This window comes from Herpailurus yagouaroundi, unplaced genomic scaffold (genome assembly GCF_014898765.1).
Source record: "Herpailurus yagouaroundi ecotype Mexico unplaced genomic scaffold, PumYag 67793, whole genome shotgun sequence".
Taxonomy (NCBI): domain Eukaryota; kingdom Metazoa; phylum Chordata; class Mammalia; order Carnivora; family Felidae; genus Herpailurus; species Herpailurus yagouaroundi.
Genome location: NW_024420586.1, coordinates 20222938 through 20295026, shown reverse-complemented (window position 1 = coordinate 20295026; position 72089 = coordinate 20222938). Strand labels below are relative to the sequence as shown.

Below are 72089 nucleotides of genomic sequence, written 5' to 3'. Positions count from 1 at the left end.
TTAATGTTGATGTAGTCCCAATAGTTTATTTTTGCTTTTATTTCCCTTGCCCCAGGAGACATATCTAGAAAACAGATGGGAATATAAACAGGTTGGGATACCTCCAGGGATATTAATGGTATTGCATGAAAATAAGTAAGTAATGCTAAATAGCATGTGCATTACTTTTATTCTTCTCCATCATATGTTGCTGTTTTCTTCCTGCCACAGACAAAACATACAGATGGCCAACAGACACATGAAAGATACACGAAACAAGATAGTATATTATTGTGTAAAGACAGACAAAACAATATTGACATTTGATTTTCATTATATTTCATTATGTTGTCATTCATTATATTTCATTATACTGCCTACTTATTCAATTCAGAAGGAATGTGTGCAAACAGTCTGAAGTGTGTAAGTGTCATGCAAGCAGGAGAAAAAAATTGTAAAAAGACAAATAGCAAAACCAAAGGAATTATAGAATCTATAAGAGTAACCACTAGCGGTACATAATATGCGCATTGGCAGGTTCTTGACCATCTGGGACTCGAACCATTTCGTTTGTTTAAACATTTACCCTCCATGTATTGATATGCTGGTAGTTCAGCTCATCTGAAAAAGTCCATACACTAAGTCTCATCATTGTAAGTTGCTTGTCTCGAGAGGACCCAAGAATGTGTAAGTGAGTACGTAGATTTTGGTATTATCACTAATGCCTCTTTGTTTAAGTAACTTTAATCAAATATCCTTGAACTTGAAATGTTACATAAATTTTGTTTATATTGCATTGGGAATGCGAAAATGAATGATCCGGTCCATGTTCTCAAGGAGCTCCTTTAACTGGGGCAAATGTTTGCTTAATAACTGCAACACATTGTGACAAAGGTTTAATAGGCAAGTGTTGAGAAAGCACAAAGGATATTGAATGTCTATTTTAAATAGATCCCCCCTCTTCTATCCATAGAATCTGCATAGCACCACATTTTTGGTTAGTGGCTAAGGAGAGGGAAGAGAATTTTATGATCATGCTTAGCTTTAATCTTTAATCTTCTAGCATGTTGAAACAATATGGTGTATAAGAAATAATTTGAATTTGGAGTCAGAGCACATGAATTTGTATCCAGGATCTGTATCTTATTAACTGAGTCTAAGAGTGACTTGACTAATGCCACATAGTTTTGCCATATGTAAAAGGGAGTAAGAGACAATTATGGAGAAAATAATACCACCACCACCAACAACAATAGCTAATATTTCTTGAGCACTTATTATGTGCCAGGCCCTGTTCTTGTTTACAGGTATTCTAATTTCATGACCCTTTGAGGGAATTACCACTATTAATCTAAATTTACAGAGAAGAAAATTGGGCACAAGAAAAGTTAAGTCGTTTGTAGAAGATGGAGGTAGTTTTCACAAGTTCACTGGTGACTCCAAGACTAGAAACAAACCAGTCTAATTGTCTTCACAACTATGTAGCAGCTAGTGTAACCTGATATATACCTACCTTAAAGGCTTGTGATGAGAGGCTCAACTGAGATATATGTAAATACTTTGTAAACTATGAACTTTGTCAACACGTGCCTACAGATTTTAGTTGTGCAGTATGTGTAGTTTAATAACAATTAACATTTGCATACAATTATTAAATTTAGATCATGTATAATTTAGTAATAGAGCATGTATGCCAACCAGCACTTTAATATTTAGAATGCCAAGGGAACTTCTGGAAACAGAATTTGAAAGATAGAACTACTACATAAAAATTAGCATAAATAGCCTGACTTCTTTCTATAATTCTCTTTCCCTTGGAGCAGACTTCAGTCGAATGAAGTTTATCTAAAATTCATTCAGCCTCCTTCAGGATGGCAGACTACGCTTTTTCTTTCCCACCCTCACTGAAATGACAGTAAAGAAGTATAAAAGGGAATACATCTATAATAGAACTAAAAAGGGGATAAAGGGCCATGGATTGACCAGAGATTTTGGCAAATTTCTGAAAGACTGAAAACATAAGGGGTTATTTTGACAGATGAAATAGTGGTGGATGCAAAGCTCACAACACAGAAGGGGGAGAGGTCGCTGAACAGCCTCTGAAGGTGGGGGGATTCTGAGCTAAAAGCTGTCAGGTACAAAGAGTTGGATTGCAAAGTGGGGTAGAATTCATAATGATTAACAGAAATACTAGTCAAAATAGTCAATATTGACTAGTCAATATAGTCAAAAATAGCTATAACAGGTACTCCACTCCCCTCACCCCCATGTAGGAGGACTACCTCTACTTTTGAATAGGAGAATGACTTTATAAAGAAATTGAAAGGTCTGGAGTCCTATTGTGGTTCTGGGGTGCCCTGCAGGAAAAGTTTCTTAGTTTTAACTACAGAGAAGATCTTCAGCCTGCCTCCCTTATTTCTGTCCTTCACCCCCCGAAATAAAGCTCCCTCATGAATGATATGCCTTCCCTCTCAGGTGAAGACAGATCTACATAGCTCCAGAGGGAAATTAGTATCAACTGTTTTTAAAAAATCAACCTGTTCCCATATTTCTAAGTTCAAATGTACAACTAAAGATTGCATGGCATTTGAAGAAACCAAAAACTCATGATAGAGGAACCCAATGTAATAATTTTTTTGCTTATTTATTTATTTTGAGGGAGACTGAGAGAGAGCATGCATGCGTGTGCACATACTGGGGAGGGGCAGAGAGAGAGGGAGAGAGAGAGAATCCCAAGCAGGCTCTGCACTATCAGCACAGAAATCACGAGTTGGATTCTCGTGATGAGAATGACTGAGCCACCCAGGTGACCCCTTAATGTAATAATTTTTATTTTTATTTATTTTATTTTTATTTTTTAATTATTATTATTTTTAATGTAATAATTTTTAAAAGATCCCAGAAGAAAAAGGAATTCAGGGAATATAAGATAAGGCTGAAAGAAAAAAAAAAAAGCTTTAACTGAAAGTTAAGAAGAAAGCTATTTAAAACCCTCAGGGAGATTCGAGAAAATGTTGCATGCATAATATAAGAATAAGGTGTTATAAAAAGCAGCATGCAAAGGAAAGCATTCTTGAAAATTAAAAATATTTATTAAATACACTTGAGAAAAGAGAGAAAATAAAAAGAAAATTAAGAGATACAGAAGATCACATGTAGGGAGTTGAGTATCTATCTAATCAGAGTTCCAGGAAGATAGAGCAAGAAAATGAAGGGAAGGAAATAACCAAAGAAATAATAGAAGAAAACTTCCCAGAGTTTAATAAAATCATATGTTCAACTGCAAAGAGCTCAGTAAATGTCTAACAGAATAAGTACAGAAAAGCTCACACTGAGACACATAATTAAAATTTTATAATAATAGTGATAAAGACACAATCCTAGAAGATTCTGGGGGTCAGTGGGAGATGGAAAAAAAAAAAACAAAATGATACATGACTTTACAAACACCACATTCTAGAAGACAATGGGTCAATGTCTCAAACTTCTGAAGAAACATTTTTTTTCAACATGCTATTTTATACCCCGGAAAACTTTGAACAAAGCCAAGAAGCCAAATAAAGACATTTCAGACAGGTAAGGATTGAGGAAGTTTAATAACTACACATACTTCTGAAAAAAATAAAGTTACTTGAGAATGTAGTTCAGCAAAACCAAAAATAGAAGGAATCCAAGAATGAGAAAAACATGGAAGACTTGAGAGCCAAGAAACAGTGCAATGCAAAGAAATTCCAAGATGACAATTATACAGCAAAGCTTCTAAGGCAACAGGTCAGTATTAAACACAGGCATATGAAGTTCCTATAAAAATGTCTTTAAGCAAAGTGGGTCATCTTGGTGATTAGGTGAAAACATATGCTCTATTTAATAACAAGGGAAAAAAACCATAGGCAATTAAAAAGCCCAAAGGGGAAAAACTGACCAAAAGAACACGGTCAAAGTAAGAAAGCAAAATAAAATATGATGTAAACTTTGCCAAGTGAGGTAGAGAAGACAGAGGACAGAAAACTTGAGGGTGTTTTGGAGGGAGGGAGAGTCTATGAAATAATAATGTTCGAACAAGGGTTAGTACATTCTCTTTTATCTAAAATGCTAGAAACTAAATGTCCACTAGATAGGAATACACTGCGAGTAACTGTACTCATAGACATTGATGGTTTTTCAAAGAAGTGATGTATAATAAAATAAATTTAACACTAAAGTCACTTGAATATAATTTAGTCTTTGATGATGCAGAATAAAGTCTAAGATCATTCATTGATCAAAGATCATTATTCTGAAAGTCTTGCTTTGATAAGACACAAGAAGTATTGGGTAATTTATCTGCAGGTTAAAAAGCAAGAAAGAGGTCTTTATTTTATGGTACACACACACACACACACACACACGGATAGATAATGAGGAACAACATTCAAGACTATCAGTGTTTTCTAAACAGTGACTAGAGCTTTGAATACTCATGAATGTTTTCCATGGGCATTGTGGAGGCAAGACTTGCACTCTAAAATATTCAACTCATAAGCTTATCAGTGGCAGGATGAGTGGGAACTGTCTGCTTCAACTCCCTCCCCTCCACTACCCCTAATGCTCTACCCCAGTCTCCTTACTTGTCTGCTCTCAGGTAGCATAGAATTTTTGTTTCACAGGCTATCCCATGGAACATTAGAAGTGGCACAGAAGGAACTCGGGCTCAGATTTTGGAGGAGGTGGGGAAACATTTAACCCATTCATCTTTACTGCCTCATTTTCAATGAGAACAGCTTCTCTCTTATCTGCTTTATTTATTATGCTTCCCTGTCAGTTTGCATTTGAGGAAAGAGTTTGCTTCTAGGGGAAAACAATCACCACAAAATAACTACTAAATCATGAGTTATTGGATTTGAGTCTGTCTCACACATCAAAATCTGTGACGTATTCATTGACTTTAGAGCAGTGTCTCTGCTGCCTCTGGAACATGGGACTTCCCAGTTCCGTAAATACCCAGCTATGGGCAGTAGTCTTCTGAACCCTGGTACTAGACAGGGTCACTTTTCCTTGCCCATTGGAATTTTTTTTCCTTCTAGAACTCCCCCTCCCGCACATCCCACCCTTGGCCCTGTATGCTGGTCTCAGGACCTACCTTGGAGCCCTTGGCTATGACACCCCACTGAGCAACTCTCAGCCCGCATGGGCCAAATTTCTAGTGTGTCTTTCCCACAGCTTGGCACAGCTCCAGGTTGGGGGATCCCTTATCAACCACAGATCCAACTCTGCCTCACCCATCTTTTCACTAAGAAGACAGATCAAACAGAGAGATGAGCTCACTCTGAAGACTCAGTTTGGCATGGGAACAGAAGCAGAGCGAGCTTGCATGGATGTGTAAGTTCTGCATGGTAGGCTTCTGCCTGACACAGTCTGGGATTTGGGAAGTCGTGCCTGCTGAGCATCCCTGAGGGGCTATGGGTACGCCTACACTATTGCATTCCCTGAAAGGCAAACTCTGCCCTACTTATTCTGTGACTCACTCAGCGCCTGTTCCCTCTTGGAATTAACCCAAGGAAAAGAGTCCTCTCAGCAAAACAAAGTTTGCCTGCTTCCTTGTGTGTGGCCTGCTTATTTTATTTTTTGGAGCTTTACTTTAGACGTGTAGAGCAGCCTGAGGCCCCCCTCCCCACTTTTTTTTTCCATTTTGTTTTGTGTGTCTTCTTAAAATTGTATCTTAGCTAGAACTACTCTTTCTCCCGTGGTGGTTTTATAGCTCACAAGGTGAACCATGACCCTGAAAGATCAACAGGAATACCCTTAGGATAAGTTAAGAGAGTATCATATATAATAAACATGCTCCCCAGTACTAGAACAAGGGCCTCAGGAAGAAGGACAGCCGTTCCATCTTGGTTATGGGCAAACGGGACTGGGAGGCACAGAAGTGTTAGTACTTCATGGTCACCTCAGGGCAGGGTTTAAACCCAATAGGTACTTGGGGGTGAGGAAGAAGTAATATTTGAAAAATGCTTGGGGTTTGGGAATGAGAGGATATTTTATCAGTCTTAGCCTGAGTTCCCCAGGAAACAGTTTTAAGCAACAAGTTTTCACGCCCCACTTTACTTTAGAGAGCAAATCCAAGAAAGCAGGAGTGAAGGGAAAAGGTACTGAAGTAGGGAAGGCAGGAGAAAGATATTAGAGGCTTTTGTTTGTTTCAAGCTAGCCACAGCTTCATAACAAGTAGAGGCAATTGCCTGGTCTTATGAGGCTTCTACAGAAAGGCTGTATGAACCATTGCATCTCAGAACAGTCCACTACGGTGGAAGAAGGAAAAATGTATCCTCTGGGCAGAGCAGGCTCATTATGTGAGAGAAGGTTGCAAATACAGACATACAGATGTCAGCAGTCACAAGTCAAGCCAGGGTGCATTAAAATTACTTGAGCTTAGGGGAATATGAAGGAGATATCAACAGTATTTGCTGCAGCTGGACTGATTTGGCAAGTGTGTTAATTTTTAATTTATCTTATGTATGTATGTATGTATTTACAGAGCCTGTGCATGAGAGCGGAGGAGGGACAGAGAGGGAAGGAGAGACAGAATCCCAAGTAGACTCCATGCTATCAGTGCAGAGCCTGACTCGGTGCTCCATCCCACAAACCACAAGATCATGACCTGAGCCAAAGTCAAGAGTCAGATGCTTAACAGACTGAGCCACCCAGGCACCCCAGAAGTGTAGGCTTGCTTTTTTTTTTTAATGTAGGCTTCCTGCCCAGCACAGAGCCCAAGGCAGGGCTTGAACTCATGACCCTGAGATCAAGACCTGAGCTGAGATCAAGAGTTGGACACTTAACCAACTGAGCCACCCAAGCACTCCTTCATTTCTATTAGTAAAGCTTTAGAGATTGTTTTTGGTTGTGGAGTATTTGTGGTGAATAGACTCTAGGATGGCCCCAAATTTTCCCTGCCTCCTGATATTCACATTTTTTGTGTGATCTCCTCTACTCCAGTTGGGGAGGGACCTGTGACTTTCATCCAACCAATAGAGTAATTGATGGGATGTCACTTCCACACTTAGGCCACATATAATTGTGACTTCTGTCATTCTAGCAGATTCTCTCCCTTCCTAGTTTTGATGAAGTAAACCACCATGTTGGAGAGGTCCACATGGCAAGGAAACACAAGTGGCCTCTGGCTAACAGCCCCCAAGGAACAGAATCCTGTTGCAACAACATGCACTTAGAAGCAGATCCTTCTCGGGGCGCCTGGGTGGCTCAGTTGGTTAAGCGCCCAACTTCAGCTCAGGTCATGATCTCCCAGTTCGTGAGTTTGAGCCCTACATCAGGCTTTCTGCTCTCGGCACAGAGCTTGCTTCGGATCCTCTGTACCCCTCTGTCTCTGCCCCCTCCTCTCAAAATAATGAAATAAAAACCTTAAAAACTAAAAAAAAAAAAAAAAAAAAAAAAAAAGAAGCAAATCCTTCCTCATTTGAGTCTCAGATAAGACTCCACCCCCAGCTAGTAGTCAGGCCTCGTGAGTGACCCTGATGTATAGGGCCCATCTAAGCTGCAATGGATTTCTGACCTATAGAAACTGAGAGAATAAGTAGAAATGCATTGTTTAAAGCTGCTAAGTTTGTGGTAGTATTGTTACACAGCAATAGATAACTACTATGGCATCCAAGAGGAGGCATGGCTAAGAGGATTGGTTAAGGGACAAGACAAGCCTCTGGTGAGAGTTAGGAAATACTAGCGTAAAATAAAAAGGCTCTGCGGAATGGAACAGGCTGGAGATCAGGTGCAGACATGGCGATCCTTTTGGGCAACAGGAAAGGTCTTGACATCCTACTGCCAAGTTCAAAGATATTTTTAGGAGGTTGCAGTTGGAAATGCTCAATGACAAGAACGTTCAGTGCAAATGTGTGATTCGTGTGTCAGAACGAGAGCCCGTTAGACAATGAAGAAGAAACATGCTTGCGCAAAGCTTTGTGCATAGTAAGACTTCCTCAGATGGTTTTCAGGGGCCCGAGTCTTTTTGCTTTACGTAATTTTATGGTTTTGATAATGGGTAGCTGGGGTGGGGGTTAAGTGAGGCAGACAAAAGATTTCTCAAAGCCCACGTGCTCTATGAAACACTGAGGAAAGGGAAATGCAGTAGTAAAAGTAAACTCTGTGTTTGCTAACTGTCCCAGGGGATGGAAGATTCCCACTGGACACATGCGATCCAACATCACAGCCCAGAAAGAAGACGGTATGATGTTTACAATGATCTTTACCTCCATTGGATGCAGTAGTAAGATAATGCAACACATTAAAAGGTGAATCATCGGTCTCAGAAAAATGTGGTCTGGTGGTTGGGATCACGAGGGACTATTGCTTTATTCTGGCTTTCTTTAGACACAGAATCCAGTAGCAGGAGGTATTTTTTGTGTTCAGAAGGAGAAAGAGAGAAAGGGGAGTTTGCCCATCGGTAATCCCTACTTCCTACATATAGGCTGAAGCATTGTCTTTTCTCTTTTCTCTGCCATTTTGTGATCACTAGATTTCCTGCACGCAGTTCCGAAGCTTAAGCTGCAAATTAGTTGTTGTTTCGTGGCTAAAAGAGGGATTTAAGAATTACTGCATGTATGGGACGCCTGGGTGGCTCAGTCGGTTCAGCGTCCAACTTCGGCTCAGGTCATGATCTCACCATTCATGAGTTGGAGCCCCACGTCAGGCTCTGTGCTGACAGCTCGGAGCCTTGAGTCTGCTTCCGATTCTGTGTCTCCCTCTGTCTCTGCCCCTTCCCCACTCACATTCTGTGTGTGTGTCTCTCGTCTCTCTCTCTCTCTCTCTCTCTCAAAAAAAAATACACATTAAAAAAATTAAAGAATTACTGCGTGTGGTATCCATGGTTGATGTGGGGCTAGGGAGTGGGCTGAGGTGGAACATTCTAATGTTTGTTTATTTTTGAGAGACAGAGAGAGACGGAACACGAGCAGGTGAGGGGCAGAGAGAGAGAGAAAGGGAGACACAGAATCCAAAGCAGGCTCTAGGCTCTGAGCTGTCAGCACAGAGCCCGACACGGGGCTCGAACTCAGGAGCCGCGAGATCATGACCTGAGCTGAAGTTGGACGCTTAACCGACTGAGCCATGAGATGGAGCATTCGAAACCCCAGAATATAGTGTATTATTCCTGCCTCTAAGACTGAAGCTGGAAGAGCCTGTTTATAAAATATTTTCAAAATTATGGAGCTCCTTCTATATTTGAAAATACTGTCCTGGGCCTTCTCGAACAATCAAAGAAATCACTCAAAAAAAAAAAAAAAAAAAAAAAGAGCTTAGCAAGCATCTGAAACACTGAGCTAACACCATCAAAACACTTTGGGATAGAACAATTGGTGGGGAAATCTTCCCCAGAACAATTGATTTTTCAGTGCATTCAACAACTGCCTAATAGTTACACCCATCAGCTTAAGGGGGAAAATATATACTACCATATAAACCTCTGAATGTGCTTTACAATAGCTACAATTTCGGAGAAATGAGACCTTATTTTAAAGATGGATTCTTAAAGCTGTTGCAATTTTTGAGTAACACTAATGGGCAAGGCAGGAGCTGGCTTCAGTAACAGTGTTTTATTTTTCCTTGTAAAAACTACTACTTAACAACCCACATCCTATTTCTTGTTCCACGTGATTCTTGCTACCCAAGGCAAGGTGCAAGGGGAGAAGGGGAATCTGAAAAATCCAACACAAGGATTGAGTCACAGAATGCCCCAGAAAATAGGATCCCTCCTGACACTCTCATTAGCCAGCTCTCTTCTTATCCAATATTATCTTTTGTGATTTAAAATATTTTTAAACTTTTATTTAGTTTTGAGAGACACAGAGACAGAATGTGAGTAGAGTAGGGGCAGAGAGAGAGGGAGACACAGAATCCAAAGCAGGATCCAGGCTCTGTGCTGTCAGCACAGTGCTCCATGTGGGGCTCGAACTCATGAACTGCGAGATCATGACCTGAGCCGAAGTCGGATGTTTAACCGACTGAGCCACCCAGGCGCCCCTCCAATATTATTTTTAAGTGTGAACAATATAAAAATGTCTAAAAAGGAAAGAAAAACCCCAAAGACTTCAAATGGCAGCTTTACTATTTCTTATTATGTTATTTAAATATGTAGGGACATAATGCTAGGTATAATAAGCCACTCGTGTGTATTGCTATTGTACAAATATAAATCAAAGATAGGCTTACAAATGAAATATGAACAAAACTACAAAGTGACAAAATATAAATTAACAACATTAATGTGATAAATAAGGTGGATGTGACAAAGCCAAGCTGGTATTCAGAGTGTAAATATTCATTCATTTATGCGTTTATTCATTCAGTACACATTAATCGAGTGCTTGTTATTTCCAGTGGCACTCTTCTAGGGGCTGTAGATACGTCAGAGAACAAAACTAAATTCCCTGCCTTCATGGAGCTCACATTCTACTGGGATACGATAGATAATAAACCGGATACATGAGTGAAATACATAGTGTATCAGATGATAATGAGTGCTAAGGAGAAGAATCTAGGGAAAGAGAGGGAAAGAATTTGAGGAAAAGGGAATTGCCACTTGTGATACAGGAAGGCCTCATGGAGAAGGTGACATTACAAAACCTTGAGTGATTATAGCAGCACTTTCAACGATAGCCAAAGTATGGAAAGAGCCTAATGTCCATCAACTGATGACTGGATAAAGAAATTATGGTTTATATATACAATGGAATACTACTTGGCATTGAGGAAGAATGACATCTGGCCATTTGTAGCAACATGGATGCAACTGGAGAGTGTTCTACTCAGTGAAATAAGTCAGGCAGAGAAAGACAGATACCATATGTTTTCACTCACATGTGGATCCTGAGAAACTTAACAGAAAACCATGGGGGAGGGGAAGCGGGGGGAAAGTTACAGAGAGGGAAGGAGGCAAACCATAAGAGACTCCTAAATACTGAGAACAAGCTGAGGGTTCCTGGGGAGTGGGGGGAAAGGGGAAAGTGGGTGATGGGCATTGAGGAGGGCACCTGTTGGGATGAGCACTGGGTGTTGTATGGAAACCAATTTGACAATGAATTATACAAAAAAAAAAAAAACTTGAGTGAGTATTTGGGTATTATTGGGAGTGGGGCATGGTGAGTGTTCCAATCTGAGGGAATAGTGAGTGCAAAGGCTCTGGGGCAGGGGTGAGCCTGTTTGTAAGTGGTTCTGCTATAGGGCAGGTTCTTTTGAGTTCAACAGACTTTTACTACCATGTGCCCTAAGACGACTCGATTTTTCCATCACTTTCCTCTTTTTCAAATTATTGTGAAACTTTTGCTCTTCCTGTCTTGGCTGTTAGGTCATTTGTCTTTTACTGGAGACTCAAGACATCTTTTATATATTATATCTACTTCATTTTGTTTAAGTTACATAATATGATGGTTAATTTCATGTGTCAACCTGACTGGCATAAACGATGCCCAGATAAAACATTATTTTTGGGTGCATCTGTGAGGGTGTCTCTGGAAAAAATTAGCATTTGATTCAAGAGACTGAGACATTCACTCTCTCCAGTGTGGGTGGGCATGATCCAATCCGCTGGGGCCTGAATGGAATAAAAACTAAAAGGAAGGGGAAATTTTCTCTTCTTGAGCTTAAAATACCCATCTTCTCCTGTCCTCAGACATCAAAGTTCCTGGTTCTCTGATCATTGGACTTGGGACTTATACTGGTGGCCCTTGGGGTCTCAGGTTTTTGGAATCTGACTGAATTATACCACTGGCTTTCCTGATTCTTGAGCTTGTGGATGGCAGATTGTGGGACTTCTCAAACCTCATAATCTCACAGGAACCAATTTCCATAATATATATCTATCTATCTTCATCATCCTCATCATCTATTTACCTACCTATATCCTATTGTTTCTGGTTTTTTGGAGAACCCTAATACAGGTAATGACAATCAAGTGATATATTATTTAACACCAATGTGATAGCAAACCTAACCACACATGCAGACCCTGAAATACAGTGATGGAACTCAGGGTTAATTGGTCAACAGGATCATATGGATTATGTTTAATTTAATATTTTAAAATTATTATCAAAATCTAAAGACTGAACTAGTAAAGTTTCATAGAACACTCACAGGCTTCTGACAATATGTTCATGGATCTCGTGTGGTCTGAGGAATCCCACTTTAAGAAACCAGGAGGGAATGCTTTGAAGCTGGCCTTCGTCCTGGCTGGCTTATGGCCATATGTTCCACTAACAAGATTTCTCCACTTCAGCTCCGGTGATGTGGCTGAATGATTCAACACATAGTTGGGGAATCTGCAGGATGTCTGGCTAGAAAGTAAATCCAAAACAACAACCTTCAGTCTTTTGTTGTCATACCCACCTGTGAGAAGCTTCTGCGATTGAAACTATGTACCGCCTAGATCTTCTACCCACAATTATCTGGGCAGGAAACGACTTTGTCAGTTTTGCAGTAGAGAGAGGAGATTAGAATCTAGGCAAGCAGCATCTGCACCTTTTCTGTTGTGCCTGAAATCTACAGCCAAGGCAGAAGGAAGGCCTGAGAGCAAATTTTATGATGCTGGCCCATCAGTCATAAGGCAAGACTGGGTCTTAAGGTTGAAGGGAAAATAGCATGTAAGGCAATGAAGCTCAGGCAAAATGGCTTTTTGCCCAGGTCTTAGGAGCCTGCACTGTTCTAGGTGACAGTTCTGACAAAGTTCTTTTTCAAAAAGCATAACGCAAGAGAGGTAAATAGGGCCCTACCATTAGAAATGGATGTAGAAGGCAATATCTGTTACAATAACTGGTGCGTATCTGTGACATTTAAGATAAAATTGGAAGAACTCCAAGATATTTTGTAAAGGAATTGAGCATAGTAAGAAAAAAAAAATTCTTACTGTGGTCTGGAAAAATGGTTATATATTCTTGACCAAAATTTTTTGGTTAATCTCACATGGAAAAATAGATCACTTTGGTAGGATCTCCTAACTAATCTGAACTGGATGCAACTGCTTTAGGTTTCCATCCTTAAATTTTTTTTTTATCAGGAGTAACTTTAGACCACCAGCCTAATTTCTAGTGTAGACCTCCATGAGATTCTAGGACACAATCTTGGCAGAATAATATGATTATTTCCTCTTAGAGCAAGAACATAAATTTCATATGTACAAAGATCTTTTCTTTTTTATTCACACCCTCTGCTTTACCCCCTTATCACCTTTGGCAGCACTTTCCTTTCAACACACACGCATGTGCGTGCACACACACATATATACCATACACACATTTAAGAGGCAGAACTGGGATCGCATGGGACTAATAAATTGTTTAAATAGCTCCAAGACGTGGGAAATAGGTGTTTCACATCTAAGATCTCACATCATCTTTCATGTGGGGTATCAGAAGACACATGGCATCAGCATCTGATATCACAAGGGAGCATAGCATAGCACTGGGATAAGGAACAGCGACTCTAGAAGTTAGACTTTCTGGGTTGGAATCTTGTCTCTACTACTGACTGGCTGTGTGATTTACTTAACCTTTGTGCCTCCATTTGCTCACTTGTAAAATGTGTGTAATAATTTTACCTAACCCTTCGTGTCATTTTGAGGATTAAATGAGTTAATATTTGTGAAGCATGTGGAAGCATGGAAAAAATAGACAAAGAAATAAGTGAGGCTTGTTTCAGAAAAAAAAAATAGCAGAGGGATTCTTATGAATTGTGAAGGCATGACAATGAAGTAGTCAGAAAGTGTTAGAATCCTGAAATAATAGCAGATCTTCATTTTCCAATTTGTGTGGGATTTTGGTTATGCAGATGACATTGTTTTTGAGTACAAAGCAACCAATGCCTCAAGAACTATCTGGCACTTTCTCCCCCTAAGGTGAAGCATGGGTTGTAAGAAAAAGTAATACATGTTCACGAAAATGCACTGATAGGTTAAGAAATGAATAACTGCTTGATATTCCTGAAATACCTTTTTCAGTATTATCACGAAGGGGCTCAGGAATGAGTGCCGTTTGTAGAATAAAAACTCAGTAGACGTTAATAACTAGAAAGACGCAAATGTCTTTAATTGTTGCAAGAGTGCTTGCTTTATACAGTATAAATACTGTAGTGGATGCTGTGATGTGCAGCTCAGATGCTACCTGCAGATTGAAGCTCTCATTTCTTCAGGTTGTGAGAGTGTTGGCAGCTGCAAGCCTTTATATGTTAGCCCTCTCTAGAAATTGTCCTCTGCTGAAGAGTGCTGCATCATCCAAGGTCATACCCCCTTCCCATGTTGAACCCATAACCAATGACGGCTCAATCTGGGTACATAAAGAGCTGCCCCATTTGACCCAATGTGAGACCATTCTTCAGGGCCAGTCCATATGATTGGTTGAGGCTTTTCTAGTAATTGCTTCTCAATTCAACTTCTTCCTCTATCCATCTTGCTTCTTCCACTCTCCATTGTTATTAATCCAAAAAACACTTCGCAATAAACCTCCTACATGCAAATCTCTGTGTCAGAGTCTAGTTCTTGGAAACTTGACCTACAAAAGGTACACAGTGAGTAGAGCGTATACCAGTTACAGTGATGTGAAACCACGGGCATTCTGATATCTCATTCCCTTTTTCACAGGGATATCTTTACGTATTGCAATCTTCTTTAAGGGCTTCCTTAATTTCTTCAACAAGGTCATCATCTATTGGTCCCTGGATTACATTCCATCAAAGCACCTGGCTACAGTCAGAATCCAAGAATGCACGCTCTCCATAGAATAATGGTCAAGTCCAGGGTGAATAGAATTTTCCAACCAAAAGTCCTATACTCCAACTGATCTTTGATGAATGAGAGTTTAAGTGATTCCAATTATAATTGTTAAATAACAGGTGAAATAATATTGGGTGAGGTCAAATCATGTAATATCTCCCTTCGGAAAGAAAACCAAGGAGTTTATGGAACAGAGTGTAAGTTCTGTTTAAATGCCTTGTTCTTCAAAGTGTTCACGTGATTATATAATCACCGTAAGCAAGAAAGCTTGGACAATCTGTTTTGTTCAAAAATGCCTTGTCTGATTAGATGTGAAAGATCTTCTTTATTTCTCATCTTAAGCTTAGAGGAACAGGTACGTTTTTATCCTTAATGTGAGGTGGGTCAAGATCTGGATCCAGCTTAACTGGATTTGTTTAACTTTGTGAGTTCCTAAATTCTCACACAGTGTCTTGAGAATGCTATTACAAAATTCCTGAAGATACGTAATTCTAATTGCACTACTGGCTTGAACACTGACACCCAGTATGATAAACCAGCCAGGTCCCAAGTTTTCTTGCTGTGCTCTTTGTAACAACACACAGTAGCAAACCGTACGGGGATATTGGATAAATACTTACTGAAACATAAAAGAATAGGGATGGTAGCAAATTCAGTGTAGATTATAGCAGCATGCTACATTCATAGAAAAGTTACCATTGTTATTTTGATGAATACTTGGTAATTCTAACAACACTGGTAAATGGCATTTAAAAAAAAAAAAAAGATCGGAAATGTTGTTACCAGTCATGGATTCCATGCAACAGAGACACCTCCATTTTGAATTCAGAGCCATACTGCACATTATTGGAAATGCCATACAGTGCAGAAACATGTTGGTACTGAAGCCAGGTGGTGTGATCTGCTCTCATAGCTCCTGAATGGAGTTTAACAGCCTTTAATTGCCATACTCTTTCAAAGGCAGTCCGACTTCATGCACAGTGTGCATTTAACATCCTTGAGTGAGCACACCTCCACGTACTGGGATGGTTGACGTGTGTCCAGGATGATCAATAGACTTTCCTGAGTTGTGCCAGTCCAGATGACAAAAGGTCTATGTCTGTGGCTTATGTACAATGCTCATTCCACAAAACAAACGGTGTCTCATCTATGACCCCTGCCCTCAATGGATTTTGCATTATATTGGGAGTTATTTCAAATCTAGGTGAAGAATGGGTCTCTCTTGACGGATACTTTTCTTGGGCATCAAAAATTATGAAATTTTATTCCATCAAGAAACACCGTTGGATTGCTTTGTTGTAGGCTTAATGCGTAAGACATGCCTTCATATATTATGTAAGGACACTCTCTTAAATTACAGTGCTAAAATAAATGACACAGCGCTGTGAGGTAAACAGCAATTCCTTTACCAGATTGATTCTGTTTGTGACATTTAAGTCTCCAAACCATGACTGATCATGCTGGGAAGGAGGGTGTGGCAGATGACATTTTTCAAAAATGGCCCACCCCACATGCTGTTCTGCAATGTGACCTTGCTACCACCCCAGCGAGAGGTGGAGTCTGTTTCTCTACCTTTTAAATCTGGGTAGGGCCCTGTTGAGTGCTTTGACCTTTAGAATACGGTAAAAGTGATGCAGTGCCTATTCCAAGCATAACCTTCAGTGGGCTTGGCAAATACTTCTTTCTGCATCTTAGAAGCCAGCTGCCGGGTTAGAAATGTAACCCCCCCCCCCCGCCCCGGAACTACCATACTGTGAGAAGCCCAGGCCACACAGAGATGGGATCCCATATGAACAGAGACATAGAGGGAGGGAGGGAGAGAGAGAGATAGAGACAGAGGGAGAGAGAGAGAAAGAACAAAGCACCAAGCATGCATGTGAATTAAGTCATCTTGGAAGTAGCTCACCCCAACCGATGCCATGTGGATCCAAGAAGGGCCCAGCTGAGCCCATCCCGAATTCTGGATCATGAAAGTGATGTCTTCAATCCTCTAAGTTTTGTAGTAGTTTGTTATGTAGCAATAGATAACTGAAACAAAGGGATTTGCAAATAACCTGATTCATTAATCAAATATGCTGGCAAGTATGGGAGCTTAGATGCATTTTTGAGACTGTGGTGTCGTACTGCCTGCCTTTAGATTCTGGATCTGCCACTTAAAAGCTCTATGATGTTGAGCAATGCATGCCTCAGTTCTCTCATCTGTAAAATGGAGATAATAGCCACCTCCCAGGGTTGTTCTGGGGACTGAATACTGAAAACTTACAACAGTGCCTGGAAATTTAGGAAGCTCTTGTATAGATTTTAGCTATTCTTATTTTTATTTATTTATTTTTATTTTTATTTTATTTTTTAAATTTACATCCAAGTTAGTTAGCATATAGCGCAACAATGATTCCAGAAGTAGATTCCTTAATGCTCCTTACCCATTGAGCCCATCCCCCCCTCCCACAACCACTCTAGTAACCTGTTTGTTCTCCGTATTTAAGAGTCTCTTATGTTTTGTCCCCCTCCTTGTTTTTACATTATTTTTGCTTCCCTTCCCTTGTGTTCATCTGTTTTGTGTCTTAAAAGTCCTCATATGAGTGAAGTCTTATTTGTCTTCCTCTGACTAATTTCGCTTAGCATAATATCCTCTAGTTTCATCCACGTAGTTGCAAATGGCAAGATTTCATTCTTTTTGATTGCCGAGTAATACTCCATTGTGTGTATGTGTATATACATATATATATACATATATATATATTTATACATATATACATATATATATATATATATATATATATTTATATATATACCACATCTATCCATTCATCCATCTATGGACATTTGGGCTCTTTCCATACTTTGGCTATTGTTGATAGTGCGTCTATAAACATGGGTGTGCACATGCCCCTTCAAAACAGCATCCCCGTATCCCTTGGATAAATCCCTAGTAGTGCCATTGCTGGGTTGTAGGGTAGTTCTATTTTTAATTTTTTGAGGAACCTCCATACTGTTTTCCAGAGTGGATGCACCAGTTTGCATTCCCACCAGCAGTGCAAAAGAGATCCTGTTTCTCCACATTCTCGCCCTGAGTTGTTAACATTAGCCTAGATTTTAGCTGTTATTATTGCGACGTAGAGCTGGGCCTCAACATTGTTGACCAGTACAGCGCCCTTCTGTTCAACACAGTAGGAGTGAGCTTTTAGAATCAGACAGAGCTGAGACTAAATCCTGGATCAACCATCTATGTGTAATTCTGGAGCCCCCGCTGGGCCTCAAGGTTCCCCTCGGTGGTACGGGGATAGTAGTACTTCTCAAGGTTGTGAGTGTTCGATGAGCTGACCAAGTAAAGCTCTGGGCTCAGAGGCTGGCATGCAATTAGTGTACCGTCATTGTTGATCCCATTGGCACCACAATGTCCCTTTTGATTCCACATAGGGTGAAACTCTCAACGCAAGAAGAGGCTGACTGGTTTTCAGTTCTTCAGCAACGTTAAACAGAGCAGGTACTCAAGTTTTGGGGTGAAGGCCTAGTTCAGTTGTTTTCAAGGAGTACCTGGAACTATACATATTTACAAGAATAACTTGCTGATATCCAGTTGTTTTCTTTTTCTTTTTTAAGAGGATGCTCTCCTTGTCATACAAAACCATATGGTTTGGGTAACGGTAACTGGCTGAGGATGCACGGCATCAATTATCTATTACAACTCAAAGCTATCAATCAAAACACATGTTATTTCCTATGCCCCAGGCAACCAAAGGCATCAAACTAACAAGAACTCAGAGGAGCAGATAAACATGAATGTTGAGCTACAACGTTCCCAGGAACACACAGAACAACAGCAGTCGCTATTCCTATCAGCTCACTCTGGCCGGTACCAGACAGAGCTGGAAACATAGAGGTGGTGGTGGAGGGGGGGTGGGGCCCCCCAAATCCCAAGATTGGGGCTGATATAAACTCCAAAGAGAATGTAAACACTGACTCTGCTGCAGGGAGTAAACAAAGCCTCGTCAAAATAAAGAAGAGGGGTGCCTGGGCGGCTCAGTCAGTTAAGCGCTCGCCTTCAGCTCAGGTCATGATTTCACCGGTTCCAGAGTTCGAGCCCTGCACCGGGATCTCTGCTGTCAGTGCAGAGGCCCCTTTGGGTCCTCTGTCTTCCTCTCTCCCTGCCCCTCCCCCACCTCTCTCTCTCTCAAAAATAAATAAACATTAAAAAAAATAATAAAGGCAAGAGGGTCAGTGATTTCTGGAGACTTGCCTCCTGGACAAAAAGCAGTAAGAAAACTTAGAGTGATGTCAGCTCATGAGAAAATAATGGCAAAGTCAGGAAAAATAGAGGAGTAGATCAGAATAAATCACCTTTTAAGTGAGCAGAGTCAGGGACCAGGAAGGACAAAATTCCCAATACCTGTTTTATATCAGCATGGGAAACTAGCTCATTTTAACCTGTCATTGTATATAAATCACTCTTCAAGCTTGGTGAAGGCAGGAATTCTTCTTCTAATACATCATATTTACCTGCAAATGGGTTGCCATAAAACGATAATGGTGGATTTTGCTAAGGAATATGTCAACACTGTAAGGATTGACCCCGCCCCCACCCTGCAAAGAAGATGTGTGGGGAGAGTGTGAAATGTATTATTAAAGGACATTAAAGCACGGTCGAATTCTTGGTATAAAGGGGAAAATAAAAGGGCACCCGGGTGGCTCAGTTGGTTAAGCATCTGACTCTTGATTTCAGCTCAGGTCACGATCTCACGGTTTGTGAGTTTGAGCCCTGAGTCAAGCCCAGTGTCAGGCTCTGCACTGTCAGTGCAGAGCCTGCTTGGGATTCTGTGTCTCCCTCTCTCTCTCTGCTCCTCCATCCTAATTTCTCTCTCTCTCTCTCTCTCTCTCTCTCTCAAAATAAATTTAAAAAATAAAAAAAGGGGGGGGATAAAGGCAAATGTACTGGCATAGTGTAGAGTTCTAATTAACAGGTAGAATGAGCCCTGAATTCCAGATTCCTCAATTAGAAATGATCTAGTAACCTCTACCCTACATCAAGATCCCAATAAATCATATAATAACATGGTATTTATTGAGTACCGACTGTGTGCTAGGCTCTGCTCCTTTTTTCAAATGCATGGCTTGACTTAATCCATATAATAATCCTATGATGCAGGAACTATTTTTAACCCTCATCATGTAGCTAAATAAATTGAGACAGAGAAATTAACTTACTTGGCCCAAGTCACACCACTACTAAGTGCTGGAGTCAATATTTGAATTTAAAACCCCTCGATTACAGGGTCAAAACTCTCAGGCTCTAAGCTATATTACCTCTATTAACTCTAGATAATATTTACATGCTCCTAAATACTTCCCCAACAGGATTACCCAGAACAGATTATCCCATGTCCTCAAGTAATTTTTACTTTCTATATTCTGTAACTATAGAGTCAATAAAACAAAGAAATAAACATAAGCCTCACATGTTGGAACAGGAGGAGATAGAGCAAATATTTTATGAAAGATTCAAGCATACTTTGTACTGTTGGAGCACCTAACTGACTAGTTACCTCCTACATAGAGAAGATACACAACAAGTATTGTTCATTGACTGACAAACCACTAAACTGACCTTGGGAGAAGCATTTTTTGGTTTTCATTTTTTTGTTGTTGTTGTTTTTTTGCTAGGCTTCTAAACTCAGTGAGTTCAATGCCTGTGGTGGACAGCCTCTAAAAGGGTCCCTGGTGGTTCCTGCCTCCTAGTATTCTTGCCCTTCCTATAATCCCCTCCCCTTGAGTGCAGGCTGGACCTAGTGGCTTGATTCTGATTAGTAGGCTATGGCAAAGATCACAGGTGCCCCCTCTGAGGTTAGGTTACAGAAAGCCCTTTCTCTCTTGATCTCAGAGAGTCCTCACTGTGGGGAAGGCAAACTGTCATGTTGTGAACTTCCCTATGGATATGTCCATGTAACAAGGAATCAAAGGAGACCTCTGGCCAGCAGCCAGTGAGAACCTGAGGCCCTTAGTCCAAGAGTGTGGGGCCCCCCCCCCCCCCGATCTGAATGCTGCCAGTAACTAGGTGAGTGAGCTTGGAGGCTGATCTTCCCTGAGATAAGACGTCAGCCCCAGCTGGCACCTTGACTGCAGCTTTGTGAGAGACCTGGAGTCTGAGGACACAGTCTAGCTGCTCCCAGATTCCTGACCCACAGAAAAGGGGCCATGATAAATGCTCATGGTTTAAGCCACTAAGTTATGAGGGTAATTTGTTACACAGCCATAGATAACTAATACAGTGCCCCTCCATTCTTGTGACACACAAAGGGTGGACTTTCCATTTGAGAAAGTCCAGTCAGGGGGAAAAAAAAAATTCACAGGAAATCTTGTTGCCATGGCAACAGATTACTGTTTTCTTATGCCCAGTGTAAACACCGGCTACCAATGCTGATGGTTCTGAGCCCACAAATTTCCTCAATTAAAAGAGGAATTAAATGTTGAGGGAGACATAGGTAGTGGGCCTGTCACATGGCCATTGGTCCCAGAATCACACCACAGTGGCCTTTTTTGGCATGCCAGCAGTGGTTTAGGACTGAGTGCAAGGGACAGTAGGGGGAGTAATTATTTAGTCTTTGGCAAGAAAGATGGTGGTAAAGGCAGGCCAGCTTAGATACCCCACTTCCAGCCAAATGGAAAGGACATTGCTTGGCTTTCAGATACGTTCAGAAGGAGAAATAGTAACAAACCAAACTGAATACTTAACCTTTGTTTAATGCTCTATTCTTTTCAAGCCGCTGCCATGATGTTATCTCGACTGGCACCTCCCAATGACCAAATCAGATGGGCAGGGAAGGCATTGAATTATATTCGAAAGAGTAAAGGTGTATTTTTGTGATTCTTGTCTTGTATTAAAAAAACATACTATGTGCGGGACTGTCAGAGAAGCGACTCTTCTGATATCACAAAACCACTGGGCAGCAGAAGCAGGGTGGGAACCAAGTGGTCATTTCCCCAGTGAGGAGCCCTTTCTGTCCCCTGCCCCTCTCTGCTGGTCAGACATTCTCCCTCGCAAACCCCTCTTTTCTGTTCTGGGAATAGAGCAGCCCTACGTTGGAGGTTGTGCCCCTGAGCCACTGCTGGCACCATGAAGCTTATATGTCTTTCCCTGGAGTTGTGGGAGGCCATCTGTGCCCTCACATTTTAAAAAATTGAGGTCATTTTTGGGACTTGTTCATATAGCACCGTTTTTGCAAACTTGATATGCACAGACCTGTCTAGGAACTGAGTTAATGTTCAGATTCACAGGCCCTGCCTCCCAGAGATTCTGATTAATTAGAACTGGAAAGGGGCCCAAGACTGTATTTTTTCCAAGTACCTTTGTGTGATTCTGATGGAGGTGATACGTGCCCAGCTTTTTTTAGAAAGATTTTCTTAATGTTTCTTCATTTTTGAGAGAGAGAGAGAGAGAGAGGTGCAGAGAGAGAGGGAGACACAGAATCTGAAGCAGGCACCAGGCTCCGAGCTGTCAGCACAGAGCCCGACATGGGGCTCGAACTCACGGACCCTGAGATCATGAGCCGAAGTCAGACACAACCGACTGAGCCACCCAGGTGCCCCTTGGCCAATTTTAATAAATGCTCCTCCTTATCAGTACTGTGTTGTAACAAAGAGCTAAAAGAGCATACACGTGAATACACCCACAGAAGAATATCTTGTGTTATGTAGTAAGTTGTTTTCTAAAAGGTTGTATGTGTCTCACATTTTATATATCACTTCACATGAGAAAGACTTTATACTCACATAGTATTTTTCTTCAGGGTAAGGGCTGCATCTTAAAGGTTGTTTACTCCTCAGCACCTAAGCACAATGCCCGGTTTTGGTTGAATTGAATCTTGGTTGAACGAATGACTATTGAGCTTGTTCAAAGAGGGGGTAGGTCTTGAACCTTGATGACTAGTCAAAGACTCATTCAACATACAGCAGTACATCTTAATGTCATTCACTCTCATCTCCATCTAATGATTATAAAGCATGATGATTCTGAAGGGTGAAAGACAAATATAAGATGGAAACTGAAATAGCTCTCTGAATGAGAAGCCTCTAGAAAAGTGGTTACCTTAGTCTCAGGGTCTTTCTTTTCGTCTCTAACCTTAAAAGTTATAACCTCAGCTTTGCCAGGAGACTTTATGATCTATTACATTTGTAACTCCTAGAGAAGGAGAAGGGATATGATTAATGGGGGCCAACACAAAGCATCCAATTCCCCTTTCCCAAATCACAGGGCAGACGAGCTTTGTTCGTGAATCGACAACTTACAACGTATTATTTAGCACAGTGAATTAGAATCTCTTAAATAGGTGTGAAACAGAGGTACGTATAGTCACTAGAACAGGAGCTGATGAGGGTGTGGCTGGCCCAACTTAAGAGACCAAAATACAGCAGGATGCTGGCTCCAGTATGCCTCGGGAGCGGGCATCTACCCTGAGCTGTCAAATGAAGGTTTTTCAGCTGATTTGTTTATGTGACAGCTTGCCTGTTAACAGAAAAATATTGATTCCTCTGGCTTAGCAACGAGGCTCCTAAAACATTTCACCCCTAAACTCATAAATTGGTAATAAAAAAAAAATTAAGCTTTCCCGAGGAGTTTGCTTGGCCTCAAATGTTTGATTGGACAAGGCACAGATATTTTTCCTGATACTGCGGTTAAGAGCCAGACTTTCTGCTTTCTCTGGTTTGACTTATTGGATAAGCCTTTTGAAAAATGGAACTTGTACTTAGTGTGTTTTATTTGAACCTCAATGATGATATACATCTCAGCAGTAAATTTTTAAATAGCTGCGTTATATATGCTGAATAAATGATGAACCCAATAGTGCTTTCGGCCATCCTCATAGAGCATCTGGAAGGTAATCAGGGTCAAGATTGAGAGACAGAAGGATAGGGAGGGAGAAAGATTTAATATATGTCATGTTTCTGACAAGTGAGGAACTGTTGATTGATGCCAAACTAGGCTTAAAAAACCCAAAACCATCATATATGGTAAAATCACTGGGGACACGCTCCCCACACACCAAGAAGGGTCTTTTGAAATTGGTGTCTAAGTAAACATCATCAACACATAACAAAGTTGATAAGTTATAGGCACAGATCAGAACAGTGGCTCGTGTTGTAGACTGTTTCCAAAGCTCTTGCTTTGTAGTGTCTCAGTTCAGTATCATCAGAGTCCTTTCCTGTAGTTATGATCCTTTTGCTTTTTAGTTTTCAACAGCTTTGTTGAGGCATAATTGACATACAATAGGCTGCACATATTTTGAAGTATATACTTTTCTTTTTTAAAAATTTTAAAAAATGTTTATTTATTTTTGAGAGAGAGACAGAGTGCGAGCAGAGGAGGGGCAGAGAGAGAGGGAGGAGACACAGAATTGGAAGCAGGCTCCAAGCTCTTAGCTGTCAGCACAGAGCCCGATGTGGGGCTCGTACCCATGAACCGTGAGATCATGACCTGAGTCGAAGTCAGACGCTTAACCAACTGGGCCACCCAGGTGCCCCGAAGTGTATACTTTTCTAAGTTTTGCCATATGCATACACCCATGAAACCATTACCACAATCAAGATGGTGAACTTATGCATCACCCTCCAAGGTTTCCTGGTTCCTCTTTATCATCTCTTGCCCACCCCTCTCCCAAGGAACCTAGGGGCAGATTAGTATCTGCTTTCTGTCACCATAGATGAGTTTGCACATTCTCAAATTTTCTCTGAATAGAATCACACACTCTGCACTCATTTTTGTTGCTGTTGGGGTTCTTTCAGTCAGCATGATTATTTTGAGTTTCATCCATATGGCTGCATAAATCAAAGTTCATTCCTTTTAATTGTTGAGTAGCATCCCGTTGTATGGATGTATCACCAGGTTACATTCACCTGCTGAGGACCCTGGGGTTGCTTCCAGTTTGGGGTTATTAGAAATAAAGTTGCTGTGAACATTAATGCACAAGTCTTTATATGAATATGTGCTTTCTTTTCTTTTGGGTAAATGCTTCCACGTGAATTGCTTGCATCATATAGTAGGTATATGTTTAATTTCTTGAGAAACTACAAAGCTGTTTTTCAACTTGTTCATATCATTTATATTCTCAGCAGCAGCATAAGAAAGTTTCTGTTCCCTCTATTCACACCAAATCTTGGTATGGTCAGTCTTTATCATTTCAATTTAATTTTAATGTAATGGATGCATAGCGGCATCTTACCGCGGTTTTAATTTGCATTTCCTTACTGACTAATTATGTTGAACATCTTTTCCTGTGCTTATTTGCCATCAGTATACATTTGAAGTGTCTCTTAAAATCTTTTGCTCATTTTGGGGCGCCTGGGTGGCGCAGTCGGTTAAGCGTCCGACTTCAGCCAGGTCACGATCTCGCGGTCCGTGAGTTCGAGCCCCGCGTCGGGCTCTGGGCTGATGGCTCGGAGCCTGGAGCCTGTTTCCGATTCTGTGTCTCCCTCTCTCTCTGCCCCTCCCCCGTTCATGCTCTGTCTCTCTCTGTCCCAAAAATAAATTAAAAACGTTGAAAAAAAATTAAAAAAAAATCTTTTGCTCATTTTTTTATTGGGTGCTTTGTTTTGTTATTACTGAGTTTTGGGAGGTTTTTTTTTTTTTTTTTCATATATTCTGAACGCAAGTCCTGCATGAGACATGTGCTTTGCAAATATTTTCTCCCATTCCTTGGTTTGTCTTTTCATTCTCTTAACAGTGTCTTTTGAAGAACAGATGTTTTTGACTTTGTTGAAGTCCAATTTATCAATTTTTTAAATAGATCATGCTTTTGATATGGTATATAAGAAATCTTTGTATTATCCAAGATCACAAAGATTTTCTCCCGTGTTTTCTTATAGAAGTTTTTAGTTTTAGCTTTTAAATTTAAGTCTAGGATCCATACTGAGTTAAATTTTGTATACGGCGTGAGATATGGACTGAAGCACTTTTTTGAGAGCACACAGATTTTCAATTATTCCAGCACTGTTTGTTGAAAAGATTATCTTTCTCCACTGAATTTACCATTATACCTTTGTTTAAGATCAGTTTTCCATATATGTGTGAGTCCATTTTTGAACTCTCTGTTATGTTTTATTGACCTATTTGTCTATCTTGGTGTAATCGTATATTGTCTTGATTACTATATATTTAATATTGTCTTGATTACTACAGCTTTAAAATAAGTCTTGAAACCAGGTAGTATCTGTCCTCCAAAATTATTGTTCTTCAAAGTTGTTTTGGCCATTCTAGGTCTTTTGCATTTCCAGATGAATTTTAGAATTTGATTTTCATTTCCTACAAAAAAAATCTTGTTGAGAACTTGATTGGGATTACATTAACTCAATACATCAATTAAGGAGGATTCATACTTTAATTATATCAAATCTTCTGACCCATGAACAAGGTGTACCTCTCCCTTTATTTAGGTCTTGTTCCCTCAGCAATGTTTTCTAATCTTTGGTGTATAAGACTTTCTTGTCTTTTGTCAGGTTTATCCCTGAGTATTTCATATATTCGATGCTATTTTATTTTTTTAAGTTTATTTTTTTAAATTTATTTTGAGAGAGTGAGAGATGAACAAGGAGGGACACAGAGAGAGGGAAAGAGGGAGAATCCCAAGCAGGCTCCACACTCTCAGTGCAGACCCCAATGCGGGGCTTGAACTCAGGAACCACAAGATCATGACCTGAGCCAAAATCAAGAGTCCAATGCTTAACTGACTGAGCCACCTGGGTGCCCTTCTTTGATGTGATGCTATTTTAAATGTTACTGCTTCGTTCTGTTTCTGATTGTTGCTGGTATTTAGCCATACACTTGATTTTCATATATTGATTTTGTGTCCTGCAATTTCGCTAAACTTGTGTTTTAGTTCTAGCAGGGTTTTTGTTTTGTTTTGTTTTGTTTTTTGGTAGATATAATCAGATTTTTTACATAGATGATCATGCTGTCTAAGAATAAAGAGAATTTCACACCTTCCTTTCCGATCTCAATACCTTTTATGGGGCGCCTGGGTGGCGCAGTCGGTTAAGCGTCCGACTTCAGCCAGGTCACGATCTCGAGGTCCGTGAGTTCGAGCCCCGCGTCGGGCTCTGGGCTGATGGCTCAGAGCCTGGAGCCTGTTTCCGATTCTGTGTCTCCCTCTCTCTCTGCCCCTCCCCCGTTCATGCTCTGTCTCTCTCTGTCCCAAAAATAAATGAACGTTGAAAAAAAAAAAAGACATTATTGAATACCTTTTATTTGTTTTCCTCATTGGATTGTACCGACTAGAACTCCAATCCAGTGTTGAATAGAAGCAGTGAGAGCAAACATCCTTGTCTTGTTGCTAATCTCAGGGGGAAAGCATTTCATCTTTCACTATCAAGTATCATGTTAGTAGATTTTTTGTACATGCTTATATTCATTTTCTCTTGCTCAGAATGCATTACCCCAAAACTTAGCAACTGAGAGCAGCAGTTATTATCTCACAATTTCCGTGGGTCAGGAATCCAGACATGGCATAGCTGGATGCGTCTGCCTTCAGGTTTCTCACAAGACTGTGATCAAGGCATTAGCTGTGACTGTCGTGTCATCCAAAGTCTGAGTTCAGGGAAGATCCACTTCCAAGCTCACTCATGTGGTTGTTGGCAGGATTCATTTGACTGTGGGTGTCAGTTCCTCTTTAGCTCTTGACCTGGGGACTCCATCAACCCTTTGCCACATGGGGCTTTCCGTAGGCAGCTCAACTTCTCTCAGAACAAGTCAACGAGAGAGCGTGAGAGGGCCAGCAAGAGGAAAGTCACACTCATTTTGTCAACTAATCTCAGAAGGGACATCTTATCACTTTTGCAGATTTCTGTTTGTAAAAAAGTGAGTCATCATTAGGTCTGGCCCACACTTAGGGGAAGGGCTTATATAGGGGACAGGCAGCATCAGAAGCCATCTTATAGTCAGCCTACTACAATGCCCTTTGTCAAGTTGAAGAAGTCACCTTCAGTTCTTAGTTTGCTGAGAGTTTTTATCAAAAACGGATGTTGGATTATGTCAAGTGAATTGTACTTCGTGTGGTTTCTTTCTTAGTTTGTCTCATCTGGTGACTTTTTAAGGCTTGTCTACACTGATTGGATTTTCAGATGTTAAACCAAAACTGAATTCCTGAGATAAACATCACTTGCTCATGATGTATTACCCTTTTTACATATTGTTTGATTCTACTTGACAAAACTTTGTTTATAGTTCTTATACCTATGTTAGTACAGTATAAGAAATACTGGTCTGTAGGTTTTTGTTTGTTTTCTCATAATGCGTTTGCCTGGCTTTGGTGAGAGGGTGGTAGTGTTGGCCTCATAGAACCAGTTGGAAAGTAGTCCCTCCTCTTTGGTTTTTGGGAAGAGTTTGTGTAATACTGGCATTATTTCTTCTTTACGTATTTGGTAGAATTTATCAGTGAAGCTATTTGGGCCTAGCAATGACTTTGTGGGAAAGTTTTTAACTACAAATTCAATTTTCTAGTAGATATAAGTCTACTCATATTCTCTATGTCTTTTTAAGTAAGCTTGGTAGTTTGTGTCTTTCAAGGAGTCTGTCCATTTCATATAAATTGTCAAATTTATTAGCATCAAGTTGTCCATAACATTTCCTTCTTACCCTTCTAATATATGTGGGATTTGTAATGTCACCTCTCTCATTCCCGATATTGCTAATTTGTGCATTGTCTCTCTTTTTCTGGTGAGACGTTTATCAATTTTGATGTTTTATTTTGCAAATAAAGAATTATTGGTTTCATTGATTTACTTTTCTGCGGTTTTTGTTTGTTTTCTATTTCGTTGATTTCCACTTTGACTTCTGTTAACTCCTTTCTTCTGCTTACTGTGCTTTTATTTTGTAATTTCTTTGGGTAGAAGTTTAGGTCTTTGATTGAGACTATCTTTTCTAATATAAGCTATTAGTGCTATAAATTTCTTCCTGGGCACTGCTGTCTCAGCAGCCCATGCTTTTTGAATTTCATTTTTGTTTAGTACAAAATACTTTGTAATTTCTCTTTTGACTACTTCTTCGATCCATGGGTTATTTAAAAGTGTCCTATGTTACTTAGTTTCAAAATACTTGGGGATTTTACAAATATCTCTGTTATTGATTTTTAATTTCATTTAGAGAAATCTAATGAATTTAGGGAATCTAATTTGTTAGAGAATCTAATTTGTATAACTTACATACTTTTAAAATTATCGACACTTGTGTTATGGTCCAGAATATGGTCTATCTTGATAAATGTTTCTTGTGTACTTGAAAGGCAAATGGTTTGATGTGCTTATTGAGTGGGTTGTTCTATTAATGTCAATCAGGTAAAGTTATTTGAGTCTTCTACATCTTTGCTTATTTTCCATCTACTTTTATCAATTATTGAGAGGGTAGCATTAAAATCAACTATAATTGTGTATTTGTCTATTTCTCCTTACAGCTCTATCAGATTTTGCTACATGTATTTTAAAACTGTTTTATTAGGTTAATAAATGATTATGATTGTTATGTCCTTCTGATGCAGTAATCCTGTCTTCATTATGAAATAGCCTTTTCTATCCCTGATAATATCTCTTCCTCCAAAATCTATTTTGTTATTAATATAGCTACCAAAGCTTTCTTTTGACTAATGTTAGTGCGATTATCTTTCATTATTCTTTTACTTTTAACCTATTGGTATTATAATATTTAAATTGTATTTCTTTTGGTAGCATGTAAGTGGGTTTTGTTTTCTTTGTCAATCTGATAACCTGCATTTTAACTGGATTGTTAGATCATTTACGTTTAATGAGAGTATTGACATTCTTTGGTTTACATCTATCATCTTGCTATTTGTTTTCTATTTGCCCCACCTGTTCTTTCTTCCTATTTTCCCTCTTTTTCTGCCTTCTTTGTATTGTTTTTAAACTTTGTTTTATATCCTTTGTTGACTTATTAGCTATACCTTTGTTTTATTGTACTAGTAGTTGCTTTAGGGTTTATAATGCATCTTTCACCCCTCGTAGTCTACCTTCGGGTGATGCTATATCACTTCACACTTGGTATAAAAATCTTACAATAGCATAGTTCTATTTTTCCCCTCCCAGCTTGTATGTTATGGTTGTCATACATTTTATTTATGCATATGTTTAAAACTCTATTATACACTGGGGTTTTAAATTTTGTTGTTGTTTTTTAAGCAATTATCTTTTCAAGACTTAAATCATAAGTAACATTCTTTTTTTTAAAAAAATGTTTATTTATTTTAGAGAGGGGGTGGAGAGCACACGTGTGTACATGAGTAGGAGCAGGGCAGAGAGAGAGAGGGATACAGAGAATCCCAAGTGGGCTCCTTGATGCTCTAACCCATGAACTGTGAGATCATGACCTAAGCCAAAATCAAGAGCTGAACACTTAACCAACTGTTAAGTTGGCGCTCCTCATAAATTAAATTCTTACAGATTTACCCAGGTAGTTACCATTTCCAGTGCTTTTCAGTCCTTTATATAGATCCACATTTCTTTCTGGTATCATTTTCCTTCTGCCTGAAGACTTCCTTTAGTATTTCTTGTACTGATGGTGTGGTGGTGATTAAATCTTTCAATGTTATATCTTAAAAAGTTGTTATTTTGCCTTCATTTTTGAAATAGTTCTGACTAAACATAGAATTGTAGGTTGGCAATTGTTGGGATGAGCACTGGGCATTGTATGTAAGTGATGAATCACTGAATTCTACTCCTGATACCAATGTTGTACTGTATATTAACAAAAATTTAAATAAAAAATGGTAGGTTGACAGGTTCTTTTTAGTGTTTTAAAGATGTTTTCTCGCTGTCTTTGAGTTTATATTTTTTATGACAAGAAATATGATGTCATCCTTACATTTATTCCTCTGTACATAATATGCTGTATTCTCTCTTTATCATTGACTTTGATCAATTTTATTATAATGCAGTTTGGAATAGTTTCCTTGTTGTTTTGTGTGTGGTTGGGGTTCACTGAGATTCTTGGATCCCTGGCTTTAAAGTTTTCACCACATTTGGAAAACTTATACCTATTGTTTCTTCAAGATTTTTTTTCTGTCCTCCCCATCTCCTTCATGGATTCCAATTACATATCCCTTGTGTTGCTTGAAGTTGTCCCATGACCCATTAATGCTCTTTTCTTTCCTCCCTTCCTTCCTTTCTTTTTTTTCTTCTTCCTTTTTTCTGTCATTCTTTCTTTCCCTTTTTTTTTTTGAGTCTTTTTTCTCTATGTTTTTCATTTTGATAATTTCTACTGCTATGTCCTAATATTCACTGGTCTTTACTCCTGCTATTTCTAACCTCTTGTTAATACCATTTAGTATTTTTGTTTGTTTGTTTACTTTTTTTTCCCTCTCAGACATGATGGTTTTCATGGTACTTTGAGTGTTTTCTCAGACATGGAAGTTTGATCTTCTAAAAATTTTCATGTTTCTACATATAGAATATAGTAATGATAACTATTTTAGAGTTTTTTCCTGATAATTCTAACATCTATGCCAACTCTGGGTTGTATTTGGTTGATTGATTGAGTGATTGATTAGTCTTCTCACTATGGGTCTTATTTTCCAGTTTTTGTTTGTTTGTTTTCTTGCCTTGCAATCTTTGATTTGATGCCAGCCATTGTGAATTTTAACTTGTTGGGTTCTGGATATTTTTATATTCCTATAAATATTCTTGAGTTTTTTTTTCAGGGATGTAGTTACATTATTTGAAAACAGTTCAGTCATTTCAGATAGTGTTTTATAATTTCTTACTTAAATCTAGGGCTAATTATTCCCTACTAGTAAGGCAAGAACTTCCTGTGTACTCTACCTAATGCTGCATGAATAGTGACTTTTCCCAGCCTGGCTGGTGATAACATATTATCCTGGCTCAGTGTGAGTGTTAGGCACAGTTTTCTCTGATTCTCTCTGATGGTTCATTCCCCATCCTCAGCTGGTTTATTCACACACATGGTTTGATCAATATCCTCCTAAGTAGTTGAGTGGAACTCTTTACAGATCTTTGCAGAACCCTCTCTTTGTTCACCTCTCTCCTCTCTGGTACTCTGACCAGCTATTACTAGTTGCCTTGGTCCCCCAGACTCTCAGATTTCTCTCCCCAACTCAGGGAGACCATGAAACCCTGCCTAGTATTCCCCTTTCTGCACCATAACCTGGAAACACAAACAGTAAGATGGGGTAATCATAAGTTTCATCTCATATCTTTCCTTATATCAGGGATCATTGTTCACTGTCTGATTTTCAGTGACTTGAACACTGTTCTTTCAAATATTTTGTCTGGCTTCTGTGGTTGTTTCAGGCAGGAATATAAATATGGTCCCTCTTGCTCTACCCTGGTTAGAAGTGGAAATATGATCATGCAATTAAAAAAAATTTGGGGGGCACCTGGGTGGCTCAGTTGGTTAAGCATCCGACTTCGGCTCAGGTCATGATCTCCCAGTTCGTGGGTTTGAGCCCTGTGTTGGGCTCTGTGTTGACAGCTCAGAACCTGGACCCTGCTTTGGATTCTGTGTCTCCTTCTCTCTCTGTTCCTTCCCTGTTCATGCTCTGTCACTCTCTCTCTCAAAAATAAATAAAGATGAAAAATATTAAAAACTTTTTTTAAGTTTATTTATTTATTTTGAGAGAGACAGAGAGAGAGAGAGAGAGAGAGAGCATGAGTGGGGTTAGGGGCAGAGAGAGAGGGAGAGAGAATTCCAATCAGGCTCCATGCTGACACAGAGCAGAGCCCAAGGCAGGCCTAGAACTCACAAAGTGTGGGATCATAACCTGAACCAAAGTCAAGAGTTGGATGCTTAACCGACCGAACCACCCAGATGCTCCAATTATTCCATTTTAAAATGAGCTCAAGAGGGCTTAGTGCTGTGGTAAGTGGTAGAGCTAGAATTTATGCCCCATTCTTTTGACTCCTGCTTCAAAAGCATCATCTTAGAAATATCTGTATAGCTGGAGAAACTGCAGGGCTTTCCCCTTCCCCTCCCCAGCTTATGGCTTTTAATAATTGCTCATTTTATGTTTAATCCGTAGTTTTTGTTGGTTTGTTGTCATTTTTGTATGTTTCTTTGTTTGTCTTTAGGAGTACAGGTGAGCAGCTACTGGGGACTGTTGATCTACTCTCCATCTCTCTTTTCAGGGAGAATAATGTCCTCCCTGCTCTGTAGAGCTCTGTAGAGCTCCATTCTCTAAAACCTGGTGTTTGCTGTGAATCAGCAGAGAACCTTTCTCTCTGTGTTTGAACCTTGTGTAGATGCTCATTCAGCTTCTGTTCTTATTTCTTAGGCTCACTGATACATCATATCCTTGCCTAGTTCAGAACCTTTGTTTGTTTCTTCCTCTGGTAGAGCACTCTTCTGTCATTCTTTCCTTCAAATTCTATCCCTCATTTCAACCCCATCCCAAGTTTTTGTTTCTACTAGGAAACCTTCCCCACCTATGCAATTTCGACCTCTATGAAATCATGCTAGGTTTGTTTGCACGAGATGCTCCCAAAGCCCCTTCCAGCTCTGAAACGAATTTTGTGGGGGTTAATATTACTCTCCCCCCATTCTAAATTACACCATTTGGCAAAAGTTGACTCTGAATTATATTCTAAATTTGTTCTGTATATCCTCTGCACTCTGGCAAGGTGCCAATCAATAAATAAGTTCCAAATAAATGTGCTTGAAAGGAGGGATGAATGGCATTTCTTCCCTGGTCATGCAATGTATGTTTTTTTTTTCTTTTTTTAACCAGAAAATACATTTCCTGAGGGCAGAGCTAATGTATTTTGCTTATTTGACATTACCTATAAGACCTACCCTATGCTAGAGGCATTGCTGAGTGTTTGCAAGGATTCTGATTCCAAGAAATCACTGGCAACCTGATTGCCCAGAATCATGGTACCAGGCTCAGGTGATAATATAGTCCCCAAGTAAATATATGTTGAATGAACAATGAGATGGCTCTGGAATAGAGAGTTTAGCAAGACCTTCATGCTTACACAGAGAAACAAAGGTGCAGATAGTACAGACACACTCAAATTTTATTGTTTGTTTGATACATCTGCTGCTTTGAGGCTTATACTTAATGTGAGTCTGTTGAATGATTTACAGGTATCCTCATGCACCGAGATGAAGGGCTTTATTATAAATCTCCCTCCTTGTGCTGTAGGATACTGTGCATTTTTCAATGCTGTAAACATAAATAGAAAAGTGTTTCTCTGTGACAAGGACAAATGTCACTTGGCAAAGCTCTTAAAGATGCAGACTTTTGAATTTGAGTTCTCATTATTACCGTGTCCTGATTCAAGAAGTAAGTATAAAAGATGCTTTATACTTATAAATTTTATTCCACAAACCTTTGTAATAAGGAAAAAAACAATAAACGTTATCATATAAAAGCAATACATGGAGAAAATAGTGTTAAGCAAAAATAAGAAAATGAAATCCATTTCTATCTCCAACATAGATAACCACTGATAACATTTTAGAGCATATTCTCTCAGTCTTTTTATACACATATTTAATTAAAAAATGTAATTGTGCTGAACATATTATTTTTGCATGCTTTTTCATTTAGTGACATGGAGACTATTCAGTATATATTCATAAAAATTCTCCAGATTCTCATTTCTCACTGCTATTTAGCACTTCCATGTATGGATCTACTATAACTTATTTATCCAGACCCCTAATCTGGGTCATGTTTGTCATTTTCAGTATTTTTGCTGTCATGAAATCAGAAGAATAAGAGTCTTTGCACCTAAAGCTTTGTGTACATCCCGGATTCTTTCCTTAAAATAATTCCCTAAAAGTGGAATTCTTGGGTCAAGAAGTATGCGAAATTCAAAGGCTTTTGACACCAAAACTACCTTTGTTCTGGGGCGCCTGGGTGGCTTAGTCGGTTAAGCATCTGACTTCGGCTCAGGTCATGATCTCACAGTTTGTGAGTTCGAGTTGTGAGTTCGAGTTGTGTGTCTGTGCTGTCAGCCCAGAGCCTGGAGCCTGCTTGGGATTCTGTGTCTCCCTCTCTTTCTGCCCCTCTCCCACTCACACTCTGCCTCTCTCTCTCTCTCAAAAATAAGTAAACATTAAAAATTTTTAATAATAAAAAAACTACCTTCAATCTAATTTTATCTCCTAACAATGCATGAAGCACTTTTTCAATGTGATATCATTTGTACTTATAACCTTTACGTAAGAAAAATTTAAGGCATCCATATTTAATAGCTGAGGAAACCAAGGTGCCGATTTCTAGAGAATCAAGGGCATAGAGGATTAACACCAGAGCTATGAGCCTGCTTTCTTTATTCCTTACATTACTGGAACAGTATCCATTGCATCTATACAAGTGGTGTTTGGAAAAGCTGAGTCTGGTAGCTTCCCTTATCAAAATCAAGATTTATTAGTCAAACAGTTATTGAAAACAAAGTTAGACTACAAAGCCTATGATGATAATAAGATGAGTCATACCTTTAGACCATCAGGAGTCATTTGCCATCAGGAGGCAGCAGAAAGTCACTTTCCATCTCCCCAAGAATGAAGTGTGGTTTTCCTGAGAAGATAGTCTCTCTCTCTCTCTCTCTCCTTGTTAGACAAGAAGTAGGATTTATTGGTGGGCATGAATAAGAAGGGGGCAATGCTGAGGTTCTCATGAATACAGAGCCCACCATTTGTCCAGAGGGACCCGATCAGGGATGTATTTGACCCCACAGCCATCTGAGATGAGCCACTTTTCACCACCATGCCTTCAAATTCATCCACATTACAGTTAGTAAAGCCCCACTTCTTGGATATGTGGATCTTCTGGTGGCCAGGGAACTTGATCTTGGACCCGTAAGACCTCAATCACATGCTCCTTGTTCTACTGCTTAGTATAGATGGACATGATGATATGGCCAATGTAGACCCTAGCCACTGTGCCCTGCGGTCTTCCAAAGGCACCCCACATAGCTGTCCGGAGCCTGTCAGCTCTGTCCAGCACAGGACAACATCTTGGTGATAAGGGTGACGTGGAAGGGGTGAAGCTGCACTCAGAAGTGAAAAACCCTCTTTGTTACAGATTTGCACTCCATACTTGTGCACGCAGATACAGGCATCTTCCAGGGCTTCAGAAGAGAACTGCTCATTCATCTGACACCATGTGGCCGCATCGCGGGAACTCATCCACTTTTGCCTTCTTCCACTCCAGGTCACAGATGTAGATCTTGGCCTCAGAGACACCTCTGCAGAGGCAAGGCTTTGGATATGGGTTGTTCTTAGAATAGCGGTTACACTGGGCAGCCCGTGGCCCATTGCAACACCAGGATGTTCAGTGGTGTGGAGGGAAAAGAGAAGATAGTCTCTTTTCTACTTTGCTACCTGTTGCATAATCACAAGCTACAGAACTTTGCTTTGTATCCAAACTGAAATTTATGATATTAGGACTTCCAGTTCAAATTAAGATTGAAAATAAGTTCTGTATATTTATTTTTTTAAGTTTATTTATTTTGAGAGAGAGAGCCAGCATGGGTAGAGGAGGGGCAGAGAGAGAGGGAGGGAGAGAATCCCAAGCAGGCTTCATGTTCAGCATGGAGCCAGATGTGGGGCTGGATCCCACAAACCATGAGATTACAACCTGAGCCAAAGTCAAGAGTCAGATGTTCAACCGACTGAGCCACCCAGGCACTTTAAGTTTTGTGTATTTCTTCATAAAACCTCAGCTCTTCTTACAACTTTTTTTTTTAACTTATAAGGGATTATCGCACTGTATGCTTTGAGCTACACTTAAAGTGGATTTCCTAAGAGATATATTTTTTTAAGTAGGCTCCATGCCAAATGTGGGGCTGGAACCCACAACCTCGAGATCAAGAGTTGCATGCTCCACGGACTAAACCACCCAGGCACTCTTGGATTTTATTTTTAAAACAAGATTCTGGGAGGAAGGGGTGGGGGAAGAAAAAAAGAGAGAGAGAAGAAAAAAACATAGAAGACTCTTAAAGATAGAAAACAGAGTTGATGGAGGGAGGTGGGTGGGGGATGGGCTAGATGGGTGATGGGTACTAAGGAAGGCACTTGTTATGATGAGCACTGGGTATTGTATGGAAGTGATGAATCACTGAATTCTACTCCTGAAACCAATATTGCACCATATGTTAACTAACTAGAATTTAAATAAAATTTTGAAAAGAAAACAAGACAAGATTCTAACTCCAATATAACTTGTCACTCTTGATCTAGTTAATTTTGTGATCTTTAATTTTCCAGGATGCTACTGTGAAAGAAAAACAAACAAAGACATAGCCAGATGTAGTTCTTCACTGCCAAACAATACCATAATTCTTTCAAACCTAGGAGACATTTCCTTAGCCTGGGATGTGCTTTTCAACTTGTAGGCCTCCTATTTCAAAGTACATTGATTGTCAAAATGGCACAACTGGACATGCCCCTCTGGATCCATGGCCTTTGCAACCTGACTTTGAAACTTCTCCCATCAAAGGTGAAGTTTCTATACCCATCCCATGAAACTGGCCTAGCCCTGTGACTTGGTTTGCCAATACAATGCAGTGCTGTTTCAGTTCCAAGCCTAGGTCTTATAAGGTCTTGTGTACTTCTCCTTGCTCTCTTGGACCCTGATGATCTGTGTGAACAATGCCAGACCAGCCTTTGGGGACGTGAGCAATCACAAGGAGGAGAGCCATCTCAAGCAAGACCCGCACAGACCAGCCAGTGCCTAGCTGATCTGCCAACTAACTACTGACACATGAGTGTTTCCAGATGCGATCATCTTAGCCTGGCCCAGACCAGAAGAACCACCCAGCTGATCCACAGATCCATGACCTCTGGTTTTATTTTCGGGGTGGGGGGAAGAGAGAAAAATTTGTTATGCAGCATTATTTATGACAATAGATAGCTGATACTTTGGGTCTAAAGCAACTGAGCCAATAATGATTATGTACCATTCCCCTGCCTAGGATTCAGAATGAAATAAGTCTGGGAGAGAAAAGATTTTGTTTCTGATTTGGCAGGTTTTGTAGATATAGATCAATGAAGAGGTCTGGCTGTATTTATACACACTGATGATTTACCTCCTGATAGTTTTTCTGATTCCCACTAGTCATGCTTAAGACTCAGTTCAAAAATATTTCACTGGCCTGGTGTCCAGCTACTCCCAATCATATGTCAGGACCACATTAAACCATTCCTTGCTCGCCAAACACACGTCAAACACAGTAACACTGGCATGCCTTCACTTAAACCCGATAATCCTTCCTTCCTTCCCTCTTCATCAAAATATTTTGGGTAGTCTATGAAGCAGTTGATTTCCTTAAAGTTTCTCTCTTCTGTGAAACATTCTTAATCACAGGCCTTCATCCTCCAGTATAATAATTTTTTCTTTCTTCTCTGTTTATTTTAATACTTACTTTATAATGCTTGCTTCAGTTTGACTTATGGCGAAAGATCTAAAATTCTGCCAGTATTAGCCAATCTAAAAGGCTAAGAAACAATAAAGTAAGTTTCAAACAGTGTTTTAGGTATCTTCTTATAGAATGTGGTTATGATTTTCTGCCTTAAGGAAAAAAAAAAAAGAAGCAAAAGTCATTTTAGCCGTGTTTAGAGTTCAGAAAGCGATGGTATTTTGGCTTAAAATATACCGTGGAATCAGAATTAACTTTCTACAGGTCATTATACCATAGCCAAATCATTGTTCATATTTTTCCTATTGAATTATTGTTATTTTTTTTAAGAAGTAAAATGGAGCAGACCTCTACTCCAGAGAGAGGAACAGGAAAGAGAGAGAAAGAAGAAAGACCTGGCCCGGTTCAGGTCGAGAGGAGGAATCGGTGGAGAATCTCATCAGTGTTCTGAACGCTACAGCCAGGATTCATCCATCTTGTTAAGGTAAGTAAACTCAAGCCCCGGACTCCCCCTCATGTAAGACGAGCACAGCTAAGCTTTCATCTCACATAACACTTGAATATCTCCTTTCCTATAAACCACTTCCATCCTGAGAGGAAAAGGCTACAGTTTATGAACATTTGTATTGGTCATATTTTACCATATGGCTAACAGGGAAAAGTTAGAGGATGGTTGTTTGATGGTGCTTTGTTTGAAACACACATCTAAATAAGTTTGCTTTTTCCTCATTAAAGAACTTACAAAAATTTTTTTTAAATATTTATTTTTGAGAGAGACACAGAGTGTGAGTGGAGGAGGGGCAGAGAAAGAGGGAGACACAGAATCTATAGCAGGCTCCAGGCTCCGAGCTGTCAGCACAGGGCCTGACGTGGGGCTCGAACCCAGGAACCGTGAGATCATGACTTGAGCTGAAGTCGGATGCTTAACGGACTGAGCCACCCCGGTGCCCCAAGAACTTTTTATAATAATGCTCCATTTAATTGAAACATGTTAGTGAGCTGAGACGTGAAATAGGTTTATGAATCAAAACGTAAAGCTAGAAGCCATTTGGCAGCATGGAGTCCCGGCCATAAGACACTCCGTTCCACTGGCTAGCATAATGTCTTGCCCATAGAATAAACTCAAAAAGGGTTCTGTCTGCAAAACAAAATGGATACAATTGAGTTACCAGAGTTTTAAGTGGTATTGAATAGAACATCAATAGAAGGAATAAAAAGAAAACTGATTTTATTACAAAGTCATTGTGGATCAATAATACATAATAACACAGACACGAGAAGCAGTCAGTGACAGAAGACATTCAATGATTTATGAGCACATTAAGTTCATGAAATAATAAGCCCATGCTGTTACATACTATCTTTTTCTGAATCAATAGCTATGGAATTGAATAAGAAAGTAGAATGTTTTCAAAAGGTGCAATAATAAGCTGTGCGAAGTTGCTTATCTGGAGGATATCTCCAGTATCTAGCTACATAAGAATAAAAAATTAAAAGGTTTAGCATGGAATAAACCCAGATATGTTCCCCGTAGCAAACTTTGTAGACACGTTGGTGGACCACGATTAATCATCGTGTCAACGAATGGTTCTCTGCTTAAGAATCTCTTTTCTAAGATGGAAAATCTTAGATGCTGGGTTCGTGTCCCCCTTTCCACGGGGTCATGAAGGAAGCAGTGTGTTAACAGTAATGCAAGCACCCAAGCCCCATCCCACTCCAAGATTCTGGCTAGTGTGAGCTGAGGACAAATACATGATGTGGGTATCCGGAGAAATGGCAGCCGATGAAACCTATTTTCTGACCCTCCCGCGAACGATGCCATGTTGTCTCTTTCAGCAACCAAAATAAGTCTGCAAAGGAATCCATTCAAAATCTCAAAATATTCCCTTCCTAAAACAGTCCTTCCTCGGAACAAAGGTTCTCATCATACCTTTTATGCCAATTCTTTTCGAGAGTCATTTTCTCTCTGTCGCTGTCTCCCTCTCTCACCCACCCACACACACCTCCCCACCCACACACACATACACACACGCACACAGCACAAACATCAGTCTCACAAACTCATACGCCAGAAATGGAGATCTCCGAGGTCAAACATGAAGCATGATTTTAAAACGCTTTGCTAGCTTATTCCAAAACACAAAATGGAGATTCTAAGCCATGGAAACCTTTATCTGGGTCTTTATTTGAGTGTGTCTTTTTCTAGTTATGTTTCTCTGTTTATGTGGGTTTACTGATGTCCTCCCGTACCTTCTGTTAGTGCATCCAAAGCCTCTCCCAACCCACCTCTCTCTCTTTATCTCTCTAAAATCCTCTTTTTTACTTATTCCAGTAACTATGGACAAGAGAGAATGGAGGTGCATATATATTTTATTTGTTCTATTTATTGAATTTTTTATGTTCCCTCTTCCTTTTGTATAACTCAGAAAAGTCTGATGCTATACATTTCTCTTTTAAAAACAATAAAAATCCAATTAAATTGCCTTTTCTGTATTGATTACCAATGGTTTCTACCTCCCTTGAGCCGCTGATTCTGAAAAGAAGCAAGCTTCACCTTCGTTCTGAACTTATTTTTATGAAGTCAAAGCTTTCCTTTCCAGAAAAAAAAAAAAAAGAGGGAGGGCTTCCAATTTTTTCTTGCAGTCAGAATTTCAGTTGTCACTGCTTCTGGACTTCAATTCTCGACTCTTCTCTGCTAACAATGAGAATTCATGTTTCTACGTCTCTATAATTTTGTTTATACATCATTGTATATACCCAGCCTAAATTCCAGGCCACCCTTGGCACACTTTACCTCGCTCTTTTAAATGAAGGATTCTGCTTAGAAGACATCCTTTTCTTTCTCTTTTCACATTCTCATGTAGCCAAACAATTATCTTGCTTTAGAACCTCATTCACTTCCTGATTTAGGCAGAAAACAGCACGTTCTAAAATTACAGCATCTTGGGGATAGAAGGGATTAGTCAATGTATCTAATTTAACTCAGTTGGCTCCCAGCTGTATTCTCATTGGTTTAAAGGATAAGACAAGAAATAGGGCTCATTAGTTGTTAAACTCTCCAAACATTTATAAAGCAAGCCACTGGCAGACACCAGGGATTCAGAAATGAATATGTGGTTCTTGTCTTCAGGAAGCCCATAATCTAGTGGGTGGAAAGAGAAGTAAACAGTTACTAATGATGGAAATCGTTTGCATGAGAGGGAGATACTGTGGGAGCCAAAAACCCAGGTTGGGGTGGGGGCGGGCATTTTTAGGAACGGGATGCCTGACCTGGACCTTGAAGGACAAAGCCTCAGAAATTCTCAAACTCTGGAAAAAGTCTCTGTGTGAGTGCATGATATTCAAAATGCAGTTGCTGTTGAAGAAGTTACTATAGGAATAACTGTAAAAATGTCACCTTTATACTCAAGATAGCACGGCATGGTGTCTGTGTGGTTTATCGGCAATGGCAGGCTTATTACTTTTAATGCTGTAATTTTCGCAGGGTCACCGTTCTACTTTTCCCTGTTATATGTGTTACATAAAACTGTACTTCTTCATCTCTATTGGAAAAAGCAAAAATGCCTGTAGAGGAAGTTGCTTTTTGATAATGGCATATTTTCCATGAAGAAAATGAAACCCTTGCAAATTCACTTCATTATGCTTGGCTTCCTCCTTCATGGCTGTTGCTTTCATATCAACTCCCTCTTTCCTTCTCCTCTTCCCCATGCCCCTGCTGTTCCCTCCTGTTGCCCTGATATGGTGATCCTGGCCAGACTAGGGGGACCCCTCCCGTGCTCTTGTTAAAGCTAGGACTTGAAGTACAGTTTGATAATTTTCTAATCGTCTTTCGCTACTGGGTATTTCAGCCAAGATAAGTTTGTCTTCATTGAAGACCATTAGAAGGGCCTGGAAAGCTAGGATGCTTCTGGTGTCATTGTAGGGCAGAGAGCAGGGACTTACTGGGTTGATCAGTGCTGATCAAGACACCTCTGATCCAACCCATTCTATACCTGGAATGTTAAGGAACAGGAGGTCATTCCAGGGGCCAGGAGAAAGAGAAGTATGCCACGGGGCTGGAAGAGGAGTCACAGGAACAGCTGAGTGGAATAGACTAGAAAACTGAGCCTTACTGCTAGAGGGCCATGTTGGCTGCAGTCTGGTTAGGAACAAAGAGACTGATCGAGGTAAGAGAGCAGAAGCGGGCACTAGGGGCGCTTGACAACAGGATGTGCTAACTTGGGCTCTCTGGCACACCTCACATACCCATGCAGGCTGCAAAAGCCAACTCGCTCTAAAGAGTGCCAATTTTGCAGCCTCGCACCCCCCTCACTGCCAGGGCCCTGCCTTGGCCCCCATTCAAGCATAATGAGAAGGTTTCTATAATTATCGCCCCAGCGTTGGCATTTGCACACAGCTGCGTTATCACACACAGATCTGCCCAGTCCCTGAGAAGGAGTTCCAGAACAAGAGGGCTGTTGTGCTTGACGCCACCGCTGCCTTCAGAGCCCTCAGACCTTGCCTTTTCTTCTTTTTTTTCTTTTCTTTCTTTCTTCTTCTTCTTCTTCTTCTTCTTCTTCTTCTTCTTTCTGAAGGGTTTAATTTGAAAAGAAAAAAAACCAGTGAAACTGTCTAATATCCTAGACTATAGAGCCAACTGTTAGCAGGGCTGAAGGTCGGATGCTGGCAGAGCTATTCTCTTGAACTTGCCATGGCCAGTGCCCCTCTTGTGTCAGCTGCGATGAGAAAAGAACACAAACACTAGAGCCCTGCGTATTCCCAGAGGCTCCGGTATGGACATGTATCCTGCTTTCTAGGCCCAAGGGGGGAGGCTGGGAAAGAAGAGAATGACTTTTCGTTGCCAGTTTTGGAAGAAAGCAAACAGGTTCTCAAACTTAGGTGCCTTCCATCCCACTGTGAAGCATGGGGTCCAGACCAGAAGAGTCTACAAATTTTCAGAATTAGAAAGGGCCATGGATGTTTTTGAGGCCCATTTCACACTCGGTGCAGCTTCCTCATTGGAAATATCCTGAAGCTGTCATCCAAAAAGAAGAATTCTCTCCTTGGCTGCTTCTGGGAACTGGCTGCTCCTTCCCTGGCAAGGGAGCTGGATTTATATCTGAACAGCTCTGATCCTTGGACATTCTTGCTCTCTTCACTCTATAATGGAAAGAGAAAATCATACCAGGTGTCTCCATAGCTTTAAACCCATCAAGGGGCTCCCATGGCCCTTGGGATCAAGTCCATGTTCACAACAGCTCTGTGTGTTTGGCCCTCCCCACTCTCAGCCTCATCCTTGATAACATCTCCCACCCTCCACCCCCACTCTCACCCCCGGAAGAGACAGATGCTCAACGTACGGTTTCTTTCATTTTCTAGAATGAACCTCTTTCACTCTTAGCCCTCCAGCCCTCTCACCTATAAATTCCTCTTCTGGGAACATTCCTCTATTTTTAAAAAAATATTTTTTAAATTAATTTATTTTGAGAGAGAGGACACGAACAGGTGAAGAGTAGAGAGAAGGAGAGACAGAATCCCAAGTTGGCTCCAGGCCCTCAGTGCCCAGCCTGATGCGGAACTCAAGCCCACTTAACTGTGAGATCATGACCTGAGCCAAGATCAGGAGTCGGTCGCTCAACAGACTGAACCACCCAGGCGCCCCCCAGGAACACTCCTGCCCAGGTTGGCCTTTCTTTCCCCTGCATCATTTTCTGGGAGGCCTCTCTGACTTCTAACCCTGATGAACTCCCTTTGCCCTGAGCTCTTGAAGCATTTGCTGTGGGGTTAGCACAATGCTTGGCATGTTGTAGAGGCTTACTGAGATTAGTTGAATGAATAAATGAGTACATGAACCCAATCTTCTTGTAACTTCTACTCTCTTGTCTTAATTCCACCCTCTTCCATATGACAGCCCTTGAAATATTCAAAGACCATCATCCTAATCATTCCAGCATCAGCACGAATCTGGTCCCAGCAGGAAACAAATCCCACACTCAGGCAGGGTAATTGACGACAGTGTGATAAAAGGGTGTTTACAAAGATGGGCACACCCCAGAGCTAGCAAGAGCAAGATCTTAAACCTGAAGAGTCGAGGGGAAGGAAAGCTTACCGGAGGCCAGAGAGAGTAGTTGAAGCTGGAGGAGAGGACCACCCACCAAGCCTGTAGGAAGGTGGCCAAGCGAGGGAATACATACCCATCTCACATTCTTCCCACCCTTTAATCCACCCCCCCCCACCCCCTGCCCCATGCTTCTCACTGGTAGATAAAGGGCAAGGAGCCTCCTAGGATACAAGGCCCAATGGAAAAAGACAGAGAATAAAAGAATGGGGAGAGACAAATGAAAATTATCCACTACAATCATCCAATCCCAACAGCTACCCTAAATCTACTCCCGCCAGACTAAACAGCTTGAGTTGTTTCTGCTATTGCTCAAAGGTTGTGTCTGCTGGACTCCTTATTATCTAAGTCAACGCCATCTGGGCAGGTTCTGGACTGCCATCCACTGCCTGTCCTGAAGCATGTGGCCAGGAATACCACAATGCTCCTGACACCCTCTGAGTAGCACAGCAGCCTGGGTAATGGATACCAATCTCTGCCACTCTGAATGCTACCTTTGTATTAATGCAGGTTTAACACTGTGGTTCCTTGCTTATTGAATGCATTTCAATTGTTTTTTAATTGGGTTTATGATCAATTAAATCCCCCAGGCCTCCTCACACAAACTACTGTGAAATCAAGCTTCCTCCTAAATTGTACTCATGTCATCGATTTCTGTTGTAACCTAACTGCAAGATTTTACATTTACCCCTGTCAGATTTTATCTTATTTACTTCTGTCCATTGTTCCAGATTATTAAATCCTTATTTTGTTATCTAGTGTAGCACCTTTTCCTCTCCGCTTTGAGTCACTAGCTAATTGCATCAGGCAGTTCTCTTTGTTTTCTTCTGTATTGATGATGATTTAAAAAAACTTCTTTGTAATGTTTCATTTATTTTTGAGAGAGAGGGAGAGAGAGAGAACAAGCAGGAGAAAGGGAGAGAGAGAGGGAAACACAGAATCTGAAGCAGGCTCCAGGCTCCAAGCTGTCAACATAGAGCCTGATGCCGGGCTCAAACTCGCAAACCGAGAGATCATGACCTGAGCCAAAGTCGGGCACTTAACCGACTAGCCACCCAGGCACCCCTGTTGATGACTGAACACAATCCCAGACAGCTGGGCACGGAAGACCTCCTCTGGTGGAGAGACTGAGTAGTATAGTGTGGGAAATAGAACACTATTTCTGCAGTGAGTTGGTGGTATAATGGAAGGCAAAAGATCATGATGAAATAGTTTTGGGGAAAACCCTGGGTTGCACAAATTAAACGAGTTTCTTTCTTAAAGTATCCCTTAGAGCTATTAACATGCTAATGTCTATGGGCTATCTCTGGAATCAGATCTTCAAGACTACCGCATTGATTTGACTATGGAACACTCACACATGTTTGTGTGTATGTGCATATTTGTACATGTGTGTATTGTGTAGTATTGCACAAGATAGGGTTTCACAAAGTTCAATTTGGGAAACGTTGACTATGGAATGGAACAGACCTGAGTTTCACTCCCAGTTCTACCACTTGCCAGTTTGGAGAAAAATACTTAATCTCTCTAATCCTCCGTTTTCTTATCTATGAAGTGGGTGTAAAAGAAGATCTTACCTCATACATTTGTGGTGAGAATGAACTAAGATAATGTATGAATCAATAAGTGCCTCTTACCACGCTAGGATAGTAAACACTCACTAGATGTTAGCCAACATGACACAGTATCTTTGTAATTATCATTATCATTAATGTTATTTTGACATCAACCCAGTAGTTAGCTTCCCTACGACAAGTACGTCAAAATGTAATAGTCTAAACAAGCTGAAAGATATGCAAGAAGGTAGAAATATGTTTCTAGTTTACATGACTTATATGACTGATAAATGATGAATATTCTAAATAAATGAGACAAATTCTCACAACCCAATAAGAAAAAATAACGTCCTAACAGAAAATAAAGGACGCAGGCAGCTAGTTGACAATAGAAGAAATGTAAGTGGTCTTAAGATGGACATTTTTATTCTTAATGAAAAGGGATACTTGTGAAGGCTGCAACTCCCAACCCAGCCTTGTAGCACCTGCCTTTTCATTTCACTGGTGCCAGTTGAAAAATGACGACAACAACAACCACAATAATAATAGCTAATGAGAATTTAGCATTTAGTGGACATTGACCACTGTCCTAAGCATACTATAAATATGTACTCATTTACTTCTCACAATGAAAACTGTGAAATTGTTTCCACTTCACAGATGAGAAGACTAAATACAAAAGATTTAAGTATACCATTTCTGGAGCAGTTTGGGGGAAATTGTGAAATTTTTGATGGTATCCATAAGGAGCCTTAAAATATGCACGTGCTTTGGCTCAATATAGTTCGAGCTGTGGTGCATTGCCCAGGTCTTCTTCACAACTTATTCCTCCAGCTGCCGCCAGCTGATGGTCCTCAGCTCTCAGCCCTCTCTATTGTCCTCAGCTGGAGACGTCTGCCTTGTCACCATATGACTTTGGACTGGCCCAGGTGCAATGACCAGATGACACAAAAATATAAAGGCCTAGCTCCCTCACTGCATATAGGACAACTCTATAGGACCGTCGCTGCTGCAGAGCTTCCCATGGGATCAACTGAACCTTTGCGGTGGTTCTGTCACAACTCAACTTCTCCCTCTGCCCAATCCTGCTTCCCCCTCCCCCCAGAGGTTTTTGATTCTAAGAGTACTTCCTAAAAAACTTGGGCAAGGTGATTGCCATCTTAGAATCTGCATCCCGGAGAACACACACAGCAGCACCTGGGAATTTAACATCTAAGAACATATCTGAAGTAAAAGCCTACTGTGAATGTAAAGAATTATATATGAACCCTGGTGGATGGCAAAACCACAAGAGGAAGGAACCTAGGTCCCTGAATCAGTGTGTGAAAAATTTCATCCACCAGTTTCAGCTTGGATCTCCAAGCCGTAGACATCTGGAAAAAGCTTTGCTCTCATCCTTTCAACAACAATAACAAAGAAGGTGAACGAGCTTCACAGTAATGGCTTTTATTGAACACATGAAAGAACTGAGGTCATAGGGCAAACAACTAGCCTGAAATCTAGAGAGAGATAGGTGACTGCAGGGAAAAACAGGATGCTAGCATTTACCAACCTGTCACAGGGGCTACCAAAAGCCACAGAAGCCCAGCAGAGGATTTAGCTAGAATTTTTAAAATCAAATTGCTAAAGGCTGAGTGTAGGCTAGTATGAGAGAATAAAGCCCCTTAGCTTCAGGTATAGCAATGTTCACATCTTCTTGTAGGATTTTCCTTTTGGGACCCACAGATGCTCATGGAAGGTGGAGGGTGGGGGGGGTGGGTGGCAGATGGGGAGCACTGTTTTTTTTTTAAGTTTGTTTGTTTATTTATTTATTTATTTATTTATTTTAGAGAGAGAGATACAGAGTGCAAGTGGGAGAGGGGCAGAGACAGAGGGAGACACAGAATCCAAAGTGGGCTCTGAGCTGTCAGCACAGATTCCGACCTGGGGATCAAACCCACGAACCGCAAGATCATGACCTGAGCCGAAGTTGGACACTTAACTGTCTGAGCCACCCAGGCGTGGATGGGGAGAATTCTAAGAAAACTTCTCCCTTCTCTGTGATGCTGACTGGTGCAGGGCAAAAACTGCACCCAGACTCCACCCCTCTCTCCCACAAGAAACAAAAACAATCTGCAGGGCTAAGGGCAACAAAAACTGTAGCCTTATGGCACTGGTGGAAACCAGAGTTCATCTAAGGGAAAGAAACAGAGAAAAAAACAACAAGTTTCTGTCCCTGGAATAAGACAGGAGTGCACGCTTGGCCCAGCATTATGTCTGGAAGAGGGGCAGAGATACTTGGGAAGGCTACAACTCCCAACCCAGACTGATAGCACATGTCTAAGACTGAAGATAATGCAGAGCATCAGAGAATTCCCCCCACCACACTGCCACCTCCATGCTAACAAGTGTCAAATGAAAATAATAGTGGAATAGAGCTGGGAGAGCTGCAGAATAAGAATTGTCTTCGAGGAGCATGACAGTAAGAAGACCCAAAGCCAAGTGGAAAGCAAACTTCAAAATCAACCCATCTCCCGATCATGTTACTACAAGCTTTCATACTAAGGGCATAGCAGAAGGAAGAGCCTGCTCATCTCCAAGCATTAAAAAAATGTATCTACTGTCCTACATAACACATCCTGCTTCCACCAAAAAAAATGAAAAAAAAAAAAAAAAGAAAAAGAAAAAAAGACATACCAAAAGTCCAGGAAAAACAGCCTAAAGAGACAAAACAATGATCAGAAACAGCTTCAGTTATGACACAGATATTGGAACTAGTAAGGAATTTACTATGATTCATACATTAAAGTCTCTAATGGAAAAGGAAGATTAAGGGGCGCCTGGGTGGCTCAATTGGTTAGGCGACCAACTTAGGCTCAGGTCATGATCTCGCAGTTTGTGAGTTTGAGCCCTGCATTGAGCTCTGTGCTGACAGCTCAGAGCCTGGATCCTACTTCAGATTCTGTGTGTCCCCCTCTCTCTACCCGTCCCCTGCTCGCGCTCTGTGTCTTTCTGTCTGTCAATAATAAATAAACGTCAAAAAAAAATTAAAGAAAAGGAAGATTACATGCAAGGATAGTTGATTTCATCAGAGAGATGGCAACAGTAAGAAGAAACAAAATGGAAATGCTAGAAATGAAAAGCAAAGTAACAAAGATGAATGTTTTCAAAGGGCACACCAGTAAACTCAACACAGCCAAGGATATAATCAGTGATTTTGATCAGTAGAGATTATCTTAACTTAAATAAGAAGAGGGGAAAAAAAAAAAGAGTGGGAAGAAAAACAAAAGATCAAAGAGACATGGGACAATACCAAAATATATAACAGGTTTGTCACGAAATTTCAGGAGAAGAAAGAGAGAACAAGGCAGAAGAAATATTTGAAGAAATAATGAAATAATGGCTGAGAATTTCCCAAACTTTGTGACAGACACCAAATTATAGATCCAAGAGGCTCAGAGAGTATTAAGCAAGGAAAAAACAAAACCTAGGTGCATTGGTTTCCAGTGGCTGCTGTAAGAAATTACCACAGACTTGGTGGCTTAAAACAACAGTGATTTGGTCAATCACAGTTCTAGAAGCCAGAAGTCTGAAAGCAGTATCATGGGCCAGAGTCAAATCAGAATGTACTTTCTTTTGAGACTATAGGGGCAAATCTAGTCCTTGCCTCTTTCAGTAATGGGTGGCTACTGACGTTCCTTGGCTTGGGGTTGAGTCACTTCAGCCTTGAAGACCAGCATCTTCAAATATCTCTGTTCTGTCTTCACATTGCCTTCTTCTCTGTATGTGTGTCAAAAGCACAAGGAATGGGAGAAGGAAGTAGAAATACACTGACATTACATATGAAGCAATATAACAGTCTTTGAAGGTAGACTCTGATTGTAAACCAATTAAACATGTTTTTAAAGAGGGATAAATAATAATTCAATAAAAGATGAAATGTATTCACAAGAGTGTTAAACTATACCTACAGAAGGCAGAAACGAAGAAATACAAAAGAGCAAATAGAGCAAATAGAAAACAGCTAACAAGATAGTAGATTTTAATCCAATCACACATAATCCCATTCAGTGTGAATGGTCTAAACATACCAGCTAAAAGACAGAGATATTCATATTGGATTAAAAAAAATCAGGACTCAAACACCTACTGTCTACAAGAAATCCACTTTAAATATAAAGACACAGGTAGTTTAAAAATAAATGGATAGAGCAATGCATGCCATGCAAACACTACATACAAGAAAACTGAAGTGGTTATACCGATTACAACAAAAGTAAACTTTAGAACAAGGAAGATTGTCAGGATAAAGAGGAACATCACATAATGACAAAGAAGTCAGTTATTTAAATAATCCTCCGTGTGTGTACCTTAACAATAAAGCTTCAAAATATATGAGGAATAGGGGCACCTGGGTGGCTCATTCGGTCTGAGCCTGTGTCTGTCTGACTCTTGGTTTCATGATCTCGTGGTTTGTGAGTTTGAGCCCCTCCTTGGGCTCCATACTGACAGTGCAGAGTCTGCTTGGGATTCTCTCTGGATTCTCTCGCACTCCCTCTCTCTCTGCCTCTCCCCTGCTCATACTCTCTCTTTCTAAATAAACAAATAAATAAACTTTTAAAAATATATGAGGAATAAAAAAGGACCGATCTGAAGGGACAAATAGACAAATCTACATTGGAATATACTGGTTGATATTTTGCCTACAAAATATCAGGACAGATATAGATGATCTGGACGACACTATTAACCAACTTGACCTCATTGATATTTATAAAATATGCCAAACAACAACAGCAGAATACACATTCTTTCTAAGTGCACACGGCACATGTACCAAGATAGACCCCATTCTGGGCCATAACACAAGCCTTATGATATTTTAAATAGAAGCCATGCAAAGTATGTTCTTACACCATGCTAGAATTAAACTGGAAGTCAATAACGAAAAGCTATTTATAAAATCGTCAAATATTGGGAAATTAAACAACACATTTCTAAATGAGTTATAGGTCAAAAAAGAAGTCTCAATGGAAGTTAAAAGTATTCTGGCTTAAATGAGAAGGAAAATACGGCCTTTCAAAATTTGGCTGATTCTAAGGCTCAGGCAGAAAATCACCCTGAAGCATCTTGTAGTAACAGAAAGCAAGGAAGTTCTAAAACATAAATTAATTAATAAAGAAAATTAAATAGGAAATACATTTTAAGAGTTGGAGGCATGTCAAAAAGATACAGGAGCCAACCTGAAAGAGCTCCCCATGATCAAAGCTGGAACAATTTGAAGAACAAAATAAATAACGTTAATTTTGGAGGATAAACCTAGAAAGCAAATAAATATCCATGATTTCACACTGATATAAATAATTGAATAAAAAAACAAGTGGGAAGAAAGGAATAACTTGTTATAATGCAATTCCAAATAATACATGTAGAAGGAACGGGAGAAATAGAAAATCAGAGCACTATAGTCATAATTTACATAGCAGACCCCTGATGGATGCAAAAATTAATGGAAAAAACTTTCAGGAGAAACAAAATATTTGCATGGCCTCAAAAGTATCTCCCTCTAAATATTTATTAATTATTATGGTTGTTGAGCATATGCCCATGAAGTCCTAGCTACTCTTCCTCCAGAAGACTGAGCATAATTCTCCTTCCCTTGAATGTGGGCTGGTCTTTACAGTGGAGAAACTGGCAGCCATTGCCTTAACCAAGAGGATTGAGGCTAACATAATCAGGGATGTCATGTGGGTATCATGTACCCCCTAATATGATACAGTAAGAAAGTATTCTCTAAAATCCATACCTCCAATCTAATCACAGGAATGCATCAGACAGACCCCATTTGGTGGACATTCTACAAACCACCTGACTTCAAAAGTGTCAAGGTTATGAAAAATCAGTGAAGACTGAGAAACTGTCACCAATTAGAGGAAACTAGGGAGACATGACAGTCGAATGCATGGTGGTATTCTGGGTTAGATCCTGGGACAGAAAAAGGTTATTAGTGGGAAAACTGGTGGAATCTGATTCAAGTCTGTGGTTTAGTTAATATGGTTGTACCCACGTTAATTCCATAGTTTTAATAAATGCACCATGATTATATAAGATTCTCACTTTAGGAAGAGCTGGGGAAAGGCTATCTGAGAACTCCCTGTACTATCTTTGCAATTCTTCCGTAAACCTACAATTACTTCAAAATAAAAGATTTTTAAGTTATCCATATACTAAGTACACCCACACTGGACTTGTATATAAGAAATTAAATTCTCTTGTGTTAAGCCTTTGAAATTTGGAGGGTTTTTCTTAATTGAAATTAGTGCCATCCTAATGTACTGTTGATCATAATTATTAAGCAGAATCCTTTCAAATTAATTCTGTTCCATGAACACATATTTGACCACTCAATCAAGAAGAGGTTGCATATTTGTTGTAAGTTGTTGTAAGAGATCCAGAAAAAGTTGACCAGCTCCTCTCTTTTTGTAATTGGTTCTCCAAAATTAAACCCTAAATTATTCTCCACTTTTTTCTATGTTTGTTATTTTTATCTTCACAGCTATATTATAAGTACAATAAGATCCTTGAGATGAGAGCAACCAGAGGACCCTGAAAGGTAAACTTGAGCAGAACCTTGATGACAGGGAAGACCAGGCATCATAAATTCAGATGCCTTTGGGGGCCAGGCAGGTGATATGCATGTCTGAATGAGGCCTACTAGGAACTGGAAAATGCATGTTCACCTAGAGCTATGTCAGTATAGAATTGTTAACATCATGCTGATCAAGTGAAAGAAGTTTGCCATTCAGAATGGTCTAAGTGTAAGAGACTATGCCTAGTGATGGTGATCCTATTGGGAGGAGAAACCAGAATGCCTTTCTAGCAGAGGAATCTCAGGGTGAAAAGTCTACTTATACTTAAGCAAAGCACGTTCAGAAGGTCATGGCACTCTAGCCTGGTGTTTAAGGAGAGAAGGTAGCATGCCTAGGACATTAGACCCAGAAGAGATTTTGGTGATCTTGTAGCTAAGTAGTATGCAGTGTGACTCTGCAGGGCCTAGGGGCTCATAGAACCCTCCCGAAGCCTGGGGAGAGGGGCTTCTGAAATTTACCTCCCAGATCTGTTGAATTTGATCTACACATGGTAGGTATTTCTCTGTGACAATTTATTGAAATCAATAGTTCCATGTCAAAAATACGTTTGAAAAGCAATGATCTAAGAGCCCTAAGTCTTTTCATATTATAAAGAGGCCCAAGATGTTGAAGTGACTTGTTCCAAATTTATCTGGATTTCCTTAGATTTGACCTGCAAATCTGGCCCCAAAGTCAGTACTCTTTCTACTACATGCCTGTGGAGGTCTGGACAGGACTGGAACAAATTTGCTCCTTGGGACAACCCCACTTTTATTTTACTTTTCTATTCTATTCTATTCTATTCTATTCTATTCATCTTTTGCCCTCTGAGTTTCATGTTAGGTGCTGATCTGGAATCAAGAATTTAGGAAGGAAAGTAAGACTTTGAATTATTTTCATCCATTCCCTAGGTGAATAAAACATCTGAGAGCAGGTTTTAGTACAGAGTAAAGAGCAATGGACACTTGAGCGATGGGCAGTAACAACACAAACAACAATAACGATACCTTATGTTTATTGAATAGTTGCTATGTGTTCAGCACTGCCCCAAGCACCTTACAAATATTTTCTCACTTAACCCTCACAACAACCCTATTTGGTAACTATTATTATCCCCATTTAATAGGAATGAAAGTAACACCTAATTAGAGAGGTTAAGTAATTATCCCAAAGTCTAATTATATAGTTATTAATCTATTATTGGAACCTCTTAGGTAGCAGCTAACCATGAATAAATCTATGTATTCCCCTTTGCTGTTTTCTCCAGAGCTGTATTTGCTGCTGTGAGAACCCTAGCCTTCTGTTGACAGGATGGTTGCTTCCAGCAACCCCCACTCCACCCTCCTCCAGATAGGCTTTAAAAAATGGGCCCTTCCTGATTCCTATAAAAAGGGGTTAGCAGATGTAGGTAAAAATGTTCCTGTGGAGCTAGCATCTCAATGTCAAGGCAGGAGAGCCACAATAACACTAAGAATGAGGGAGCCCAGTTGTAGTCTGCCTCCATCGAATGACTCAGATAGTTTTCAGATGTGGTAGGTGGGATGAAACTCAAAGCTTGTTGGACTTCAAACATTTCCTCCTCTGTTTAATACATCCTGTGTGTTCTCCAGGGGAAATGCAATCCCTTATGCTTCTGTGATTCAACACAGTTGTTGCTTTTAAGTATGTTTGAAATCCCAGAGGTCCCTTGGGCAAATCCTTTTAAGCGAGAGAGCTACATTTTACTGAATCAGATAACTCAATTTTGAGTTCCAAGAAACTTGGGTTGTGATTTGAAACTTCCAACCATTAAAGTATGAGCTGGCGCAAAAGGTGGAAAAGTGCATCTCGTCTTTGCTTGTCTGACAACAGAAGGGTGAGAATGTTCCCTCAGCCACCATTTCAATGTATAGGAGGGTAGGGAGGGGGAAATATACAGCAGGAAAAGTGAGTTCCCACACAGCCAGGGTAGAAGACTTAGTTCCTGCTTCTTCTCTCTCATCCACTGGAGAAGGAAGTCCCAAGATTAAAACTTCTTGGTTGTAGCTTGATAGTGTTTGGACCACAACTTCCCATGATACGCTGGCAGTGATTACTGTTTGAGTTTGAATCTAGTCTCTGCCACTTTCAAACTGTGTGACTTCTGGATCCACTTAATCTCTCTGTGCTTTAGTTTTCTTACATGGAAAATGATAATAATAATAGTTCCAACCTGGGGCGCCTGGGTGGCTTCAGTGTCTGACTTCAGCTCAAGTCATGAACTCAGTTTGTGAGTTCAAGTCCCGCATTGGGCTCTGTTCTGACGGCTTGGAGCCTGGAGCCTGCTTCAGATTCTGTGTCTCCCTCTCTGCCTTCTCTGTCTCCCACTCACCTTCTGTCTCTCTCTCCTTCAAAAAATTAATAAATGTTAAAAAAATTAAATAATAGTTCCAACCTCATTAGGTTGTTGAGAGTATTTGATGAGTTAATCGTGGGAAGTGCATAAACCATGCCTGTCACGTTGTAAGAACTCAGTAAAGGTTAATGGTAGTAAAGCTTTAGTAATCTGTTCCTAAGAGGTTCTGGGGACCCCAGAGAATCCTAAAGCTCTAGAACTCTAGACATGATTTTGTCTCTCAGGCAGTCTCCAAATCATGGGGGGCTAGTTCACAAATACACTGGCCCTTTAGAGGACATTCAAGAATGGTCTGACCTATTATGACTATGGGTGTGGTCTCCGCCCTATTCCTCCAGGATCATTGTAGAGTCTTCTGATACTACTGCAGACTCTAAATATGGATACTAAAAAAAGAAATGCTGTAACATGACATGTCACTGTAATTCAAACCACATGGTAATGTGGGTAGAATGTTAGCTGATTGTTAAGCAGGATGGTGATACAACCCAGGTAATGCTAATGGAAGTTGCACTTGAGGAAGATATAGATGTTGAATGTGTGGTCACGGTGCTAACTAAGATACTGGGGGCCGAAGAGGTCCTGCATTGTATTTCTGGTCATTAAAGAGAAGTCACACAGTATTTGATAAACACTTTCTAAACACCTATTATGCACTGAGTATGTTGTGAGACAGTTATTTCCACAAATATTTATTGAGCACCTACTATGCACCAGCATACTTCTAGGTCTTAGGTATACAACAGTGGGTAAAATGGGCCAAAACCCCTGCCCAAATGCAAGTTCTATTTTAGTGGAAGAGACAGACTACCGATAAGGTAAATAACTAAACTAGTATGATGGATGGCAATAAGTGCTGAGGTTAAAAAAAAATGAGGGAGGGAATGGAGATAGAGAGGGTCAGACATGGAGTAGTGATTGCTTTCTAGATAGAACTGAAAGAGGTGAGGGAGTATGCCATGTGGATACTTACAGAAGAAATATTCTAGGCAGAGAAAAGAGCGATACAAAGGCCCCAAGGAAGAATTGTGCCTCGGATGGTCAGAGAATGGCAAGAAAGCTTTGGGGTCTTGAGTGGTAGGGGATGAGGTTAGAGATGTGGTGCCTGACCAAATCACAAAGGGCCTTGCACATTATTGTAAGGACTTTGGCTTTTACAGTATGAGCTAGGAAGCCATTGTAGGGTTGTAAGTGAAGGAATGATATGTTCTGCTGATGTTTGATGGGATTATTTGGGTGCTGTGTTTAGGATCAAAATGAAGAAGGCAAGGACAGAGGAAGACAGACCAGTTAGGAGGTTACTGCAACAATCCGAGCAAGACATAACCATTGCTTGGGTTGGAGTGGTAGCAGGAAAGCTGGTAAGAACTGGTCAGATTCCAGATCTATTTTGAAAGTAGATCCATCAGGATTTTCTGATGAATTTAATGTACAGTGTGAGGATGAGAGGAGTCAAGGATGCCTTCAAGGGTTCTGGCCTGAACTACTGGAAGATTAGAATTATCATTTACTCTTCTAGTGGTGCTCTTCAAGAGGAAGAGGTTTGGAGAAGAAGACGAGGAGTTTGTTCAATTTGCACATGAAATGCCTATTAACATCCAGATGGAGATGTCAGGCAGGCCCTTGGGTGTATGCATGTGAAGTGCAGGAGAAGGTCTGAGATGGAGATAAAATTTAGGGGGTCATGAACCTATAGGGAGTATAGAAATCTAGGAGATTGAATGAGATCATCAAGATAGTGAGTGTATCCAGAAAAAAGACATTCAAATATGAAGTCCTGTGGCTTCATTTAAAGGTCAGTGGGATGAGAAGGAAGTAGCAAGGGATGGAAAAGAAGCAACCAATAGGTAGGAAGCAAGCAGGAGAGTATGGTGTCCTGGAAGCCAAGTGAAGGAAGTGTCTCAACAGGAAGAGTCGTCAATTCAATAAAATGCTGCTGATCTAGCAAGTAAAATGCAAATGTAGAACGCACTACTGGATTTAGCAATATGGAGGTCATCCAAACTGTAGTTTTAGGGAGGAGTGATGGACGATCTGGAAGAGATAATAAGGAGGAAGGAAGACACTACCTCACATCTAGACCCAGTGAAGATGAAGGGTCTGGGAGACAGAACGGCTACTGTTTGAGGAGGCATCTGAGGAAAGGTAAGTTTCACTTAGAGTAAAAAGGTGAAGGGAATAGTCAAGGAAGTGTAAGGGGATATGAGGCATTTGGCTGATGATTGATAGATGCTTGGCAGAAAGTTCCAGTTCTTTCAGGAGATGGGGTCCGTGGGAGGGGAGATGGTTACAGAAAAGGCAGTGTTTAGAACCATAAGGAGACTAGAGGCCAGGTGATAGGGGATGGCTGGGAACCCTAGATGTCTTCCGGTGACTGACACAGAACATGTTGTTCTGAAGCAGACTGTGCTAGTAAGTGTCAGGCAGCTTGAGAGGAGTGATGGGGATATATAGAATTGGGGAGCCACTGCTTGACTTCTATGGGTGGAGGATGAAGCCTGCATAAAGGAAACCTTGCCCCTAGCATGTGGGCTTCCTCGTTCTGGTGGAGGACTAGAGACTCAAGGAGGGGTGACCTTACATTGAACTCACAGGAGCTCTCTTGACCCCTGGTGATGGTCGTTTGCCCAGCCAATACAAGAGACATTCTTGCAGGGATGAGTGCAGCCATGGCAGCCTCTGACATATACCTCCCCACTTTAGCTGGTGAGGGGTTGTCATTACCCATTGGCATACTGGGCACCCACTTTTGCCCAATCCCCACTCCCAGGCTTCTGTGGCTGAAAGTCAACACAGAAGCATTCTCTCAATTGCCGGATCATCTCTATTTTATAGGAACATTTCCCGCGGTTGTTCTCTGCCAGCTTTGTTCCAAACGTGTCCAAATGTATTTTCATGTGGCTGGAAGTGTTTAAACATTCTGACATTTCAATCACGTAATACGGCTGAATGAACTTCCATGGTATTTGGCACAGCAGTGTTGCTTAATTCTTTTCTGACTGTGATCACCAAGCAGGAACCTAAGAAGTGGCAGGTACTCCCTAGGGAGATACAGAAGGCGTATGTCTGCTCGTGATTGCAGAGCACCGTTGATGCAAAGCGGTTCTCTTGAGTCCGGTGGCGAATGGTGGGTATTACATTGCCCGAAAATCACAAGAGACTAGGAACTTTGAGAAGTCTGAAGTCTTGAGGGCACTCATACAACTTTTTAAAAATTTTTTCTCAAGATGTTCCAAAGTGCTTTGCACCTGATTCACCTTCTTCGAGCTTCAACCCTAACATTGACATATTGCCAACTTACCAACACACAAAGTAACTTATCCAAATTATACAGAGAGCTTACATGTGTCTAGCACTTACCAATTTAGCAATTAAAGGCCTGGAAGTATATTTTCTGATTTGATAATAAGGGTAAGATATTATAGTCTTCATTTTCCAGATGAGCAAATTTCTACAACTCCTCAGGTGGGACTTATTTTCACCAAACGATACCATTTATTCATTAATTCACTCATTTACTCAATATACCCTTATTTGGCCCTAGTAAGAGCTTTTCAGTATTTTCACAGCCAATACATCTGTTTAAGATTTGAACATTTGCACATTTTAAACAAATAACGACTCAATTCTTACTCTATGTGATACTCCTTCAAGAACTATTTTTTAAGGAGGACACAAAGATAGCTAGAATATGGACTCTGCTATAAAGGAGCTCAAAGTCACATTTACAATATTTATTCTGAACTTCTCAGATGAAACCCAAGCTGACATGTGTATTAATCCAACAGTGTTTCTTGGTGTCTGTACTGCTTAAGGTAGCCTTAGATGCTGCAACATACAAATCCAAATGTATATAATTCTTCAGACACAACAGAAATTTCTTTCTTTCTCATGTGAAGTCCAAAGTGGGTGGTCCAACTGGTGGGCAGCAATCTTCCAAGTAGCAATCTTCCATCTTCAGTGTGTAGCTTCCGAGCTTGTTGGGCTCATTTGCATCAAGTCAGTAGCATCAGAAACAACATGGAGGGTGGCATGTGGGAGGTTTTTATGGGCCAGATATGAAAGTGGAACACAAGAGTTCCCGGTTCATTCCGGTGGCTAAGCCTTAGTCACGTGACCACAACTAACCTCAAGAGAGGCTGAAAAATGTGATCTAGCTGTGTACTCAGGGAGATAAGAAAAAAGCTTTGATGAGCAGCTGCCATTCTTTGCCATTGTGTGTGTGTGTGTGTGTGTGTGTGTGTGTGGCTTTCGGCATAGGAGGGTTTATCTGGAGCAAGATGGATACAAGTAAGGGAGCAGAAAGCTAGACCAGTGCCCTCCCCAGTAGACTTCTGAGCTGTGCTGAGAGAGATGAGTTATGGTCATTTCCAAGCTATATCTCTTCTTCATGAGGGTAATTCATGTTTGAGCTAGGAGTGTGAAAGAATCCCCCAAGGTGGGGGAACTTAGCTTCAACTTCAAGTTCTTCTTGTCTCTAGTGCATTTATTCTTCTGAAGTTCTGTCTGCCCATATGATTAATCCGATGATCTCCTGCCCTCCAGCTTTGGTACTACTTCTGGCTCCTGAAGGCTTTTACAGAAAAGACTTTCCTTGACTCTTCTGATCTTGGATCACATGCAGTCTTATCCTTCAGATCAATCTAAGCCTATGGGACAGAAAGAAATTATTAAATTGAATTCTGTCATATGTTTGTTAACAGGCTTAGTCAGTTGGTTGATCACACACACAATAATAGAGTTCTTTCTGAAGTTCTAACAACTCATTACTGTCCCCAGGAAAACCACTTCATGTTTCTATATCTCTAGTTCTCCTTCTAGGGTGTGTGGGGGGGGGCAGGGAGAGAAATGACATTTTACACATCATAACTATCTTGAGGACCCACAGTGGTTTCCCAGTAAATGCAGTCGACATACTAGCTTTCCATTAAAAGTAATTCTGAGGTCTTCTGCAAATCCAAAAGTACCAGTCAAGGGTTCCTTGCTGCTGAGTTTGTGAGCACTTCCAAGTTTTGGCTGAGGGCAAAAAAAAAAATAGCCTCCTCACACTTTTTACTTTATAATTGGATGTTAAAATAGAAATTTCTGCTGAGACACTAATAGATACCAGATACCAAAATGACATGTGAGATAAACTTTCCTACAGGATTTGCAGAAAGAAATGGCGAAAACCCAAAATTATGACTTTTGTGACTCACTCACAACATGGGGAGAAAGGGTCGAGGGTTAGAGTTGAGAGGGAGATTTTCTTAGACATGATTTATTTGAGAAAGTTCTGTTGAGAAGGCCAGGAAATACTTCCTTCTTTATCTCAGATCACGAGAGAGGGGCTTTCCAGAAACCATTTGGCAGGGTAATATGTGTTGCCCATCGTTCAAGGGGAGACACAGTAGATTAACATCTACTTCGTACCTGGAATGGATAGACTAACTGCTCTAGTCTAGTAGCTGCATTGGGTGGACCAAGGGCCAGCAGTTCTGGAATCTATTGGAGAAAAGGATGCATAAGTGTTTACCATGAAACAGATTTGGACGTGTGTGTGTGTGTGTGTGTGTGTGTGTGTGTGTGTGTTTATGTGTGTTTGAGAAAAGGGAGAGAGAGAGAGGGAGAGAGAGAGAAGCAAAGAGATGAGACAGGAGAGAGTCCATCACCTGGGGCAAGAGAACCTCCAAGCATTTGGTGGGGGGAGACATCGCAGTTGCAAAAGGCCTATGTACCCCCACCCCCAGCTATATACTTCCCCCTCTTCACACACCCGTGCAGGGGGCGTGAAGGACCGGGAGAACAGCCGGGGAAAGAAAATGAAGAAGCACTATTTCTTCTCCAGATAAAAAGCTGATCATGTCTCTCCCCCACCTTACCCCCTGCTCCAGGCTTCCTACCAGCATCCGGTCATGTTCAAAATTTTCATCACCACACGGACCTGGAAATTTTGGTTACTGCTCATTACTAAAAAGAGAATGTGTTTTGGACTTAACGTAACCATAAGAATTTGTATTACCTAAGCACTCTAGAAAAGAAGTGGGGCTCCCCAGTATTTTGTCTAGGGGCTGGGAAGGAATTATCCTTCTGAATAAATGTAAGGGAGCAGGAGGAGACAAAAAATAAAGTTACCGTCTATTTATGTGACTACGTGGTTACAGCCCCTTCAGAATACATTGGGAATGTTCGTGATCCCTCTCCATGATACATACCCTGGAAAGAGGCAGATTGTTTTCTTTTACGGACACGTGAATACCACCCAATGTGTATCGTATCCCTTTTCCTCACCCTGATCTCAGAGGAAATGGAGACGTCCTCATTTCCATTACCTGCACTTATAACTTTGTCCACAATGCTTAAAGGCATTATTTTGGAGTCAATTTCTAAATGTTGAGATGCTTAATTAAATAAATGCATGCAAATTTTAGGTTTTTTTTTTTTTCCTGCTTAAACAAACGACCACAAATCTATTGCTTCCAAATTGTGCTTTGCTCCGGCATTTAGCCATAGTTGTGAGCACATTAGTACCGCACTCTGAAATGACACGATTGTTTCGGCATCAGGCTCCATTTCAAAAGATACTTCATATGCCGGTAGGTCTCCAAGGGATTTATTTCCTCTCTCTCCTTGTTTACTTATTTTCTTTCTTTGTATTGCAGTAAAATTCAAGGCTGAGGAAGAGCTAGCTCTCTGAATCCCAGCCTGGGAGTAAATAATTCAGCACAGTGTGGCACAGAAAATGCTTCCCTCTGCCTCATTTTTTCAAAACTTGTGTCTGTGTGGATTCAAGATCATGCTGAGTGCTCTGATATAGAGCAGGGCAGATGTCCTGGCTGAATCGAGAGATACAAACTCAGTGAAGTGTAAGTCATGGGACAATTGGCTGTTCTCAAAACTTGATGGAAAATGACACCGCTTTGAAGCTTTTGTTTTTCGGTGAAGTAAGAGCTATTAGGTGTCTTTTGCAGCCAGGTCAGAGCAATAAACAGACATACAGGGTGAGGGCTTTCTGGCTACTTTCCTTGCAGATCGTGTTCCTTTTTTGCTTTTGGATTGACGGCTCAGAGTCCTGGGTACAAATCATTGGTTAACTTCCAACTGATATGTTAGTTGCGCTGATTCCCCCAGCAATTTGGCAATACATCTTTCCCACTCCCTTCCCCAGAACCTTAAAAAATTATCAAAATTTACCTCCTGCATTTAACTACACATTCCACTGCCCGGTATGGTATTTGTTCAACAGTGCTATAACCTTCAAAACCACCATGCTGGCTTGATTTTGTACGCGATCGAGTAGAATTGTTTGGAAATAACAGCTTAGGGCACTGTATTAAGTGGGTTGAGACCACAGAGCTGATGAGCACCATCCTGCAAATGACAATGTAGCAGGTGTTGTCGATGCCCCGCCCACACCCAGTTCACTGCACTCAAAATGACTTCCAACTGCCAACATCCACATCTCCGGGTCAGGAGGCCATGTCCCAAGCCACGGATGGTCACTCTGCCTGTGCACGTGGCTGGCTGGATGTGTCAGGAATTAACACTCCCCAAGAGCAACTCTCAATCAATGATACTCAGGAGTCGGTATACAAATGTTCCAGGTCCTTTGCCTCTCGAACGGGATGCTCCTGAGATGTGTGGTGGTAGTAGGTGATAATACCTACTAAGACTCAAATCCTTCTCTCCCTGAGTTTGCTTTTCAGGAACCCAAACAAAAACCAAAAGGCCAGTCATAGCCCACTTAAAGCCTGTGAAGGACTTCAAACTCCAAGTATATGAGGATAATTCTTTTATTTTCATTTCCTTAAGTTCATTTGAGGGAGACAGAGAGAGTGAGCTGGGGAGGGACAGAGAGAGAAGGGGACAGAGGATCTGAAGCGGGCTCCGACAGCACAGAGCCCGACAGGGGGCTTGAACTCGCAGACTGCGAGATCGTGACCTGATCCGAAGTCGGACCCTTAACCGACTGAGCCACCAGGCACCCTGAGGATAATTCTTTTAAACAAACGTGTCCTGGGGATGGAGGAGTGCCCCTCCTCCCTCCGTACAACTCTCTTGTGTCTTTCCTTCCCTGTTCTGTTCAGGGCCACTGCAGTGTGGCCAGAAATGGAAGCTGCTCTAAGTTCTAAACCATCCTTTTAACTCCTCTCTGTCCCTCCAGCGTCTCCTCCCTCCCATCTGCCCTGTATCCCACTGTCAGGCCAGTTCTCTTAATACCCCATTTTCAGGTATTGCTCCCTGTTCAGAAATCTGCAACGGCCTCCTAATGGGACAGCAACAACGCAAAATGTCTCTGCCTCATCCTAAGCCTCCCTCGTATGCTGGGAAGAGAAGTTGGTTGTTTATTGTCCCAGCCCCCTTCCTGCTGATCTGTGGTTTGACCCGATCTGCATTGATCTGCATTCCTCCCCGAAGGCCACAGCTCCTGTTAGATACCCGCTGGTACTATAGCTCTCCCTTAAGGTTATTTAACCACTCTGTCCCCTTGACCCTCCAGGCTACGTTCTCATCCTGGGGTACCTCACCATCGCTTGTTAGTTCTCTCTGGTAAGCTGTCTCTAGTTATCCTTTTGACCGTACTCTGGTTTCTGCCAGGTCCCTGGGCAATCCCAGGGCTAATGGAGAAATCAGGAGTTCTGGATTCCAGACTTGCCTCTGTCACTTTCTGTCTGGTGTGACCGACAAGACACAATCTAACTAACGATCTTAGTTACCTGAGGGTTTTTGAGCCTTCTATTCATTATCTGTTAATGGGAATAATAAGGCCTACACAGCATGTCTCAGAGGGTTGCGATGTTGATACAATTTACTTTTGTGCTGCAAAAGATATTGTCTTATAAATGTGGAGACTGCATACATCTAACGTTTTGTTATTACCACATATAGAGAAGAATCTTGAGCGAAACTCAAAAAACACATTACCAGAAAAGGGAAGAAACCAGGAATGAGGTCACAGAAGGAAATGGACGACTCGAGAGAAACATCCATGCCACTTATAAGTCACTTATGCCAGTGATTCATCTGGTGCCGTCCTCACTCAGGGCCCCAAGCACAGGGCAACCCTGTGTGTGTTGCCATAGCAACTGCCAGCCAGAATCTGGAAATTCCAGCAGCTTACGATATCAATCATCATGAGAAAAGGGGTCAGAGCAAACTGCAAAAAATGTATATCATGGAGGCCATAGAAAGAGGAACTGTAGTAGAGACAGTCTGTAGAAGTTCTCAAAATATTGGTCCTGGTCCAGCAGCCAGGGAACTTATTAGACATGCAGAGTCTTGAGCCCCACGCAAGATGCACTGAATTAGAAACTCCAGGGGTGGGGCCCAATACTGTGTTTTTGTAAGCTTTCTGAGTGATTTAGATGCGTGCTAACATTTGAGAACCACTGCTCTAAGGGTCAGGAAATGTAGCTTCAACTCCCAATGTCCAAACATGCAAGGGTGTGCATGATAAAGAGACTACAAGCAAAGTTCGAAAATAGAAGGCAAATATCATCTCATAATTTCCCTGTGGTTTACCTGAGTAGGAATGGTGACTAAAATACAGCAGTGGAAAGTCTGACCGTATTTGTTTTCCATTTCTGCATGACAAATGACCACAAGTTTACTAACTTAAAACAACACACATTCATTATCTCACAGTTTCTGTGGGTCACAAGTCTGGGCATGATTTAACAGGGTCCTCTGCTTTAGTCTCTCACAAACTTGCAATTAAGGTATTGGCCAGGACTGGGTTCCCATCAGAGGCTTGACTGGAGAAGGATTTTCTACCAAGTTCCCTCGCATTGTTGCCAGACTTCATTTCCTTGTGGCTATAGGGTTCATGGAAGCTTGCTTCTTCAAAGTCAGTAGTGGAGAGAGAAACTTCTGGCTAAATGGAGTTTACTATAACATCACACAATCATGGGAGTGACAACCTATCACCTTGACACATTCTATTGGTTTAGAAATAAGTCAGAGGATTCACCCACACACAAACAGAGGATAGAGAATTATACAAGGGTGTGAACAGAGGGAGGTGAGGATCTTAAGAGCCATGTTAAAGTCTTCTATGGTCTTCCCTCTGGCCCCCAGTGATTATTCATGTCTCTCTCACATGGAAAATACATTTACCCATGTCCAAAGTTTCCCAAAAATCTCATGGCATTAAAGCATCAGCCCAAAGTCCAAAATCTCCTAATTTAAATCAGGTCCAAGTATAGAGGAGGCTCCTGGGTGTCATGACTTAAGCACAGCCCTGGAGCTACAATTGCTTTCCATCTGCAGATCTGTGAAACTAAAGAGACACATTACCTGCTCTCAGCATATCCAACGTACAATGGTGAGAAGGCACAGCACAACAGCTGTAGACATTGAAGTTCAAAAAGGGACAAAATGGGGGCACCTGGGTGGCTCAGTCAGTTGAGCATCCGACTCTTGATTTGGGCTCAGGTCATGATCCCAGAGTTGTGGGATCGAACCCTGTGTCAGGCTCCATGCTCAGTGTGGATTCTCTCTCTCCCTCCCTCTACCCCTCTCCCTACCCTCTAAAAAAAAAAAAAAAAAAAAAGACAAAATGGAAAGTAAAAAGGAGTCAGTCAATGGTCCACAGCCATATTGAAATCCAGCCAGGCAAATAATGCAAGTTACTTGATTAGATTTCAGTCTGGGAATCATTCTTCATGGCTCTCAGCTCCACCCTCTGGGCTCTTGGTTCTGTGGTCATTGTCCTTCCTTTTTCATGAAAGCTAGCATGTGTTTTCAGCTTATTAGTTTTATCAGCCTGCTTCCTGCCAGTGTGATTTTGGGGATCCAACAACCTCTCCATTTTGTACTCTGTTTTTCCTTTTCAGTTCAAGCTGGCAGTGTTTATTATGAAACAATTTTCTCAGGAACTTTGTGGGTGTTCCATGGATTTCAAAGGAGTTTACTCCAGTAGACAAAAGCCACACCCACAGATTTTTTTCCAAACAATCCCTTCTCTATTTGGACCTCTTGTTGAGAGGGCATAGAAGCTTTTGAGAAAGACTCCAGTTTGATTGAGAGGATCTATGATCCTCCCTCCATCTCTTGAAACAATCCTTTGTATGACTGAACACTGTGACTTTTTTACCTTTCTGATGTTCTAGCAAGAGCTTGTAGGGTTCCACTCTTCAACATTTTCTCTAGATGAAGCTGTCTTAAATTAGCATCTTTTTTGCCATCTGAAAAGACTGGGTTTCCAAGATCCTCAAGTCCTCTTTCTTTTTTGTTCTTCCCTCAATTTACTTCTCTCCTCTCACATTTTACTCCAAGCACCAAGAAGAAACTACGCAATACCTTTAACACTTCACTGGTGAATCTCCTTAGTTAGATAATCCAGTTCACCACTTACAAGTTGTGCTTTGCATATAACAATAGGAAATCATTCTTCTGAGCCTTCAGCCCCTACATAACAAAGATTCTCCTTTTCGTTTCCTAAAACATATTCCTTACTTCATCTGAGCCCTCACCAACAGCATCCTACAATTCCAGATTTCTACTGGAAAAATCTACTAGCAGTCCAGCAGTCTGCTCAAGGCAGTTTAGGCTTTCTCTATAATGTTCCTCCAGATTCTTCCAGAGTCTATCTACTGCCAAGTTGCAAAGCCTACTTTTTGTACCAAAATATGTATTGGTTTTCTATCACTGAGTAACAAATTACCATGAAATTAGCAACTTAAAACAAGATTCAGTTGTTATCTCAGTTTCTGTAGGTCAGAAGTTAGGATATTGCTTACTTTGGTCCTCTGTTTAGGGTATCACTAGGCTGAAATCAAAGGATCAGCCAGGAATCAGAGGTTTGAGTGGGGAATAATTTGATTCCTAGCTCCCTCAGGCTACCAGAAGAATTCATTTTCTTGGGGCTGTGGGATTAATAGAATCTTGCTTCTTCAAAGCCAGCAATGAAGAGAGAGAGAGAGAGACAGAAAAAGAAAGAGACCACTAGCAAGATGGAGTCTTATATAATGTAACATAAACACTGGGATGACATCCATCACATTTGTCATATTTTATTGATCAGAAGCAAGTCATAGGTTTTACACACATTCCAAAGGAGAGGATTATATAAGGACATGAACACAAGAAGATAGAGATTATTAGAGTCACCTTAAAATCTGTTTGCCACACTGAACTTTTTCAAAATAGAACAAACATAATTTTCAGGGGCTCAAGGGTGGGTGGAAAGAGAAAAGCAATTAAGTACGGAAAGAAATTTTTTTTTTTTACGTTTATTTATTTACTTTGAGAGACAGAGAGACAGAGAGAGCGAGCTGGGGAGGGGCAGAGAGAGGGAGAGAAGAGAGAATCCCAAGCAGGCACCGCACTGTCAGCATAGAGCCTGATGCTGGGCTCAAACCCACAAACTGTGAGATCGTGACCTGAGCCAAAATCTAGAGTTGGACGCTTAACTGCCTGAGCCATCCAGGTGCCCCTGGAAAGAAATTTTTTAAAAAGTTTCACTATAGATTACTAAGGGAGGTGTGGAGGATGCCTTGCTAATAAAGATGATGTAGAAAGAAGGAAAATATCCTGAAGGATAAACTGGCTAGGGAAAGATATGTAGGTGAGGCAGGACTTAAAATGTACTTAGGATGATGGATAGTATTTAGAGATGAAGGTAGCATTTCATCACGTAGTGAAGGCATGAAGACCACTTGGAGCTGGGAACCAACATGGAACATTGAAGGGACAGCTAGGAGACTGAAGTCATTCGATGGTTCTCTAACATGGCTACACATTGGAATCATCTGGAAACATAAGAAAATACTGATTCCAGGCCCATCAGTTTGGTCTCTATAGTTGTCTTGGTTTTCCTCTTCCCCCCACCCATGTTCATTTGTTCCGTTTCATAAGTTCCACATATGAGTGAAATCATATGGTATGTGTCTTTCCCTGATGTATTTCACTTAGCGTAATACTCTAAAAATATAGAAGGATTCACGAATTTGTGTGCCTTCCTTGCTCAGGGGACCATGCATATCTCTGTATTGTTCCAATTTTAGTATATGTGCTGGCGAAGTGAACATTCTTTCTAGTTTCTTAAGGTTGAAACTGATGCCATTGATTTGAGACCTTTCTCCTTTTCTAAAATAGGTGTTTAGTGCCATAAATTTTCTCTAAATATTATTTAGTGACATCCCACAAAAAGTTGTGCTTTCATTTTTATTTGGTTCAAGATACTTTTTAATTTCTCTTTTTATTTCTTTTTTGACCCATGAGTATTTTAGAAGTGGACTAGTTTCCTAATATTTAGGGATTTTCTGGAGATTTTCCTATTATTAATTTCTAATTTAATTCCATTGTAGTCAGAGAATGTACTTTGTAGGTATGAACACTTTAAATTTATTGAGACAACTATTTTAGGGCCCAGCATATGCTCACCTTGGTAAATGTTCCATGTGTCCTTGACAAAAACTATTGTATTTGGGTGGCATGTTCTGTATAAACATCAATTTGGTCATTTTGGTTAGCATTACTGTTAGGCTTTTTTTTCTACCCTTAGTGATTTTCTGTATACTTGGTCTATCAATTATTGAGAGGGGATATTGAAATTGTTTACTGTATTAGTGGATTTATCTAGTTCTTCTTGACATTCTATCAGTTTTGTTTCATGTATTTTGAGATTCTGTTATTAGGTGCATACATATTTTTGATTTTTTACATACTCTTGATAAAGTGATCCTTTATCATTGTGAAATGATCTTCTTTGTCCATGGCAGTATTCTTTGTTCTGAAATCGACTTTGTCTGATATTAATATTGACACTGAAGTTTTCTTCTTATCAGTGTTAGGATGGTATATGTTTTTTCCATACTTTTACTTTGGAACTGTTTGTGTATTTATATTTGAAATGTTCTCTTGTAGGCAGCATATAATCAAATCTTACTTTTAAAATCACATCTGACATCTCCACTTTTTAATTGAGACACTGAGACTACTTACACTTAATATGATTATTGATACTGTTAGGTTTAAACTTATCTTCCTGCTATTCGATTTCTATTTGTTCCATTTGGTCTGTGTTCTCCTTTTCCTTTTTTTCTGCCTTCTTTTAGATCAATTGAATATTTTTTATGATTCCACTTTCTCTCCTGAGTTGGCTTCACTCTGCTTTTTTTTTTAATTTTAGTGGTTGCTTTGGTGTTTATAGTACACAACTTGAACTCATCACAGTTTACCTTAAAATGGTATTATACCACTTCACATATAGCATAAGAACTTAACAAAAGTATATTTCTTGCCTCCTAACTTCTGTATTGTTGTTGGCATACATTTTACTTTTACATATGTTATAAACACTGAACTGCATTGTTATTATGTTAAATAGTCCGTTTTGACTTAAAAATCCTTAAAGACAAGACAAACATCTTATAAATTTACCCATGTAGTTACAATTTCCAGGTCTTGTCATTTCCTTACATAGATTTTTTTAAAGAATTCTCTCCTCTCAGTTTTTTTAAGCTTGATTTATTTGAGTAATCTTGAACTTGAACTTGAACTCACAACTCCAAGATCAAGAGTCAAATGCTCCTCCAACTGAGCCACCCAGATGCCCCTCTTTGTATAGATTTCTATTGCCATCTGGTATCATTTACCTTCTGTCAGAATGACTTCCTTTAACACTGCTTATAGTGCATGTGTACTGGTGATAAATTCTCTCAGCTTTTGTATCTGAAAGATTTTATTTTGCCTTCCTTTTTGAGAGATATTTTCACTGGCTGTAGAATTCTAAATTGACCTTTTTTACTTCCAATAAAATATTGCTTTGTCTTCTCACTTGGTTTTCCCCCCACAAGAAATTTGCTGTCATCTTGATTTTTGCTTCTCTGTATATATGCTTTTTTCTCACTGTTCTTAAGATTTTCTCTTTATCACTGATTTTGCAAATTTATTGTCATATGCTTTGCACTATTTGCTTTCATCTTTCTTGTGTTTGGGGTATGGTAAGTTTCTTGAATCTCTGGGTCAATATTTTTCATAAAACTTGGATTTGGAGGCCGTTATTTTTTCAAATTATCTTTATTCTCCTACTTTCTTTTCAGAAATTTCAATTACACATGGGTTAATACACTTGCTGTTGCTCACAACTAATGGGTGCTCTTTTTACTTTTTTAATGTGTATTATTATTTTATTATTATTATTATTATTGAGAGAAAGAGAGAGAGAGGGAGGGATGGAGGGAGGGGCAGAGAGAGGATGAAACAGAAGATCTGAAGCAGGCTCTGCACTGACAGTAGACAGCCCAATGTGGGGCCCGAACTCATGAACTATGTATGAAATCATGACCTGAGCTAAAGTTGGACGCTTAACCGACCAAGCCACCCAGGCACCCCTTACTTTTTAAAATTATTTTTTTCTATGTGTGCTTTATTTTGCTATGTCTTTGAATTCTGCAAATAGTTTCTCTCCCAATGACTAATCTGCCATTAATCCTATTTTGCATCTCTGACATTGCTGTTTTTATTTCCAGAATTTTGATTTGGATTTCTGTTATATCTTCCAGATCTCTACTTAAGTTTTGAACATATGAAAGACAGTTATAATAACAGTTTTAACATCATTGTTTACATATTCTAGTCAGTTTACCTGTTCTGGGTCAGTTTTGATTATGTGATTGTTTTTGTCATTATAGGTCATGTTTCCCTGTTTTGTTTTTGTTTTTGTTTTTGTTTTTGCAAGCCTGGCAGGTTTTGATTAAATGCCAGATATTCTGAGTTATGCTTTTAAAATGTATCAAGGGTGGGACTGGAACTATGTTGTCTAACACTAATTATCCCTTCTTTTTGAGGTAAAGCCTTCTGTGTACTCTGGCTGATGCTTCATGAATCATGAGGTTTTCCAGTATAGCTATGGGGATTACTCTCAACTCACTGTGAGCATTATGCACTGTTACTTATGATCTTTTTCGGTGGTTCTTTCCCCAGCCTTAGAATTTTTCACACTTGCATGCACTGACCAATATTCTGCTAACTACTCAAGAGTGATGCTCCCACAAATCACCAAAGTTCTCTGTGTGTGAAGCTGTCTCTTTTCTGATACCCTGTCTTGCAAATTCTAGCCATATTCTTTCTAGACTCTCATGCACATCTCCTTAACTCAGGGAGCCCTTCTGGCTCTGCCTCAGTTCCCCTTCTCTGCATTTCAACCTGGAAATTCTTCCAAATCAGTAAACTGGGCTAGTCATTGGGCTTACTGCATTCGTTTTTCATTTCTCAGGAATCACTGTATTTTGCCCCATGATAGTCAATGTCTTAAAAACCATTGTTTCATAGGTTTTGTCCAATTTTTGGTTGTTTCTGTTGGGTGAATAAATCTGGTGCTTATTACTCCATTTGGGCTGGAATTGGAAGTCTAACCAGTTGTTGCTAGCCACATGGATTGTTTGCATGTCAGAAAGTGATAGTTTGAGCATTTTACATATCAACACAGTTTATTGTAACTTACATGTTGGCATTTGACTGTGTTTTAGTTATGTTCTAGAAATTGGTGAGCTGCTTTTGGTTGACACTTAACCCATTTTTTTTTCTCATTTAAAATAATGGGAAATAGGTTCCCGGTTAGCATTTTTATGTAGTATGTCTTATTTCCTGTAATGGATTATTGATGCTAATCGGGAAATGCCTATATTTGGCTTAGACTTTTCTTCTTTCACATGAAAATTCTCTTAGAAGTAGCCTGTCTGGGAGACATGAAGTTTTCAAAGACAAGTGTCTTCTGTCTTTCTTCTCCTTTGTGTATGAATTTCATCTCCCTCAGAATTACCAGATGGAGCATTAGTCATCAAGTCCACATTCCAACAGCTCTTAGCTAAGTCATCCCACTTTTAATAGATTTCTCTAGGAGCCTATCCCATGCTTTTCTCTTACTGTGGTGGATAGGCCAACCATATCTTCAAGAAATGGCATACAAATGTAGTCTTTTCATCAGGCATCTTATTGCCCTGAATAAAACTAGAGTTCTGTTGCTAAGCCATAAGGAGAAAAGGGACATGGATAAGCCATTAGGAGTGCCTGCGAAATTTGACAATGGACATGAATGACAGGCTAGGTATTATGAATGCATTTTGAACATGGATCTATCATAAGGTTTAAAGAAGATTTTTCTGGAAGTGTAGAGCCATGGGTTGTAGAATGGCAGAGGCTGGTGACAGTCTCCTATTTGGTCTCTCCATGACAATAATCCAGGAATGCAGCATTGAAGGCCAACAATGGAACAGATAAAGGAAATTCTTCAAAATACTTATCCAAAGAAGAAACTTTAGGAAGTACTAGGTGGCAGATGGCATATAAAGAGCAAGTAGGGCAAAAAAGAGTGTGTAGCAAAGAAAGACTAGATTATGAAAACTCATGGAGTGTCAGAAAACTCATGGAA

The 72089-nt window shown here is 40.4% G+C and overlaps 1 non-coding gene and 1 pseudogene across 1 annotated transcript; both read right to left on the bottom strand.

Moving 5' to 3' along the window:
• Positions 1-35219: 35219 nt before the first annotated feature.
• LOC121026007 (60S ribosomal protein L10-like) lies at positions 35220-61081 on the bottom strand (annotated as a pseudogene).
• A 6557-nt stretch (positions 61082-67638) lies between these two features.
• Positions 67639-67741, bottom strand: LOC121026193 (U6 spliceosomal RNA). Its single transcript, XR_005788295.1, has one exon. It is a non-coding gene; the product is annotated as a U6 spliceosomal RNA (small nuclear RNA).
• Positions 67742-72089: the final 4348 nt, after the last annotated feature.